Source organism: Lactuca saligna, chromosome 6 (genome assembly GCF_052625555.1).
Source record: "Lactuca saligna cultivar CGN05327 chromosome 6, ASM5262555v1, whole genome shotgun sequence".
Taxonomy (NCBI): domain Eukaryota; kingdom Viridiplantae; phylum Streptophyta; class Magnoliopsida; order Asterales; family Asteraceae; genus Lactuca; species Lactuca saligna.
The window spans coordinates 182,308,970-182,381,058 of NC_136422.1; the positions used below are offsets into that span (position 1 = coordinate 182,308,970).

Below are 72,089 nucleotides of genomic sequence, written 5' to 3' on the forward strand. Positions count from 1 at the left end.
CTAAGCTTCGTGCTTACAGTTTCAGTTTTGGTTTCAGGTACTTCCGCAAGCAAAGGGAAGAGCTCGGGGTGACGGCATCGCACACACCATAGCTTTAGCTTTTAGCCTGGGATTGATTTAGTTTGTTTTGATTTGCGGTAGTATGATACAGTTTCCGCACAGTGTTTTCTATTATGTTGGAATACATCACGTATGGTTTTATTTTATGACACTCTGATTATGGTTTTGATTATATCGAAAAACGAAAATTTTGGGTTGTATTCTTGGGTCGTTTCAAGTTGGTATCAGAGCCCTGGTTTGAGGGATTCGGATACACTTCCGGGTGTATCTGAACTCAAACTAAGGGAAATAAAAGATTTTAGTAAAATAAAAATGTTTTACAAAAAGATTTTTGAAAGCACTTAGAAAGAAAGAATTGTTTTTAACAAGATAGAGGTGTGTGCATGCGGTCAGCTGAGCTCAAGTAAGTACTCCCAAATTACCCATACAAGTTATTTGTTCAGTTTCAGTTTCAGTAGAACAGCATGCTAGTATAGGGCTAAGGATCCAGGAGAATGCCTTATGTGCCTGCTTATGTGTTACAGCTTTATGAGTATTGCATGCTAGAATTGAGTAGACAGCAGTAGGATAGCCTGTTTAGGTTATGCCTGATAGTATGAGCTTAGCATCCTATGCTAGTACAGTTTCTTGTTATAAGAATAGTTTTGCCTGAGTTTCTTTCCCTTGTCCGAATGCTGCTTGCTTCGTGCTTTGTGGGGTTCTGAGTAGTGGGAGTTAGCCATTAGGTGAACACGTCACACCACATGTGATCAGGTTTGAATAATCCCAGAGTGCTGGAACTGGCCCTATTGCGCAGCTCTTGTTTGAGTCCAACCGTTGTAGGGACGGACCTTTTACTTGAAGGATTATCTGATCCTCATCACATGTGATGGTGTTTAGGTGGTGGCTAATTGGCATTATGAGGAGACCTACATCAGCTGAGGACCAATCGTGTTAAGCTTGAGGTTTCCCTAGGGCAAGCCTAGGATGAGAGTAGCAGAGAATAGCAGTAGTAGAAGTGACTTGGTGGAGTCAAGGCAGTTCTTGAGGAAAGTACGGATAGATGTGGAAGGTAGTATGGGCCCGTAATACTGAAAGCAGAGGATCCGTACTCGAATCAAGGAAGGCCAAGACAAGACCAGGAAGCTAGTAGTAGTATCATGATCCCTTGAGATATTTCAGTGTTCTGATGTTGTTATGAAATGTTTCAGAATGGTAGTTTTGCGTCCGAGACCAGCAGTCGGCAGCTCAGATGCCGGAGGGGGATCAGGATCGGGATCAGGCCCGGAGGTCGGGCAGATGGATGAGCAGACTAGAGAGTTCCTTTCTTCTGAGGTTACCCGCATCATACTGGAGCAGACTCCCGTGATCTTCGGTTCGATCAAGGAGGGTATTTTAGAGCTGATGGATGAGAGATTGAGTACTTTCCGTGCTGAGATGGCGGCCGTGATGGGGTCGCGCACACTTACGTTCAGGGAGTTCAGGGCATGCGGGGCTCCAGACTATCATGGGGAGCGGGACCCCATAGCGAGTACTAGATGGTTGGCGGATGTGGCCAATGCTTTCTGCACTAGCAGGTGTCCCGAGGGGGACAACGTCAGATTGGCATCCTGTCTTCTGAAGGACAGGGCACGGGATTGGTGGGAGGAGGTCGGACATGCCATCAGGGATGATGCGACATTGGATGCCATGACCTGGGCTGATTTCTCTACCAGGTTCAGGGCGGAGTTTGCACCAGTCATTGAGGTGCAGCAGTTAGCTAGGGAGTTTCAGGACCTTACCCAGACTACAGAGACAGTGGCGGAGATCACCACCAAGTTCAGGGAGAGGGCCCTTCTTGTTTCTCAGTATGCAGCCGATGAGGAGATGAAGAAGGCCCGTTATCATGAGATGTTGCGGAGTGACATCCGCATGTTTGTGAGCCGGTCCAGTTGTAAAACGCTGGACGACATGATTGCCAGAACTAGAGAGAGGGAGATTGATCTCGAGATGGAGAAGAAGAGGAAACCGGAGGCGGTTTCGGGTTCAGGCAGTGTGGGCAAAAAGCCCAAGGTTTCAGATCACAGGTCTAGGAGTCAGCAGAGCCACGGTCGGTGTGGCAAGTGTGGGAGATTGCACGAGGGGGCGTGCAAGGCAGGGAGTTCCGGCTGCTACAAGTGCGGTCGGACTGGGCATTTGAGTAGGGATTGTACGGCCCCTGCTACTACGGTTACAGCATCAGATCTGATTTGCTTTCAGTGCAATCAGAGGGGACATAAAAGGTCCCAGTGTCCCAGTTTAGCTGCAGCAGGGAAGGTGGTTGCACCTGCCCCTGCCACCTTGAGGATTACGGATGGCCGGCAGGGCCGAGCTGATGCGCCAGTGGCGCGAGCGACTCCTGATGTGGTGACGGGTATGAATCTTTCCTTCATCTTTAATTGTTATTATATCGGTTGAGTATTACTTATGTGGGTATGTTCTATTTAGGGTCGTTCTCTGTGAACGGCATTTCTGCTTTGGTATTGTTCGATTCGGGGGCTACCCAATCATTTGTATCACTTGCGCTTAGCAAGAGATTTAGCAGAGCTTTCGGGGAGCTGGATTGTCCACTAGAGGTTGAGATAGCAGATGATAGGACCGTGAGGTTCGGCAGAGTACATAGAGGGTGTTCCCTTCAGATATTTGATGAGCAGTTTTCAGTGGACCTGGTTCCTATTCCCCTGCGTGGGAATAAAGTTATTGTGGGCATGGATTGGCTGAGCCCCAATGGGGCGGTGATTGATTGTGAGCTTCAGCTAGTGAGGGTTCGCACTCCCAGTGGGGGAGAGATAGTGATTCAGGGCGAGAGGCCCCAGCGAGGATCGATCTTTTGTTCCGCCGCAAGGGCGAGGCGCTATGTTCAGCAGGGTTGCGCCGGTTTTGTAGCTTACATCTTGGATGCCCGGGAGAAGGGTAAGACGACGATTGATGATGTTCCTATTGTTCGTGACTACCCGAATGTGTTTCCCGAGGATTTGCCGGGGATACCTCCAGAGAGGCAGGTTGAGTTCAGGATCGACCTAGTTCCTGGTGCGGCTCCGATAGCCAAAGCACCGTATCGACTTGCTCCCCCTGAGATGCAGGAGTTGTCTACACAGCTTCAGGAGCTGTTAGACAAGGGTTTCATTCGGCCGAGCAGTTCGCCTTGGGGAGCGCCGATCTTATTTGTGAGGAAGAAGGATGGGTCGCATCGTATGTGCATTGATTATCGGGAGTTGAACAAAGTAACGGTGAAGAACCGTTACCCACTTCCAAGGATAGATGACTTGTTTGATCAGCTTCAGGGAGCGTCTTGGTTCTCCAAGATCGATCTACGCTCCGGTTATCATCAGATGAGGGTTAGAGATGAGGATGTACAGAAGACTGCTTTCAGGACCCGGTATGGTCATTATGAGTTCGTGTTGATGCCATTTGGGCTCACCAATGCCCCAGCCGCGTTCATGGATCTCATGAACCGCGTGTGCAGACCGATGCTGGATCGGTCGGTGATAGTATTCATAGATGACATCTTGGTGTATTCCAAGACACAGGGGCAGCACGAGGAGCACCTGCGGGAGGTGTTGGGGACTTTGAGGAGGGAGAGACTTTTCGCAAAGTTGTCCAAGTGTGAGTTCTGGTTGCGCGAGGTGCAGTTTCTTGGTCATCTCGTCAACCAGAAGGGTATTTTGGTAGATCCGGCCAAGATTGAGGCCGTGATGCAGTGGGAGGTCCCGAGGTCTCCATCGGAGATTCGGAGCTTCCTGGGGTTGGCAGGGTATTATCGAAGATTTATTCAGGACTTCTCCAAGATAGCAGTGCTGCTCACCCGACTAACCAAGAAGTCGGTGGTTTTTCGTTGGGGGCCTGAGCAGCAGGCGGCGTTCGAGACTCTCAGGTAGAGATTGTGCGAGGCTCCGATCCTTACCTTGCCAGAGGGAGTAGAGGATTTCGTAGTCTATTGTGATGCTTCGATCACAGGTATGGGAGCAGTATTGATGCAGCGAGGCCATGTGGTAGCTTATGCCTCGAGACAGTTGAAGCCTCACGAGGCTAATTATCCTACCCACGATTTGGAGCTGGGGGCAGTTGTGTTTGCCCTCAAGATTTGGAGACATTACCTTTATGGGGTCCGCTGTACTATATACACGGATCACAAGAGTTTGCGATATCTTATGGATCAGCCGAGTTTGAACATGAGGCAGAGGAGATGGTTAGACGTGCTGAAGGACTATGACTGTGAGATCCTTTATCATCCAGGGAAGGCCAATGTGGTGGCCGACGCCCTGAGCCGCAAGGTGTTGACGGCCCCTATCAGAGATCTGTGTATGAGGATGATAGTGATCACTCCGTTGTTGGAGCGGATCAAGGAGGCTCAGATGGAGGGCCTCAAGGAGGAGAGGCAGAAGTGTGAGAGGATAGTGGGCCGAGTAGCTTCATTTGTTTACGATAGTCGGGGTTTGTTGACGCTTCATGGTAGGGTGTGGGTACCGTACTGGGGTGGGGTATGGCAAGTATTGATGGACGAGGCTCATAAGTCTTGATTTTCTATCCACCCAGGAGCGACGAAGATGTATCGAGATCTTCGACCTGATTATTGGTGGCCCTGCATGAAGCGAGACGTCGCTTGGTATGTTGAGAGATGTTTGACCTGTCGGAAGGTCAAAGCGGAGCATCAGAGACCTCACGGCAAGATGCAGCCGTTAGACATTCCCGTGTGGAAATGGGAGGATATCACCATGGATTTTGTCACCAAGCTCCCCAGGACCGCACGTGGAGTGGACTCGATATGGGTAGTAGTGGATCGGTTGACGAAGAGTGCTCATTTTATTCCGATTCAGGAGAGTATATCGGCGGAAAAGTTAGCCGATATCTATGTGCGGGAGATTGTGGCACGTCATGGAGTGCCGGTATCGGTGGTGTCGGACCAAGATGTTCGTTTCACGTCCAGATTCTGGAAGCGGTTCCACAACGAGATGGGTACTCGTCTCCATTTCAGCACCGCTTTCCACCCTCAGACTGACGGGCAGAGCGAGAGGACGATTCAGACTCTTGAGGACATGCTTAGGGCATGTGTTCTAGATTTTGGGGGCAGTTGGGATACGTATCTTCCGTTAGCGGAATTCTCGTATAACAACAGTTATCATGCGAGCATTGATCGACCTCCTTTTGAGATGTTATATGGCAGGAAGTGCAGGACCCCGATTTGTTGGGGCGAGGTAGGTCAGCGAGTCATCGGGAGCACCGAAGTGGTGCTCAAGACGACTGAGTTGATCCAGCAGGTCCGTAGTAGGCTGCAGACTGCGCAGAGTCGGCAGAAGAGCTACGCCGACAGGAGGCGTTCGGACTTGGAGTTCCAGGTGGGAGATATGGTTCTTCTGAAAGTCTCACCTTGGAAAGGTGTCATTAGGTTCCGGAAGAGGGGCAAATTGGGCCCCAGATTTATTGGTCCTTTCAGGGTTTTGGCCCGGGTGGGTCGGGTTGCTTATCGGTTAGATCTCCCTGAGGAGCTTAGTCAGATACACAACACCTTCCACGTGTCGCAGTTAAGGAAGTGTTTGGTGGATGAGATGGCAGTCGTTCCCTTAGAGGATATCCAGGTTGATAGCGGCCTGAATTATATTGAGAGACCGGTCGCGATTCTAGAACGGAAGATCAAGACCTTGAGGAACAAGGTAATTCAGCTAGTAAAGGTGCAGTGGCAGCACCGGAAGGGGTCTGAATGGACGTGGGAGGCCGAGGAGGAGATGAGAGCGCACTATCCGGAAATTTTTGCAGATCCAGCCGTAGTAGACTTCGAGGACGAAGTCTGAGACAAGTGGGGGAGAATTGTAACGACCGGTTCCCGGTACGTTAATTCATTAGTAATTGTTGTAAGTTTTCAAGAGGGACTCGGCGAGTTCTAGCCTGACTCGCCGAGTAGGGTCGCGTCTTTGAGCACGCGTGAGCTGGGGACTCGGCGAGTCCATATCCCTGACTCGGCGAGTCCATCTGTCTGGGTGAAACCCTAAATCCCCGGGTTGCCCACTATTTAAACCACCTTATAGCCCCCATTCTCGCCTCCCTCACCCTGAGAACACAGTGAGAGAACCCTAATCCTCCCTTGAGAGCTTATAAGTGTTTTGGTGCCATTTTGTGAAGGTGTGAAGAAGGAGAAGAAGAAAGAAGCAAGGAGAAGAGTTGTAGTGCAAGGATCCAAGGGAAAATCTGAGTTAATTGAGGTATTTTCGGAGTTTCCTTCTTGATATATGCTTTAAACTTCCATTAGAGCTCTCCTAAGAGCTAGTTGATGCTTGTTCCAAGCCTTATGCTTGCATGAAGGTCTTAATAAGTCGAAATATCTTTGGATCTGAATGATGGGGTGTTGTAGAGCCCAGATCTACTGTCTTTTTGGAGTTACTTTGCATATTAACCATAGATCTACCCATTTTGTGCATCTTTTAACCTTATTTCCCTTATTCATGAGGTTGTACACGTAAAGTTGGAAACTTTACATGGTAAATCAGCTTATTGGACCTAGATCTATCAATTGTATGTGTTGGATTCAAACAAAATCGAGTAAAAATCAGTTGCATGGCGGCAACTCGGCGAGTCGGGAAGAACGACTCGGCGAGTTGGGTCGCGAGTTCCCGATTCCTTCATTTTTACCAGTGTCGAGTGAACCCAGTGAGCTAGAGAGTGGACTCAGCGAGTTGAGGGTAAACTCAGTGATGGAGGGACTCGGCGAGTTGTTCATCAACTCGGCGAGTCCAAGGCAATCTCCTTAAGATCAAGAACAACTCGTCGAGTTTGTTCATCCGGCTCGGCGAGTCGGATGAAGATTGTCTGAGTTCTTGGATCAAGAGGGTACTCGTCGAGTCGATGCCAGACTCGACGAGTAGCAGCGAGTAAGAGTGAAAAGTGAGAGTAGGACTCGGCGAGTTGGGTGGCTGAACTCGGCGAGTCAGTCCAAATGAGAGTAACTTTGACCAAGGGTAAAAGAGTCATTTTACCCCAAGTGCAGTGTTTAGTATTTGATTGAGTGTGTTTATGGACTTGTAGCCGAGGAGATTCAGGAGCAGCAGCCGTTAGCTTCCCGAGCCACACACTCAGCAGCCAGCTTACGAGGTGAGTTTCCTTCCAGTAGGGACGGGTCTAAGGCCACAATGCTGGCCCGTTCAGTTAGCAGTAGTTTCCAGATTTAGGTTTGATGCAGTAGCTAGTATGTTTGATGCCTTCGTGGCTCGAACAGGATTTGTGTGCTATGTTTTATGCGTTAAGTATTATGTGTTCCGGGCTACGGCCCGATGTAGTATGCCGTATATGTGTTTATGCTAGTTGATGTGTTATGCCCTGTTCAGTCAGTCAGTTCCGGACTTCGGTCCGATGCAGTTAGTTCCGGACATTCGTCCGATGCAGTTAGTTCCGGAATTCGGTCCGATGCAGGGGACAAGGTCCCAGTCAGTTCCGGACTCGGTCTGATGCAGTTAGTTCCGGACTTCGGTCCGATGCAGGGGACAAGGTCCCGGTCAGTTCCGGACTTCGGTCCGATGCAGTTTCCGGGCTTCGGCCCGATGCAGTGGGCAAGGCCAATATGTGTTTATATGTTATTGTATGGTATGTGGTAGTTTGGGGGAGCTCACTAAGCTTCATGCTTACAGTTTCAGTTTTGGTTTCAGGTACTTCCGCAAGCAAAGGGAAGAGCTCGGGGTGACGGCATCGCACACACCATAGCTTTAGCTTTTAGCCTAGGATTGATTTAGTTTGTTTTGATGTAACAGCCCGGAATTTCAGGTATTGCTTTAAAACTATTTTTGGGGCATTTTAGGAAGGGACTCGGCGAGTTGGTGCCTGACTCGCCGAGTAGGACCACAGGCTTGGTCGCGGGTTCGCGACTGGACTCGACGAGTCCAGATATGGACTCGGCGAGTCGACGCTGTTCAGCAGAAACCCTAGCCGTTTGGTTTGGATCGTATATAACGCCTCTTAGGCCGTCATTGTTCGTCTTTTGGCCGATTGAGAAGAACCCTAATCGTTTGTGGACGTCTAGAGCAGGAGGGAAAGCTATTGGAACTTTGAGGAATTTGTTAGGCAAGAAGAAGAAGAGTTTTGGCCAAAGGAATATCAAGGAGGATCGAGTCCTGAGGTTTGGAGACACAGAGAGTGCGTTTTCAGGTAATACTCGGACCATTTCTGTTATTTTGATGTGTACACGAATCTAGGGTTTATGAAACCCATTTGGTGATTAGATAGATTATAATGTTGTTACCCAAACGTTTATACCCCAGTAATAGGATGTTTAGAGGTCCAGAAAGTCCCATGATTGCGTATTTCGAGACCATGCGTATTTCAGGAAGCAGTTGATCGACTGCATGGCATGGACTCGCCGAGTCCAATGATCAGACTCGGCGAGTAGCTTGAAGATCCACTGGGACTCGCCGAGTTGTTCTTCAGACTCGGCGAGTAGCTTGAAGATTCACTGGGACTCACCGAGTTGTTCTTCAGACTCGGCGAGTGGAGTCGGGGTGGCCCCGCGATTCTTCCACGAGGATCTCGTCGAGTCAAGAGGGATACTCGACGAGTAGAAAGGGGAACAACAGGGAAAGTTGGGGAGGACGTCTAGACTCGCCGAGTAGCCTTTTCACTCGACGAGTCCGGTCAAGTTGACCGTTGACCAGAGTTGACCTGCATGTAAATTCTTAGGGTCAGTTGTCTTGAATGATAAGAGTATTAATAAGGGTATATGGTATTATAGGGAGTCTGCAGATCGGCGGATCGAGTGCGAGTAGTTTCAAGAGTTGATAGCTTACATTACCACGAGGTGAGTCTTCTCACTATACTTCACCCAGAAGGGTTTGACTGTGAGACCGGAAGGTCGTATATGATATGTGTTATTTATGCTATAAATAGAAAGGTAGTTGCTATGCATGATATGTATGTTTATACGGGCCGGAAGGCGATATGTTATGTGACAGAAAGGTCAGGTATGATGCATGATATATGTGCTATGTGTGTTATATTAAATGTATTATATGTTGTAAATGTTATGGGCCGGAAGGCAATATACTATGGGCCGGAAGGCAATATGATACGGGCCGGAAGGCAATATGTTATGGGCCGGAAGGCGATTGTGTTACGGGCCGGAAGGCGAAGTGTTGTGGACCGGAAAGTCAGGGCCTGGAAAGGCGTATATGTGTAAGTCGTATACTGGGGAACTCACTAAGCATTTATGCTTACAAGTTGTTATGTATGTGTTTCAGGTACTAGCGAGGACCGTGGGAAGGCGCCGGCATGATGCATACACACTGCTGTTATTTGAGATCTTGGGGATTTTTATATATGTATTTGATATGGAACATGGAATAAATACTTTTGGTTGAATGAGATCACTTTATTTTAAATGAAAATTTTATTTGAAAATTTGCGTTGTTACAATTGGTATCAGAGCCTTGGTTTGAGAGATTCGGGTGTACCTTCGGGTGTAACTGAACTCAAACCGAGGATTTGAGGAAAAAAATCTTTTAAAAATAATAAAGACATAAATTTTTATAAAGGGTAAAGTGGTAAACAAGAACGTAGCAGTGTGTACGATCAGCCAGCGCCCGAACGGTAAAGATCCCCAGAATACCTTACAATGTTACGATATGCACTGAGTTATGAATTGTTATGCATGCTAGAAGACTAGGTATTCATGATAGGACTAGAATGGCCTGTTTTGTGATGCCTTAGTCTAGGGAGGTTGCTTGTATGAGATATTCGGTAGCGTGCAGGTAGATAGTGCATACGAGAAGTAGAGTACTCACTATTCGGGGTTTGGGGAGGAAGATTTGGGACGAATACTGACACGGTGTGGTCGGTAGTATTGGGCCCGTACTACCGAAGACACCGGGTCGGTGGAAGACCCAAGTAAGAATCCCTGGATATCGGAGACTGAGTAGGGTTGCATTATCGAGTACAATTGTACTTGATGGAGTCTCTGATAATTTTATGTTGTATTTCAGAGACATCATGGTTACCACACGTCATGGGGCGAGTTCGAGCAGTGTGAGTGACGAGGATATTCGTCAGATGATCCAGGAGGAGGTAGCTGCAGCAATCCGGGCTGAGATCCCGGAGATGTTTGGGTCTATTAAGACCACACTGATGGAGACGTTCGAGGAGCGGTACGCCGCACTGACTGATGCTGCAGCCGCTGCCGCTACCGCAGCTGTGGCGGCTACCAGGCCGCAAGGGGGCGATTCGTTGTTGTTCCGGGAATTCAGCAACACGAAACCCCCTGAGTTTGATGGGACGCAGGATCCGATTGCTGCGATGAGGTGGATCGCCGACATTGAGGGGTGCTTCTACACTTGCTCATGCCCGGAGCACTTGAGGGTACGGTTCGCCTTGAACCAGCTCTGTCTGGGAGCGAAGGATTGGTGGAAGTTCGTGACGGCGAACTTCACTCTAGCGGAGATTACAGCAGTGACATGGGAGAGGTTTACCGAGATGTTCAGGGACGAGTACGTTCCCCCAGTGGAGAGGGAACGATTGATTCAGGAGTTCTTGACCCTTAAGCAGGGTACTGATTCCGTTGCAGTGGTCACACGGAAGTTTCATGAGAGGGCGATGTTCTGCCCCGAGCTGGTATCTACAGAGCAGTCACGGATGAGCCGGTATTTGGGCGTTCTGAGGAGGGATATCCGGGAGTTTGTGTCAAACTCCACCTATCGTACTTTCACTGAGCTTCAGGCGAGCGCCAGGAAGCGCGAGATCGAGTTGGAGACCCAGGCCAGGGAGGAGGCCGAGTCTCGGCAGGTGGATCAGCGGCCGGCTCAGTCTCAGCCGGCAGCCAAGCGGATCAAGTCCGCTGATTCGAGGATGGGAGGTCCGAAGGGCCGCACTTGCGGAAAGTGCGGCAAGGGTCATGAGGGGGCGTGTCGAGTTGGTGGTTGCTACAAGTGTGGCAAGGAGGGACACATTGCCAGGGATTTCCCTAAGGGGTTTATGGTTTGCTTTCACTGCAACCAAACAGGACATCGGAAGGCCGAGTGCCCGCAGCTTCGTCAGGGATCTACACCTACTACCAGTTCTACTGAGACCCGACCGGCGAAGGTCGAGGCCCCGAGGGCTCGCGGGAGAGCCTTTCAGCTGACTGCGGAGGAGGTCCGCGCTGTGCCCGATGTTGTGGCAGGTACTTTTCTTGTGAACTATATGCCTGCTCTAGTGTTATTTGATTCGGGTGCGAGTAGATCCTTTGTATCTTTAGCTTTTAGTCAGCATATCAGCATTAGTCGTGAGCCGTTAAGTCGGCCTCTGAGCGTTTCTATAGCGGCTGAGAGGGTGATTTGTGCCACGGAGGTTCTTCGGGGATGCGTACTAGAGATTTTCGGGGTTGCGTTTCCGATTGAACTAATTCCTATTGCGATGGGGGATGTCTGTGTCATCGTGGGCATGGACTGGTTGAGCCGATTCAGCGCTGTCATCGACTGCGAGCGTCAACTGGTGACTATACGAGACCCTAGTGGGGGAGTTCTTACGGTATACGGCGAGGGTACCCGTTCGGGATCAGCTTTTTGTTCGGCCGCTAGGGCGAGGCAATGTCTACAGCAGAGATGTAAAGGTTTTGTGGCGTATGTGATGGATACGCGGGAGGCTTCCGAGAGATCAAGGACAGTGGAGGAGGTTCCAGTGGTGCGCGAGTTTCCAGATGTTTTTCCCGAGGAGTTGCCGGGAGTACCTCCTGCGAGGCAAGTAGAGTTTGGTATCGACCTGATTCCGGGGGCTGCGCCTATTGCGAAGGTGCCTTATCGTCTTGCACCTCCAGAGATGCAAGAGTTGTCCTCGCAACTCCAGGAGTTGCTGGGGAAGGGATTTATTCGGCCGAGTAGCTCGCCGTGGGGAGCACCGATTCTGTTCGTCAAGAAGAAGGATGGTTCACACCGGATGTGTATTGATTACCAGGAGTTGAACAAGGTGACGGTCAAGAACAGCTATCCGTTACCGAGGATCGATGATCTATTCGATCAGTTGCAAGGGGCATCTTGGTTTTCCAAGATCGATTTGAGATCAGGGTACCATCAGGTAAGAGTGTGGGATGAGGACGTCCAGAAGACAGTATTCAGGACGCGGTATGGGCATTACGAGTTCGTGGTGATGCCTTTCGGGCTCACCAATGCCCCGGCAGTGTTCATGGACCTCATGAACAGGGTATGCAGGCCGATGCTGGATCGGTCTGTGATTGTATTTATCGACGACATCCTAGTGTATTCGCGAACTAGAGAGCAGCATGAGGGACATTTGAGGGAGGTCCTTGAGGTACTGAGGTCGGAGAAGCTATATGCAAAATTCTCCAAATGTGACTTCTGGTTGCGGGAGGTACAATTTCTTGGACATGTTGTTATTCAAGCAGGGATATTGGTCGATCCGGCCAAGGTGGAAGCAGTGATGAGTTGGGAGGCACCGAAGTCACCTTCCGAGATTAGGAGTTTCCTTGGGTTGGTGGGGTACTATCGGAGGTTTATTAGGGACTTCTCCAAGATCGCGGTACCGCTCACCAGATTGACCCGGAAGGGTGTTACATTCTCATGGGGACCCGAGCAGCAGACTTCCTTCGAGACACTTCGTCAGAGACTGTGCGAAGCCCCGGTATTAGCTCTTCCGGAAGGGATGGAGGACTTCGTCGTATATTGCGACGCATCGATTTCGGGACTGGGTGCAGTGTTGATGCAGAGGGGCCATGTGATAGCTTATGCATCGAGGCAGCTAAAGCCTCACGAGACGAGATATCCCACGCATGACTTAGATTTGGGGGCAGTAGTGTTCGCTCTCAAGATTTGGCGTCACTACCTGTACGGGGTTCGTTGTACTATATACACGGACCATAAGAGTTTGAAGTATTTGATGGATCAACCCAACCTAAATATGCGTCAGAGGAGATGGTTGGACGTGGTTAAGGATTATGACTGTGAGATCCTATACCACCCAGGCAAGGCTAATGTGGTAGCCGATGCATTGAGTCGTAGGGGGGAGAGCATTCCATTGCGAGATGTATGTCTGAGACTGACAGTGATGACCCCGGTATTGGATGCTATTCGTGGGGCGCAGGCCGAGGTTGTGAGATCCGAGATGCAGAAGAAAGAGAGGGTCGTTGGGTTAATTTCAGAGTTCGTTAAGGATGGACGAGGACTTATGACGTTTCAGGGTCGGATTTGGGTACCATTCGTGGGCAGTACGCGTACTATTTTGATGGAGGAGGCTCATAGATCGAAATTCTCGATCCATCCCGGTGCTACGAAGATGTATTTGGACTTGAGGAAGGAATATTGGTGGCCTTGCATGAAGAGAGACGTCGCTTGGTTCGTTGAGAGGTGTTTGACTTGCCGTAGGGTTAAGGCCGAGCACCAGAGACCGCATGGTAAGTTGCAACCCTTGGAGATTCCTGAGTGGAAGTGGGAACATATTACTATGGATTTCATCACCAAATTGCCGAGAACTGCCAGGGGAGTCGATGCAATTTGGGTGATTGTGGATAGATTGACGAAGAATGCACACTTCCTTGCCATTAGCGAGAGTTCGTCAGCGGAGAGGTTGGCGGAGTTATACGTGAGAGAGGTAGTATCTCGGCATGGAGTGCCGATCTCGATTGTTTCAGACCGTGATGTACGCTTCACTTCCAGGTTCTGGAAGAAATTCCATGAAGAGCTGGGTAATAAACTACATTTTAGTACCGCATATCACCCCCAGACAGACGGTCAGAGCGAGCGGACGATTCAGACACTGGAAGACATGCTTAAAGTGTGTGTGTTAGACTTCGGGGGTAGTTGGGATGCGCATTTACCCTTGGATGAGTTTTCCTACAACAACAGCCATCATTCGAGCATTGGTATGCCACCTTTTGAGTTGTTGTATGGTAGGAGGTGTCGGACGCCCATTTGCTGGGGAGAGGTGGGACAGAGAGTGATGGGCAGTACAGAGATCGTACTTCAGACGACCGAGCAGATTCAGTAGGTTAGGCAGAGGTTATTGACCGCCCAGAGCCGACAGAAGAGTTATGCGGACAGACGCCGGTCCGAGCTCGAATTCCAGGTTGGCGACTTCGTTCTCCTAAAGGTTTCTCCTTGGAAAGGAGTGATCCGGTTCAGAAAGAGGGGCAAGTTGGGGCCCCGGTTCATAGGTCCATTTCGTGTAATTGCAAGGGTAGGTCAGGTAGCTTATCGGTTGGAGTTGCCAGCAGAGTTGGGACAGATTCACAATACCTTTCACGTATCACAGTTGAGGAAGTGTATAGCCGATGAATCGGCAGTGGTTCCGTTAGAGGATATTCAGGTGGATGCGAGTCTGAATTACGCTGAGAGACCAGTAGCTATTAGGGATCGGAAGATCAAGGTTCTGCGGAACAAGGAGGTACCTCTGGTGTTGGTTCAGTGGCAACACCGGAAGGGATCGGAGATGACTTGGGAGCCGGAGCGTGAGATGCGGGAGCAACATCCAGAGTTATTCGCAGAGTGAGACTTCGAGGGCGAAGTCTAGTTCTAGTGGGGGAGAGTTGTAACAGCCCGGAATTTCAGGTATTGCTTTAAAACTATTTTTGGGGCATTTTAGGAAGGGATTCGGCGAGTTGGTGCCTGACTCGCCGAGTAGGACCACAGGCTTGGTCGCGGGTTCGCGACTGCACTCGACGAGTCAAGATATGGACTCGGCGAGTCGATGCTGTTCAGCAGAAACCCTAGCCGTTTGGTTTGGATCGTATATAACGCCTCTTAGGCCGTCATTGTTCGTCTTTTGGCCGATTGAGAAGAACCCTAATCGTTTGTGGACGTCTAGAGCAGGAGGGAAAGCTATTGGAACTTTGAGGAATTTGTTAGGCAAGAAGAAGAAGAGTTTTGGCCAAAGGAATATCAAGGAGGATCGAGTCCTGAGGTTTGGAGACACAGAGAGTGCGTTTTCAGGTAATACTCGGACCATTTCTGTTATTTTGATGTGTACATGAATCTAGGGTTTATGAAACCCATTTGGTGATTAGATAGATTATAATGTTGTTACCCAAACGTTTATACCCCAGTAATAGGATGTTTAGAGGTCCAGAAAGTCCCATGATTGCGTATTTCGAGACCATGCGTATTTCAGGAAGCAGTTGATCGACTGCATGGCATGGACTCGCCGAGTCCAATGATCAGACTCGGCGAGTAGCTTGAAGATCCACTGGGACTCGCCGAGTTGTTCTTCAGACTCGGCGAGTAGCTTGAAGATTCACTGGGACTCACCGAGTTGTTCTTCAGACTCGGTGAGTGGAGTCGGGGTGGCCCCGCGATTCTTCCACGAGGATCTCGTCGAGTCAAGAGGGATACTCGACGAGTAGAAAGGGGAACAACAGGGAAAGTTGGGGAGGACGTCTAGACTCGCCGAGTAGCCTTTGCACTCGACGAGTCCGGTCAAGTTGACCGTTGACCAGAGTTGACCTGCATGTAAATTCTTAGGGTCAGTTGTCTTGAATGATAAGAGTATTAATAAGGGTATATGGTATTATAGGGAGTCTGCAGATCGGCGGATCGAGTGCGAGTAGTTTCAAGAGTTGATAGCTTACATTACCACGAGGTGAGTCTTCTCACTATACTTCACCCGGAAGGGTTTGACTGTGAGACCGGAAGGTCGTATATGATATGTGTTATTTATGCTATAAATAGAAAGGTAGTTGCTATGCATGATATGTATGTTTATACGGGCCGGAAGGCGACATGTTATGTGACAGAAAGGTCAGGTATGATGCATGATATATGTGCTATGTGTGTTATATTAAATGTATTATATGTTGTAAATGTTATGGGCCGGAAGGCAATATACTATGGGCCGGAAGGCAATATGATACGGGCCGGAAGGCAATATGTTATGGGCCGGAAGGCGATTGTGTTACGGGCCGGAAGGCGAAGTGTTGTGGACCGGAAAGTCAGGGCCTGGAAAGGCGTATATGTGTAAGTCGTATACTGGGGAACTCACTAAGCATTTATGCTTACAAGTTGTTATGTATGTGTTTCAGGTACTAGCGAGGACCGTGGGAAGGTGCCGGCATGATGCATACACACTGCTGCTATTTGAGATCTTGGGGATTTTTATATATGTATTTGATATGGAACATGGAATAAATACTTTTGGTTAAATGAGATCACTTTATTTTAAATGAAAATTTTATTTGAAAATTTGCGTTGTTACATTTGATTTGCGGTAGTATGATACAGTTTCCGCACAGTGTTTTCTATTATGTTGGAATACATCACGTATGGTTTTATTTTATGACACTCTGATTATGGTTTTGATTATATCGAAAAACGAAATTTTTGGGTTGTATTCTTGGGTCGTTTCAATAATAGAGAAAACATAGATCCAAGGTATTTAGGGTTGCATACACACCTTAGGAGGGTTAAAATGATTAAAACGCATCACTATAAGCTTTGCTCCAACCAAGCTTGATCACCAAGTTCCTTCTTCTTCAAGAGCCAAACATAATGATGCAGTGAACAAATGACCAAAGATCAAAATTGTTGAATCTAGAAGAATACCCAGGATAATCTTGCCCAAACCAAGTTGATTCTATAAATACCGTGGGATTGGCTTCAAAATTCGGTAAACACACACGAAATTTTGAGAGAAAAATGAAAGTTCTTTAAACTGATCAATGACCATCCAGATTACATTAGAAAGACCTAAATAAGAAGCAGAATTTTAAAAGAAACCCTAAAGAGATATGGGCCAAACACAAAGCCGAAAACAAAGTCCAAAAATTATGAAAAAAACACAAAAATGTCCATAAGTCCAATTTAGAAAGCGATTTATGGATTCAAAAATGGGTAAGTCCCCTTTGGGCACTTATCTAGATGTGCTCCTTGCTTCAAGCTTCGATATGACTGGTCGTAGGCCCAAAACAGAGATATGTATCCAAAGTTATGGTTGTTTTCGTGAAGCCCCTTTAGTTATACGATCGTGGGCCTCTAGGAACGCAAGTGCCCAATCCTACACACTAGGGCCCGCATCATATAACAAGTCATCACCCCACTAGATCTATATGAGAAAGCCACCAAGATTCCAACTTTATACTTTTTCTAGAGTTAGACCCATACGATTAGGGCTTGGATCCACAAGCTCCAAGCCAAGCAAAGCTTCCTCATGGAACTCCTTCTTCCACAATAAGCACCAAAAACCCACTAAATCACCAAAAAGCTCAAGAATCACTCAAATGGAGGCTAAGGGTAGATTTATAGGGTTTAGAGAGATGGAGGTTGTAGATATTAGGGTTAGATTATGAGATAAGGAGCTTAAATAGGGCCCAAGACCTTAAAATAGGGTTCTGATTTGACTGGCATACGCCCAACGTACATATGGTACCCCCATGGTACTCCGAAGAACATTCATGACCATCCTGGTCAGTACGCCCAACATACTCCAAGGTACACCCCACGTACTGCCTTTTTCACTAGTACACGCCGCGTACGCTTTGTGTACACCCCACGTACTCGGCTAAGCCAGAAAACCATGAAACTTCCGAAGGACATAACTTCTTTGTTATAAATCCATTTCTGAAGGACATAACTTCTTCGTTACAAAAAAGTAAAGAAAAGCCCTACATTTCTATCAACTTTATTTCTCCTGAAGCCTACTCGAACTCAGATCCAAAATTCATGAAAAGCATGAACCAACACCTTTAACAATACCTTTGGGCTCTAAAGCACAACCCGTAATATTTTATCACACAACCTACCTGACCCACATCCCAAAAGAGCCTAAATCTTTCTCCTTCAAAGCGTCAAAACCTTCTCATACTCGGATTGCAGCCCACGAGCCTCTAATCGCAAAACAATTCGGAACTAGATGTTACAAATAAGTTTATATAGACTTGGGGGTGAAATACACCCGGCATAGCCTTGAGTTGGCATATATGTATGGTATGCGGTATTTTGGGGAAATTACAAAGCATCGTGCTTACAGTTTTTAGTTTATGTTTTAGGTACTTCTGGATCGTTGGGGAAGAGCTCGGAATGATCGCATCTTACACACACCATGATTTCCGCCTTACTTGACTCTGATGTATTTGGTATGTCTGATTGACATACTCTGTTTTCCTATAAGGTTATATAAGCATGTTTGATCGGTGATTTTCATAGTATGAAAATGAAATGTTTGGTCTTAAATTATGGAAGTCCCATGAGTTCATAGTCTTCTTTTATCGCGCACGACGTGGCACTATTGCTTCCACGTCGTGTGTAGCACCCAATTCCTGGTACGTATTTAATTTCATTGAAATCTTACAATTTACTCTGGGACTCGGCGAGTTGGAGGCCCAACTTGTCGAGTAGACTCGACAGTTGGATGAGGGGTTTAAGTGACCCACTCGACGAGTGGGAAGGCCGACTCGACGAGTAGGAGCTATCTGGATAAAACCCTAATATTTAGAGTTTGCACCCTATTTAAACATTTTCTCTCGTCCCAACCCAACCTCCATCACCCTCCCAACTCAGAGAAACCCTAGATTGAAACCCTAAACAATTTTTGAGTGATTTCAGCTCTTTGGTGCCTTTTTATGTGTGTTTGATGTTGAAGGAGAATGAGAGAGCTTAGCAGATCAAGAGGAAGCTAGTAGATCCCAATGTTTTGCTTCATTCTCAATCCATTCAAGGTAAGAAGCTTGAACCTTGACCACCTATTTCTTGGATCTTGTTTTGGGGCTATTTCTCCACCTTTTCTAAGCTTTTGAGAAGTTATGTTCAGTTTTGCTAGTATATGTGGGTTGTGCTTCAGATCTGGAACCATTGATGGTTCGCATTGCATAAAGGTGCCAAATTTATGGACATGGGAGACCCATGCATCATATAAATCCCATTTTATAGCCATTTGAGCCAAAAACCCCATGCATGGACATCAACTTCGTAGCATTACATATAAAAGGGTCATTAGGAGGTTAGATCTATGATTGGGATGCATTAAGTCCTATTGAAATCAACTGTATAGTTTTGGAGAAAGAGGGACTTGGCGGCTCACTTAGGTGATTCGGTGAGTCGGGACGCTTTAACCCCCAAAGTGTCTCCTGGAAATGGTTTTGGTTGAGTGGAAGGAACACAAAGGCTGATAGCAGTTTGAACAGACTCGGCGAGTCCAAGGCAATCTCCTAACTTATGAAGACGGACCTGGCGAGTTCAGGGGGACTCGGCGAGTCGTAGATTGAGCATCTTCTTATGAATGAAGATGAACTCGGCGAGTTCAAGAACGAACTCGGCGAATCGTTTGAAGATTGTACGATATGTTGTTGAAGGTGAACTCGTCAAGCTCTTGCTAGACTCAACAGGTAGGACTGGGTTTATGACATTTTGTGGTTATGGGGACTCAACAAGTTGGCGGGCCAATTCGGCGAGTCGAGTCAACTAGATGTTGACTTTGACCAAAGTTGACTTTGACCATGGATTTGACTTGGACATTGATTGGGTTTGGGTTGACCCTTGTAAGGGTTGCAAGTATGAGTACGAGTTGATAACTTGGATGAGTTGTCGTGTAGGGATTGAGGAGTCGCGGAGAGTCGATTTCCACATTGATATCAGTACATACACTACGCGACATCGAGGTGAGTTACTTTCTAGTAGCGCGGGGGGGGGGGGGGGTCTACGGCCACTGTGCTGGCCCACAAGTAGGAGTTGTATGTTAGATGATTGTCTTTGTTATATTCATCTAGGTTTGCTATTACTTGTTATGTTTTATGTGCTAGCATGATACGATTTTACGTGATGACGGTAGTAGTAGGGGAGATAGTCCCCAAGTTACTGACCGATATGGCAGAAGGGGTAGTTTAGCACCCACCTATGTTATATTATGATTACATGACTATATGTGATAGACCGCTCGAGAGGGCCAAAGGGGTAAGCCTACACCTAGATATGCTAGGAAAGGTCACCGGTCGAGAGGACCGAAGGGGTAGGCTAGCACCCAAATATGCTAGGCAAGGTCACCATTTGAGAGCACCGAAGGGGTAGGTCGGGCATCAAGATATGTCTGGTAGTACGTATGTTATGTGTTCGTATGGTATGTGGTATGATCGGGGAACTCACTAAGCTTCATGCTTACAGTTTTCATTTTTCTTTCAGGTACCTCTTCAGCCAAGGGGAAGGAGCCGACACGATAGCGGCACATCACACTCACGCATACGTTGCACATTGAGTTTTCTGGGATTGCACTCTGATTATTACTATTATCCGATGATATGTTTTTGAGACACGACGTAATGGTTTTATGAATTAATATAATATTAGCAATGTTAGATAAATTATTTCATACGATTACTTAATTAAAAATTAAATTTTTATCCTTGAAAATTGGGATGTTAGAAGTTGGTATCAAAGCCTTAATTTCACTGATTCAAATACACTCTCGGGTGTGTTTGAACTCAAACTGAGGAATTGATAGGAAAATTTTAAAAAATAAAATCATTTTATCAAAAAGGAGTTTGAAAAGAGAAAAAGGAACCTTGAAAAAGAACAAGATGTGTGATGTGCGCGACTGGACGAGCTCAAGTAAGTTTTCCCCAAGATACCCATACATGTTATGTTATGATATGATATGATTATGAGAACGCATGCTAGATTAGGGCTAGAGGATCTAGGAAGGATGCCTTATATGCCTACTATATATATGTATGAGAAATGCATGATAGATTAGGGCTAAGGATCTAGGAAGATGCCTGATATGCTTTCTATATGTGTTTTTTGGCTGCAAGATGTTACTGATTAGTCAGTTATGTGATAGCTTAGATAGAGTATGATTGGATTGGGTTACTCAATGCCTGAATGTTGTTGCTTTGTGCTTCAGATGTCCTAGTTATATTTAGCTAACTAGTAAAAGAATATGTTAAGTTATATATAGCGAGGATGAAACAATTCCAGAAAGTTAGGTCTAGCCCCACTGCGCTGCTCTTTTTTTAGTCCAACCGTTGTGGGGTAGGACCTTTCATTCAAAGAATTATATGGTCTTAGTAATATGTAGTGGTTTTCGTGAGCTAGTTAGGTAAAGGTAGTAGGGGATCCTTATGCAGCTCATGGCAGAGTGTAGGTCGGAAACATACCCTAGGGTAAGCCTAGGATGAGATTGGAAAGGAGTGAAGCAGTAGTAGAATGGACTTGGTGAAGTCGAAGCAATCTTTGAGGAAACACTCAGCCTGATAGCGGTTTGTTTTGGACCTGGAACTCATGGGACTCGACGAGTATATGAACAGACTCGGCGAGTCCAAGTCAATCTCCCAACTTATGAAGACGGACTCGGCGAGTTCAGGAGGAACTCGACGAGTCATAGACTGAACATCTTTTTATGAATGAAGATGAACTCGGCGAGTTCAAGAACAAACTCAGCGTATCGTTTAAAGATTGTCCGATGTGTTATTGAAGGCAAACTCATCGACCTTTTTCTAGACTCGACGGGTAGGAGCGGGTTTATGACATTTTGTGGTTATGGGGACTCGACGAGTTGGCGGGCCAACTCGGTGAGTCGAGTCAACCAGATGTTGACTTTGACCATGGATTTGACTTGGACATTGATTGGGTTTGGGTTGACCCTTGTAAGGGTTGCGAGTATGAGTATGAGTTGATAACTTGGAAGAGTTGTCATGTAGGTATTGAGGAGTCGGGGAGAGTCAATTTCCACATCGAGATCAATGCAGACACTATGCGACATTGAGGTGAGTTACCTTCCAGTAGTGTGGGCTCTACGGCCATAATGTCGGCCGACCGGTAGGAGTTGTATGTTAGATGATTGTCTTTGTGATATTCATATAGGTTTGCTACTACCTGTTATGTTTTATGTGATAGCATGATATGATGTTACGTGATGATGGTAGTAGTAGGGGGGATAGTCCTCAAGTTACTGGCCGATAGGGACGAAGGGGTAGTTTAGCACCCAACTATGTTAGATTATGATTACGTGACTATATGTGATAGACCGCTCGAGAGGGCCGAAGGGGTAAGCCAGCACCCAGATATGCTAGGCAAGATCACCGGTCGAGAGGACCGAAGGGGTAGGCCAGCACCTAGAAATGCAAGGCAAGGTCACCGGTCGAGAGGACCGAAGGGGTAGGTCGGGCACCCAGATATGCCTGGCAGTATGTATGTTATCTGTTCATATGGTTTGTGGTATGATTGGGGAACTCACTAAGCCTCATGCTTATAGTTTTCAGTTTTCCTTTAGGTACCTCTTCAGCCAAGGGGAAGGAGCCAACGCGGTAGCGGCACATCACACTCACGCATGCTTTCCACTTTGAGTCTTCTGGGATTGTACTCTGATTATTACTATTATCCGCTGATATGTTTTTGAGATACGACGTAATGTTTTTATGAATTAATATAATATTATCAATGTTAGATAAATGATTTCATACGATTACTTAATTAAAAATCAAATTTTTATCCTTGAAAATTGGGATGTTAGAAGTTGGTATCAAAGCCTTAATTTCACTGATTCAGATACACTCTCGGGTGTGTTTGAACTCAAACTAAGGAATTGATAGGAAAATTTTAAAAAATAAAATCATTTTATGAAAAGGAGTTTGAAAAGAGAAAAAGGAACCTTGAAAAAGAACAAGATGTGTGATGTGCGCGACTGGACGAGCTCAAGTAAGTTTTCCCTAACATACCCATACATGTTATGTTATGATCACTACTAGAAAAACAGCCTTTTACGACGCCCATTGCGCGTCGTAAAAGGCTCAGACGACGCGCAAATGCGTGTCAAGGAAGGCCCTGTCATAAAGAGAGACGACGCGCATTTACGACGCGCGTTTACGACACGCAATGCGTATCAAGGAAGGCCCTGTCATAAAGGAAGACGACATGCATTCGCGTGTCGTAACCTTACGATGCGCGTGTTAATGACACGCAATGCGTTTCAAGAAAGCCCATGTCAAGAAAGGCCATGTCATAAATGAAGATGACACACATTTTTGCGTATCGTAAATTTAAATGTTTAAAAAAAATAAATTCATATATTTATTAATTTTTCAATTAAATTTGCATTTAATTTCTCATAATAGAAATAAAATACCATATACAAAAAATACAATCCATTGCATAATATAAAATAAAATTTCATACTCAAAAAATAAAATAAATTGCACAAATTATAATGTCATACAAAGAATCATTCAAATGTTAAACAAAAATAATACATTGCTTACATGGGCTATACATTCCTATAAAACTAACAAATAATCATACAACTCTGTTTGTTACTGGAAAGGAATGTCAAACATGATTACAAGTCTCCCTTAATCTTGATTACTCACCTGCTTAAGTAGAATGTTGTTGTTGAGAAGGTTACCTAGCAACAGAGAAAAACACAACACCTCTCCCACAATCACAACATCATTTACAAAGAAAGGGTTGTCAATTACTTTCATTAAGACTTTCATTCAATCACAAAAAAATTAAATAAAAGGGTGAAAAAGTAACTTACTTTTGATAAGTTGATCTCCCTTAGAGCAAACATAGCTAAAGCATTGAACAAGACCCTATTTCAAAATTTTATAAATACACAAATCATGATACCTGATATTGGAATACACACTTTGAGACATGAATTAATACAATTAGATTAACCTGGATACATAGGAAGTAAAGATGGAAGGTGCCAGAACTCCAGGGGCATTGGGTTGGTTCCTTCCCACTCGCACACACCAAGCCAGAACTCCACTTAATCCAGCACCAAAATAAGCCTGCATTCAGAAAGCTGCAGGGGTGAGTCACAATTCAAGAATCTGTTAAAATTTGAGGAATAACATGTTCAACCAAAACAATATTAGAAAACAGGGTTAAATGTGAAACATAGCAATGTAATAATTATCAAGGTGCTAGAATACTTGAAATCTAGATTATTTGCTAGTTTGTACATCCAGACGATTTTATCACGAACATAAGTCATGTTATCAACTTTCTGAAGAAGTATACCAATACATTTGTAGGAGAAGAATACTCTCAATAAGATAATTTAATTAAAAAAATGTAATGATAATGATAATGAGTTCATACCTGTGAAGTAGTGCAGAATGCTCATCATCATATGTATAAAGTTCATACTACTTTGCAAAAGCATTTCCAAGAGAAATGAGCCAATCAATGTCTTGAACAACATCCAAAGTTTTTGCAAGAAACTGCAAACAAAAAAAGAAATAAATAACAATTAATGACATGAAAAGTAAAATCGCTATCTATATGAATTATAACACATACATTGATTGTCATATCATCCTACGTTTCTTGATAATTAAGGTCTTTAGTGTCACTGACATCTTTCATTTTTGGAATCTAGAGCTTAACAAAACAATATATAAGTTAGAGTTAGGTCAAAGCATCATAACTAATCCAATTCCAAACACATTAAAAAATAAAAATAAATAAAGATTATTGCAATAGATGCAGGAATCTTGATTCTTGGCCTGCAAACTACATAAAATCAGAAATAAAGACAAAGTGGAGCTTTAATCTTACCTTGAAAACAAACCAAAAATCAAGAATATACCATTCAAACCCAAGCCCAACAAGAATAAGTGACATGAACTCCCAAAATTTTATTGGTTCCATATTCGTTATAAAGTAAGCCTAGAAATTTAAAAAATAATAAAAACTCCATATATTATATTGTCTCAAGTAAAATTGAAAATGTTTATTTAAATTACCTCTCCTGCAGCTCTCTTTGAGGCAGATCCATCTGAAGCTAGAGCTCTTTCAGCACATACATGAGCATGTGCAACATTCTCAACATATGTGAAATCATACATGTTTGTTCCATCCCCTATAATAAACTGGTAATCCAAAAATCAACCAAAGAATGTAAAAATTAAAATCAGTTTCAATTAAATAGAGACTCAATAAAAACTTATATAATCGTTGTGGACGTGGACGTCTTGGCTTCCTTCACTTACTAGGTGTTCTAGAAATTGAGTTAGTAAACGAAGTCGGTTCCTGTAGGATTTAAAACAAATTGATATGTTAATAATAGTATGAGGATAAATACAAGTAAGAGAAGAAAAAACATACCTTTTTTCACACTCATCCACAAGAGGCTCGACTGGAAGAAGAGATCGAACGGATAGGATTAAACCTTTGATGAAATCCTCGGGGCATTCATCGTCTAGGAGTTGTCCGACAACTAGGGGAGCATTCCCTGGGTTGACCTATAAAGATAACAGATAAGTCTTTAGATATACCTGAAATTTTGTTGGATGGAATTGAATGAGTGGTGATATTTTAATATTTTATACCTTCTGAACATAACCTTCGATATACCGAAGCATGTTGTTGGTATAAAGGTAGTGAGTGAGATCTGGAACAAAGCCAAAGCGATCACACACGTTGATTAATGGCCTTGCATCAGGAAGCTTGGCTTCCATTAGGAAATTCTTGGTCTTTTCAGCATCATAGAAATTTGATTCCCGTGTTACTCGTTCAACCTCCTTGATTTGCCCTACCTTTGCAGCTGCCTCGATGTACTTGAAGTGTATGTCAGGATCCTCACTGTGATAATGATTGGTGTTGGTAAAATTGGAAGTATGCAAGCACGAAAGACAAAATCCAAGTTATCTGAAGAGAAAGAGATTACCTTGAGCTCAAATACGACCCCAAGAAGAAGTAAAGGCCTTCATATGATTTAAATTGTTCGAAAATTTTAATGCATGATTCAACACCCAGCTGCTCACAATACTCCTTGGCAACCTACATTCCAAACAATAGTATCAGTACCAAATAGGTTCAACTCTGATGTTCAAATAATAACCATTAACATAGTAAAATCAGATCAATTGTTACCTGGACGATGATCTGAAGGTTTCCTCTTAAATTGACCAATAAAATGACACGTTTGATATCTGGCAACTCGCTGTAATGCTGCAAATAAATAAATAAATAAATCAAACAAGTGATAGAGGTTTTAAGGTAAAAAAAAATAAAAAAAAAAAACAAGTAAATTCTGGACATTAACCAACCTGAAGGGCCCGGACATAAAGACCTGCTTTCTCACAAAGTTGAGCAATTCGAGGGCGATCATAGTGACTGAACATCCCATTAGCTAATATGGCATCAGCAACATTAGGGAATGTTACAAGGTTGATTTCAAGGACCTGTGGAAAATAAGAAGAATGAATTTAAAGTTGGTTTAATGAAAAGGTGATTATAAATTGTGTGTGAGGATATATCATATATGTAACCTTGGTTTGGAGGTGAGCATGTTCGGGTAAATTGGGTTTAAGAACATCCAAGAGGAAAGCTGTTGCCTCTCGTATCAAGTTCCTCTGAGGATATGGAAGAAAAAGTTTAAAATTAGTTTAACTAAGAAGTAATTTATTTAAATATTTAAAACTGTTTATGAAATGTTATAAGGATTGTTAACATGCCTGAAGGAAAAGATCTGTAATGGTGTTGTAATCAACAGGACAACCTCCTTCCATTTGGGACATCATTAAAGCAAAATTTACAGCACCCTGCAAAAAACAATTATGTTAATGATCTAACTTCCATACACCTATATTTATGTCATCCAAATTGAGAATAGAGGATTTATAATAGTAAAACTTTTTCACTATTTTTTGTGCCACATCAGCGCCAACTCAACAGCCTAAAAACCTCAACATATTTCTATTATAGTAAATCTCTGAGCTTATTTATGGGTCCTACCAATTTCAGTTTATTAATTAAAAAAAAAACTCTTATGGATGTTTAATACCCGAGGATCTGATCGAAGAATTGTTTGCAGAAGGAAGAGATAATCAGGTGAATACCCAACCTGCGTGAATTAAAGACAATTTTATAAGGATCTAAAGCAAGATGAAGACTAAATGTAGAGAAATTAGTAAATTACTGCAGTTAAAGATATGCAACATACCTGCTTGGAGTAAATCAGAATTTTATCAAACTCCCTTCTTTCAGCAAAAGCTGCAACAACTTTGGGGGTGGCTCTAGCTTTTATGTAAATTTTTAATGCAAGATCATTGTCCACTGTCTACAATTCAAAAAAGATAACACAAATGTCAAAATTAGTAAAAACACAAAACCTTGTAAACTTCGAGCTGATGAAAGGCTTCTACCAATGGCTTTAATTAGAAGGAAGTTCAAGTAAACAATTGGATTTTCAAAGAAATTTGAGAGAATGCTGATTTATGTGTGTGTTGGAATCACCAAAAAAGATTCATGGAAAGCATTAAATCTAAGAAAGAATACGACCTGTGAGGTTCAAGAAAACCCCATCCGTTTACCTTCAATCACCAAAGACCACCACTTCTTCATTCTTCTTCCTTTGATCTGTCCAAACCCCAAAGGTCCTCCGATTTCTACCGATGACGGAGTCTAAGAAGCCAAGGAAGGCTCACCGGGAACCAATAATTTCCTCCTCCTCCTCATGAATAGATCGATCATCCTGATCTACCAGTCGTTACTTGCCCTACTCCATCGGACTAGTTGAGTCCCCTCCCTACATGTAATCTGCTGGCGACAAGGAAGAACAGCCAAGGAGACCGCCGGAGCACCTCCCCCCCCCCCAAGCTGTGGCAGACAAGAGAAGCATCGCTGCTTCTCCCTTCTCCTTTTGTCAAATCGATCCCGCACCAGAGGTGCTTCCCCTTTCTCGATTGATTTCCATCATTGAGCCACCATGGCTGCTTGCGTTCCCATCTTCCTTTCTCGATAGATGAACCACGACCACCGGACCAAAACTCCCACTACCTTCATCATTCTAATTCCCCTTTTTCGATTTATCTGTGGGGAATAAGAAACAAACGAGAATCAATATTTGGATTCTAATATTGAGACTTGAGAGTATAATACTTAATTAGGGCTTTTTCTGAAAATTTCAACATCGAGTGGGGAATAAGAAAACTATTGGCGAGTATTCTCAATAACAGCAGAGAGATGAAGAAGGTGAAATTACAGCAACGATGAAGTAGATGAATGGAAATCAGAAGACCTTTTTCTTGATTGAGATGATGAAGTCGAGAGATGGAGATGAAATCCTAACCTTCGATCTTTGATTGAGAAGTTGCACAACAGTGTGAGGAGAATGTAAGATTCGTGAAAATGCTTAGGGCAGGGAGGGTAGCGGGCTTTTCTAATTTTTTGGCTTTTCTTTTCCCGCTTGTAACTAAGGAACGTGCGTTCATTAAAATTATAAAGCGACACATATAGAGGGCGCGCATTTAAGGTACAGCGCCCTCCGTGTTTTTAATTTTTTTTTCTTTTAACACTATTTTAAAGGCACGCAATAATGCGTGACCTAAATCCTTAAATTTTTTGAAGAGATGACACTTTTTTAATGTCACTCTCGTATACGTAACATATATTAATGAGTGTCGTAATTTGCGCGTCGTAAAAGGCTATTTTTCTAGTAGTGGATATGATATGATTATGCGAATGCATGCTAGATTAGGGCTAGAGGATCTAGGAAGGATGCCTTATATGCCTACTATATATATGTATGAGAAATGCATGCTAGATTAGGGATAAGGATCTAGGAAGATGCATGATATGCCTTCTATATATGTTTTTGGGTTGCAAGATGTTACTGATTAGTTAGTTATTTGATATCTTGGATAAAGTATGATTGGATTCGGTTACTCAATGCCCGAATGTTGTTGCTTTGTGCTTCGGGAGTCCTAGTTATCTTTAGCTAACTAGTAAACGGATACGTTAAATTACATATTGCGAGGATGAAATAATTCCAGAAGGTTAGGTCTAGCCCTACTGCACAACTCTTGTCTGAGTCCAATCGTTGTGGGGAGGACCTTCATTCGAAGAATTATCTCGTCTTAGTAATATGTAGTGGTATTCGCGAGCTAGTAAGGTAAAGGTAGTAGGGGCTCCTTATGCAGATTATGGCAGAGAGTAGGTTGGAGAGTGACCCTAGGGTTAGCCTAGGACGAGATTGGAAAGGAGTGCAACAGTACTAGAAGGGACTTGGTGAAGTTGAAGCAATCCTTGAGGAAAGTACGGATAGATATGGAAGGTAGTATCAGCCCATACTACTGAAAGCAGAGGATCCATGGTCGAATCGAGGAGGGCCGAGCTGGAATCAGTAAACTTGTAGAAGTGTATAAAACCTCCCGAGGTTTATGTAAGATTCTGAAAGTTATGTTTTATGTTTCAAAATGGTGATGATCACGCGACACAGAGGAGGAGGTTTAGGGTCAGGATCTGGTTCAAGATCATGTTCGGGAGCAGGTACCGAGCCAGTTGCTGAGGGACTACATGAGTTCATTGCTTCTGAGATCACGAGAGGTATCCATGAGTCGACCCCGGTGATTTTTGGCTCAATCAAGGAAGGGATCGTTGAGTTGATGGATGATCGCCTCAGGGAATTCAGGAGCGATATGGCACTCAGCCAGTCAAGATCATGCACACTGTCCTTCAAAGACTTCAGGAGGAGTGTTGCGTTGGACTTCCATGGGGATAAGGACCCCATCACATCCAGGAGATGGATTGCAGACATTGAGTCTACATAGTTGACGAGCTTCTGTCCTGAGGATTCGAAGGTGCGATATGCCACAAGTTGTTTGATAGATAGGGCCAGGGATTGGTGGGAGTCGGTTGGTGACTCGTTAGGGGCCTCGACGATTAAGGCTATGACTTGGTCGGACTTTTTGACCAAGTTCAGGTATGAGTTTGCGCCATCTGTAGAGCTTAAGTAGGTAGCCAGGGAGTTTCTGGATATGAGGCAGACTACAGATTCAGTGGTGGAGATTACTGCGAAGTTCCGAGAGAGGACATTGTTGGTGCCCCAGTATGTGGGAGATGAGGATATGCGGAGGACCCGCTATCACGACATGTTGAGAGCATATATCCGGGAGCATGTCAGCTTCTCAGAATCCCCAACCCTGGATTCCATGATTGCTAGGGCGAGGGAGAGAGAGATAGACTTGGAGCACATTAGGAAGAGGAAGGCAGAGGAGGCACATGTTACTGGGGCTTCGGGGAAGAAGCAAAAGGGATCCGACTCTAGGTCGAAGGGCCAACAAGGGGGGGGGGGTGCTGCGGAAAGTGCAGCAAGACTCGTGAGGGGGTTTGTAGGATGGGATCATCGGGCTGTTACAAGTGCGGTAAGATGGGGCACTTCAGTAGGGATTGTACCGCCCCTGCACCCTCTTTCCAGACATCAGAGGTTATATGTTTCCACTGCAACCAGCGAGGCCATAAAAAGCCAATTGCCCTCAGTTAACAGCAGCAGCTCCAGTGAAGGCACTAGCTCTAGCGACCTTGCGGATTACTGATGGCCGGCAGGGCAAGATAGAGGCTCCAGTAGTGAGGAGCCAAGCCTTCCAGCTGATTACCGAGGAGGCACACGTCGCGCCCGATATGGTGACTGGTACGATTTCTTCTCCCTAACTTTTCTAGTATGTTGTTTACAATATTGATATGTTATGTTGTATGTTGTTTAGGATCGTTCCATGTGAACGGTATCTCAGTTCAGGTATTGTTCGATTTGGGTGCTACTCGATCATTTGTCTCTCTTACGCTTAGCAAAAGGTTCTCTGAGTCTTCAGGCATGTTGGATTGCCCTCTGGAGGTCGAGATTGTGAATGATCAATCAGTGCGAGCATCAGTTGTTTTCAGAGACTATGTTTAGAGGATATTCGAAGAGTGCTACCTGGTAGACTTGGTTCCTATTCCGCTGCGTGGGAACAAGGTGATTATAGGTATGGATTGGTTGATCCCTAACGGGACAGTGATCGACTGCGTGCAGCATTTGGTTCGGATCAGGACCCCAAGTGGGGGAGAGCTGGTGATTCAGGGCGAGAGGCCACAATGCGAACCAGCACGATGTTCAGCAGTGAAGGCTAGGCGCTATCTTCAGCAAGGTTGCGCTGGGTATGTCACCTATGTTATGGATACCTGGGAGGCGGATAAGACGATGGTGAGCGATGTTCCCGTGGTGCGACATTATGCTGATGTATTCCCAGAGGATCTGCCTAGGATACCTACAAAGTGACAGGTGGAGTTCAGGATCGACCTACTCCCTGGTGCTGCTCCGATAGCCAAGGCACCATATCGGTTGACTCATCCCAAGATGCAGGAGTTGTCTACACAGCTGTAGGAACTGTTAGACAAGGTATTTATCAGGTTGAGTAGTTCGCCTTGGGGATCCCCGATCCTATTTGTCAAGAAGAAATATGGGTCGCATCGCATGTGCATAGATTATCGAGAACTAAACTAGGTAACAGTGAAGAACCGTTACCCACTTCCGAAGATAGATGATTTGTTCGACCATCTTTCAGGAGCATCTTGGTTTTCCAAGATAGACTTGCGGTCAGGATACCACCAGATGAGGTCAGAGAGGAGGATGTATAGAAGACTGCTTTTCAGACTCGGTATGGCCACTACAAGTCTGTGGTGATGCCGTTCGGGAGCACCAATGCTCCTGCTGCATTCATGGACCTCATGAAGCGCGTGTGCAGACCAATGCTAGATCGGTCTGTGATAGTTTTCATTGATGACATCTTGGTTTACTCCAAGATGTAGGAGAAGCATGAGGAGCACTTGCGAGAGGTGTTAGATACCCCGAGGAGGGAGAGCTTGTATGCCATGTTCTCCAAGTGCGAGTTCTGGTTGCACAAGGTGCAGTTTCTTGGACACCTTGTCAACCAGAATGGGATATTGGTTAACCTGGCCAAAATGGAGGCCGTGATGAGATGGGAGGTTCCGAAGTCTCCATCTGAGATTCAGAGTTTCCTCAGACTGGCAGGCTATTATCAAATATTCATTCAAGACTTCTCCAAAATATTCGCACCCTTGACGCGGCTGACGAAGAAAGTCGTTGTCTTTCACTGGGGGCCAGAGCAGCAAGCAGTATTTGAGACGTTGAGACAGAGACTGTGCGAGGCGCCGATTCTCGCCCTGCCCAAGGGCGTGGTGGATTTTGTGGTATATTGTGATGTGTCCATCTTAGTTTTGGGCATGGTATTGATGCAGAGAGGGCACGTTATCGCTTACACTTCAAGGCAACTGAAGCCTCATGAAACTAACTACCCAACACATGATTTGGAGTTGGGGGCGGTCATCTTTGCCCTCAAGATTTGGCGACACTACCTCTATGGGGTCCGTTGTACCATTTACACAGACCAAAAGAGTTTGAGGTATCTCATGGATCAGCCGAATCTAAACATGAGGCAGCATCGGTGGTTAGATGTGGTGAAGGATTACGATTGCGAGATCCTTTACCACCCAGGGAAGGCCAATGTCGTGGCCGATGTGCTTAGCCGCAAGGTAGCGCTGATCAGAGACGTCTACATGAGGATGACAGTGGTGACTCCTTTTGGAGCAGATGCGAGAGGCCCAGCAGGAGGCTATGAAGGAGGAACATCGGAAGAGCGAGCGTATTGTGGTACATATTTCCTCCTTCGATGATGATAGCCGTGGGTTATTGACGCTACACCGCGGGTTGTGGGTTCCCTATCATGGGGGTGTGCGCCAGGTTCTGATGGAGGAGGTGCACAAATCCCGATTCTCGATTCATCCTGGGGTGATGAAGATGTACAGGGATCTTCAACCAGATTAATGGTGTCCCTGCATGAAGCGGGACGTCTCCTGGTATGTAGAGCGATGCTTGACCTGTAGAAAGGTCAAGGCTAAGCACTAGAGGCCCCACGGCAAGATGTAGCCGCTAGACATTCCCATTTGGAAATGGGAAGATATTACTATGGACTTCATCACCAAACTTCCTTATACTGGACGGGGAGTGGATTCGATTTGGGTTATCGTGGATCGGTTGACCAAGAGTGACCATTTCATACTGATCCAGGAGAGCATTTCGGCCTAGAAGCTGGTCGATATCTACATTCGAGAGGTAGTAGCTCGGCACGGAGTGCCAGTTTCGGTGATTTCGGACTGAGACGTGCGGTTTACTTCCAAGTTCTGGAAGAAGTTTCACTACGAGTTGGGTACTCATCTGCATTTCAGCACAGCGTTCCACCCGCAGACGGATAGTTAGAGTGAGCGGACCATCCAGACTTTAGAGGATACGATGCGGGCCTGCGTTCTAGACTTTGGTGGTAGTTGGGACACCTACCTTCCATTAGCTAAGTTCTCCTATAACAACAGCTACCACACGAGTATCGACCGCCCTCCCTTCGAGATGTTGTACGGAATGAAGTGTAGGACCCTGATATGTTGGGGTGAAGTCAGACAGAGGCTCATGGGGAGCACCGAAGTGGTGCTCAAGACAACAGAGAGAATTCAACAGGTTAGGAGCAGGCTTCAGACTGCTCAGAGTCGGCAGAAAAGTTACGCCGACAAGCGCCGATCAGACCTGTAGTTCCAGGTCGGGGATATGGTCCTCCTGAAGGTATCTCCTTGGAAAGGCGTCATCTGATTCAGGAAGCGGGGCAAGTTGGGCCCCATATACATTGGAACGTTCCAAGTTGTAGCCCAAGTGGGAAAGGTGGCATATAGGCTGGACCTGTCATCCAAACTTAGTCAGATTCACAATATATTACACATCTCCCAGTTACGTAAGTGTCTGGTGGATGACACGGCAGTTGTACCCTTGGAGGATATTCAGGTGGATGACAGCCTGAATTACATCGAGCGGCTAGTAGCGATCCTTGATAGGAAGTCGAAGGATCTGAGGAACAAGAGAGTGGAGTTGGTAAAGGTGCAATGACAGCATCGCAAGGGAACGGAATGGACTTGGGAGCTAGAGGATGAGATGAGGGAGCACTACCATGTGACATCCCTATTTTTCTCGGCCAAAAAAGACCGATTTAATTTATGCTTTTTAAAATAAAATCAGAGAAATCTTTTTAAAAGATGTTGCGGAATTGGTCCCCAAACAAAATATGATAAAAGTTTATCAAAACCTTCTTTAAGAAATGTATAATTTCGTTTCATATCAAAACCTCGGGATGTCATGTTCCGATACAGATCAAAAACATAAACAAGACATTATAAGCCTTTCAACAGTTACTTACACCTACTGGCCTATAATCCAAAAATCTCTCATCGTCCTCCAACTATGCTTGGGGTCCACTACCTGTAATCATAAAACTGAGTGCGTCAGACTTGGGAGCCTGGTGAGCATATAGGGTTTTCAACCCACAATAATAACATACTTATTAAGTTCACCAATCAACAATAACCCTGATTACCCATTCCCGTTATCCTCACTTTACGTCCCTAAACACCTCTCACGAGGGATCTAGCCTATGGAATATCATCGAGATGGACACTACTACTAAGGGGTTTCCTCAGCCATACATGTCCTTAAGGCAACCATGAGGAGGATGAAGTACGCCAACGAACATTTAATTCATCAACACCTACAAGTTGCGAACCTGCTAGTGTTCCACTCGACTATCTAGAAAGTCCGTGGTCGTCATCTATACTTCGCTAGATGACTACAACAACAACAACAACAACAACAACATTGAGGCCTCTCACCATTTTAACACACATCAACTATTTCATCTACCCATGTTCTACCCAACATATTTTGTAGATCAAAAGCATATACAGTTTAAAACTTGTATAAAACATCAATTCAACAGTTACCTCAAATAAACAATTAGCATATTTACACATAACATGTATTTCGGGGTAAATACTTCATATCTATGTGTAAATTGAAAGTAACTACACACTCACATATTTTGGTGAAAATCGGGCAACAATTCGTTTCCTAAAACAATCGTTTCTAATAAAACCGGGAGTTTTATTGAGAAATCGGGCTCTGCGAAAGGTCGGGCTTCGAAACCAAAAAGATAAATTTTTCGGGCTTCTCGGGCACTTCGTGGAGTATTCCGGGCTTTACAATCGATACTGGGGCTTTGTGGGATGTTAAGATGAAGAAAATATGGGTTTAGGGGTTAAAATTGACAAATTTTGAAAGTTACCCAGGAGGTCTCGCACCCTCCTATTTATAGGGGCGAGGCTTCTGATCGGAGGGTCAGAAAGAAGACACGCGTCGCAGATCCAGGGTTCGCAGGGGGTGGCTCGCACGAGGACTGCACGTGCGAAGGGCTCACTGGAGGCTCCTGATTGGACCGCGGTCTGTTGGGCACATGCAAGGTTCGGAGCTAGGGTGCGAGGCTCGGAGCTAGGCGGTGCGAGGCTCGAACGGAGAGCTGGCAGCTTCGGATTGGGCCTCCTTCTCGGTCGAATCAGAAGATGACACGGGGGCGACACGAGGCTCTCGCATACCAGTGACTCAGCAGTTTGGACACGCGGCTCGCATGACTCACCAAAATTTCGGACACGTGGCACCTGCGAGGCGAGGACACGTGGCAAGAGCATGACTATGCGAAATTTCTCGATTTTTGTGCAAAAACTTCTAAAATCCATAACTTTCGCATAGGAACTCCGTTTTTAACGTTCTTTATATGCAAGCGTAGCTAAAATTACGCTCTACAACTTCTGTTTAGACTTCATCGGCTAATTTTGACTTTAAATTTTATATTATTATTTTTAACATACCGGGACAGGAAATCCTTTAAAAATTCATAACTTCTTCATACGACGTCCGTTTTCTTCAGACTTTTTACCGTTGTGCTCCTAATGACGAGACCTTCAATTCTCTTTTAAGTTGTGTCAGCTAAAAATCATTCGATCTAAAATTCGAGTTTTTAGCTGTCTACTGCTACGCTGAAACTTCGAAAAATCCTAACTTCCTCATACGAAGTCAGATTTGGGCGTTCTTTTTATCTAACTTCTCGGTTTAACGAATACTACGAATTTCGTTTACATTACTAAGGCTAAAAAGTAGTTTATCGAAAACTCACTTTTTACGACATTCAGCACCGTGCCGGTTTTGTCGCGCAACTTCGACAGGTCATAACTTCTTCATTATAACTCGGATTTTGGTATTCTTTATATCCCCAAAATCCTTGTTTCAAGCACTACAAGTTTATGTGAAGATATCGGGCTTATCTCACAGTTTAATTTTGATGCTTATTTTTATTCTTAATTAAATAAACCCTAATAATTAAGCATAAAACACATAATTCACATAATATTCACATGATTCCTTTTCATTTCTTCAAAATGAGTTACAAAGGTTAACCCAGACTATCAACTCAATATAAATGCCTAGGCTAGAAACACGAGTGTTACAATTCTCTCCCCCTTAGGATGATTCCGTCCCCGGAATCACATATCACCAAACAACTGCGGGTAGCGACTCATCATGTGTCACAACTTCATAGTCTTACGGTCAACGATTGCCTCAGGTTCTTTGATCAACCTCTTGTTTTCATCCAACCTTAACTCAGAAATCGGAATTATGTCGGGCACATCTCCCGTGAACTTTATCAAGTAACATACATGAAAGGTATTATGAATACCCTCTAGTTCTTCCGGTAACTCTAGCTTGTAAGCTTGATTCTCGATCTTCTGAAGAACTTTGAACGGTCCAATAAACCTTGGACTCAACTTTCCTCGTTTCCCAAATCTTATAAGTCCCTTCCACGGTGAGACTTTAAGTAAAACTGAATCTCCAACTTCAAAGGTTATCGGTTGTCTTTTCTTGTCAGCATAACTCTTTTGTCGATCTTGAGCAGCTAACATCCTTTCCCTTATCACTTTCAACTTTTCGGCAGTCTAATGGACTATTTCAAGTCCCATAAACTGCTTTTCCCCAGCTTCCAGCCAACATGATGGCGTTCGACACTTTTCCCCATACAAAGCGTGATAAGGTGCCATCTTAATGCTTGAGTGGAAACTATTATTATAGGAGAATTCTACTAGAGGTAAGTGTTCATCCCAGTTACCTTGGAATTCTAGGGTACATGCTCTCAGCATATCCTCCAATGTTTGAATCGTTCGTTCGCTCTGACCATCGGTTTGCGGATGGTATGTTGTACTCAAACATAACTTAGTACCCAATTCCTCTTGTATACTTTTCCAAACCCTTGAGGTAAAACGGCTATCACGATCAAATACAATCATTAGCGGAACACCGTGAAGCCTCACAATTTCCTTCACGTAAGAATTCGCAAGTTTATCCATAGACCATTTCTCTTTGGCTGCTATGAAATGTGCACTCTTAGTGAAGCGATCAACGACCACCCAAATCATGTCGTGACCGCTCCTTGTTCTGGGCAGTTTAGTCACAAAATCCATGGTGACGTCTTCCCATTTACCCATGGGTACGGGTAAAGGTTCTAAACTCCCATACGGTTTCTGATGTTGTGCCTTAACCCTAGCACAAGTTACACACTCAGCCACATACTTAGCAACATCGAGCTTCATCGTCGGCCACCAATAATAGGGTTTTAAATCCCTATACATTTTTGTAATGCCGGGATGAATCGAGTACATGTTCTTGTGAGCTTCTTCAATCAGAAGATCTCTTACACCGCCCGTCTTAGGTACGCAAATTCTATCTTTAAATACCTTCAACCCTTGGTTGTTTGTACCGAACACTAACGTTTTGCCCAAACGTTCTTCCTTTCGGTCACTTTTCTCTAAAGCTTCCTCTTGAGCTTTCTTTATACTTTCCACAATTGTCGAGACAACTTTAATTCTCAACGCTCTTGGCCTTTTCTTTTCAACGTTTACCTTCCGACTGAGAGCATTAGCAACCACATATGCTTTACCAGGGTGGTAAAGTATTTCACAGTCGTAGTCCTTGAGTAACTCTAGCCAGCGTCGTTGCCTCATGTTCAATTCCTTCTGATTAAAGAGATATTGGAGACTCTTATGATCAGTGAAAAGTTTACACTTTGTGCCATAAAGATAATGCCTCCATATCTTCACGGAAAATACTACCGCTGCCAACTCCAGATCATGAGTGGGGTAGTTCTTTTCATGTTCCTTTAATTGCCTCGATGCATACGCGATCACTTTATCCCTTTGGGTCAGAACACAACCTAACCCAACTCCAGATGCATCGCTATAAACTGCAAAGTCATCAACTCCTTCAGGCAATGAAAGAATCGGTGCTTCACACAATCTCTTCTTCAACTTCTCAAAGGCTTCCTTATGCTTCTCATTCCAAGCATAAGTAGCTCCTTAGTGGGTCAAAGTTGTTAATGGAGTAGCAATCGAAGAAAATCCTTGGATAAACCTTCGGTAATATCCAGCTAATCCTAAAAGCTTCGAATCTCCGTAGGACTTTTTGGTTGTTCCCACTTCATTACAGCTTCAATCTTTGCTGGGTCAACCATTATTCCTTCTTGGTTAACCACATGACCTAAAAATTGGACTTCTTGAATCCAAAATTCAGACTTGGAGAACTTTGCATACAACTTCTCCTTTTTCAGGACTTCTAGCACTTCACGCAGATGCTTTTCATGCTCTTGCTTGCTTTTCGAATAAATCAAGATATCGTCTATGAACACTATCACGGATTTATCAAGGAATGGTTTACAAACCCTATTCATCAAATCCATGAAAGCTGCTGGGGCATTGGTTAGTCCGAACGACATAACCAAAAATTCATAGTGTCCATATCTCGTTCTAAACGCAGTCTTTTCGATATCCTGCTCTCTCACCTTTAGTTGATGGTATCCTGACCTAAGATCGATCTTCGAGAAATAGCTCGAACCCTGCAACTGGTCGAACAAGTCATCGATCCTTGGCAACGGGTACTTATTCTTTATCGTCACTTTGTTCAACTCTCTGTAATTCTGTCTTTCTTCTTTACAAATAACACAGGGGCTCCCCATGGTGATGAACTAGGTCGAATGAAACCTTTGTCCAATAGCTCCTGGAGTTGTGTCATAAGTTCTTTCATTTCGGTTGGTGCTAATCGATAAGGCGCTTTTGCTATCGGCGTCATTCCTGGTAACAAGTCGATATGAAATTCTACTTGTCGATCAGGGGGCAATCCGGGAAGATCTTCGGGAAAGACTTCCGGATACTCACACACCACCGAAATATTTTGTACCTCCTTCTTTTCCATCTTAGCATCGATCACAAACGCTAGATATGATGTACATCCCTTGGCTAAACACTTTCTGGCTTTCATTAGGTAAATGATTCCAGAATTTACTCTGCGTTTGTCTCCATACACCATAAACGACTCTTTCCCTGGCGGGTTTACTTTTACTATCTTCTTTCTACACAATATTTCTGCATTGTTGGCGCTAAGCCAATCCATTCCTAAAACTATGTCGAATCCATTTAACTCGATAGGCAATAATTCCTCTTGGAACTTATTCCCATCCAAGTCAATAAGGATGTTTTTCATACGATGGCTAATAGGTACAAACTTGTCACTAGCAATTTCGACTATTATAGCATTAACTAGCATATCTACAGGCAAAGCTAGCATTCTACCAAATTCATGCGATATAAAGGAGTAGTTGGCTCCATAATCAAACAAAATTTGGGCAAGCAATTAATTAACGAGAAAGGTACCTGTAGCAACATCGGCTTCTTCTTTCGCAGCTTCGAGTGTCACCTGAAAGGCTCTCGCCTTCGGCTTTGGTGGTAGATTGGGTTTTGCTGCGTCCTTCTTCTTCGGGCAGTCCCTCAAAATATGCCCTTCTTCATTACACCTAAAACATACGTTCTTATTGAAGGTGCATTCATTGGCATAATGCTCTGGCTTTCCACATCTGTAACAAGTGACTTCCACTCTACACTTCCCAGCATGTTTGTTCTTACACTTGTCACACCACTTGGCTTCGCTTCCTCCTCCAAACTTTCTCGAACCAGTCTTCGAGAACTTGTTCTTTTTATTGGAACCTGAAGTTCCTTCAAACTTTCTCTTTTCGCCAACTTCAACCTTGTTGGCGGCTCTCCGTTTTATCATATCTTCAACAGACTTGGCAGCCCAGATAGCTACCTCCAAAGTAAGTGCCTGATGTACTGGCACCGCATACTCCCATGGGAGTCCCTTTGCGTACCTGTCTATCTTTGCCAACTCATCTGGGACAATACGCAAAGCAAACTCCATTTTGTCTGTGAAGTTATTCGTGTATTCGTCAATGGTCATACTCCCCTTCTGCAACGTTAGAAATTGGTTTTCTAACTCAAGTACATTTTGGGCTGAGCAGTACTTGCGCTTGAAGTGCACTAAGAACTCTGCCCATGTTAATTGCAGTGGCGTATTAGGGCTTAGGGTTTTCCCCAAAGTGCTCCACCAACGAGCAGCACTACCCCTGAACTGACGTACTGCAAAGGTAGTTTGTAACTTTCCTTGGCAATCACAAGTCATGAAAGCCAACTCCATTTCCGAGATCTAGTCCATTACTCCGACAAGATCTTCTTTTCCATTGAAGGTCAATGGCTTGCAAGTCATAAAGTCCTTATACTTGCACCCATTTCTCTCCACTCTACCCTCCTGGTTATTTCTCCCAACCATAAGCGGTTCACTATGACTAATCGATCTGCTATTGTTCCCTTCTTCAGATCGATCGTCATTTAGTTCACGTTGTTCAACAAGAACTGAAGGTTCATCCCTGTCATTCAGCAACATTTGCCTCAATTCCTCCCTCTGTTCAGCCAACATGGTCTGAATCATAGTTCGTACTCTAGCCATGGTGATGGGTTCGGGTGTAGCTCCTATTATAGGCACCTGTTCCACCACTTGAGGTTGAGGTTTTTGGTTTCTGTTTGCATTTCCAGCTCCACTTCGAGTTTTTGCCATTACAATCTATATACCGAATAAGGTGAATGTAGGTCTTTATTCTTGTTAGACATGTCAATTCCCTTATCACTTCGAAACATTTACATGTTAGTTCTATTCTCGTAATCATACGCTTAGAATCCTACACATATAAAGTTTCAAGATCCGGTCGGCAACAGACCATAGATCCGAACAAATAATGGCACACATGGAAAACACATAACATTTAGCACATAAGGGAAAATAAACTAGTGCTCGTGTCAAAAATATGGTAGACACTCATCTCACAATCATCACTTAGCATTCTAAGTTCAAGTCTAGAAACTTTACAATTTCTTAGTTCGCTTAAACTAATGCTCTGATACCAACTGTGACATTCCCATTTTTCTCGGCCAGAAAAGACCGATTTAATTTATGCTTTTTAAAATAAAATCAGAAAAATATTTTTAAAAGATGTTGCGGAATTGGTCCCCAAACAAAATATGATAAAAGTTTATCAAAACCTTCTTTAAGAAATGTATAGTTTCATTTCATATCAAAACCTCGGGATGTCATGTTCCGATACAGATCAAAAGCATAAACAAGACATTATAAGCCTTTCAACAGTTATTTACAACTACTGGCCTATAATCCAAAAATCTCTCATCTTCCTCCAACTATGCTCGGGGTCCACTACCTGTAATCATAAAACTGAGTGGGTCAGGCTTGGGAGCCTGGTGAGCATATAGGGTTTTCAACCCACAATAATAACATACTTATTAAGTTCACCAATCAACAATAACCCTGATTACCCATTCCCGTTGTCCTCACTTTACGTCCCTAAACACCTATCACAAGGGATCTAGCCTACGGAATATCATCGGGATGGACACTACTGCTAAGGGGTTTCTTCAACCATACATGTCCTTAAGGTAATCATGAGGGGGATGAAGTACGCCAATGATGTAGCACCTGGTTCCTGGTATGTAAATCTTATTTGAGTATTTTTCCATTTTTAGCCTTGGACTCGGCGAGTCATAGATCCGACTTGCCGAGTAGAGACGGGACCCGGGACACGTTTAAGTTGGCGACTTGGCGAGTCACCGATGTTGGATGAAACCCTAAGTTTCAGGGGTTTGCACCCTATTTAAACATCGTATCCGCCCCATGCCAGCCCCCATTCACCCACAGAGCTCCCAACCCTCGTTCTAAGCTTGTTCCTTGAGAGTTTGAGGCTATTGTGTGTGTTCTTGAAGGTTTTGAGGCAACAAGGGGAAGTAGATCAAGAGGAAGGAAAGGAATCCAGAAATCTTTGCACTCTTTCAGCAGTTTCTTTGAGGTATAATCCGTTTTTCCCCTATTTCTATGCTTATTACTTCATGAAAGTCATTCTTGAGCCAATCCCCAAGTTTGTATGTGCAAATTATCTCGTAATAGGTTGATTGGCCCTTAGATCTAGGCATGGTTGAGCTCCAGGAGCTCAGATTTGTTGCCTTTATGGACCCTCATTGCATGAAGACCCTAGATCTACCCTCTTGAGTACATTTTGAACCCTAAAACCCTCATGGGTGAATATCTACACATAAAGTTGGAAACTTTACGTGTGATTCGTGTTCTAGGAGTCCAGATCTGTGAATGGCATGGACTGGAATCGAGCAAATCTGTGTATTTTATAGGTGCATGGCAACGACTCGGCGAGTCGTTCATGTGACTCGGCGAGTCTGCTCGCGAGTCTCCGAATTTGTCCCATTTTCGTAGTGTCGTGTGTGCAGTGAGTCACGGGGTGTGACTCAGTGAGTTGGAAGCTGAACTCATCTATGGAGGAACTCGGCGAGTTGATTCCCTGACTCGGCGAGTTCAAGGCAATCTCCTTAGATCAAGAATAGACTCGGTGAGCTGTTCATACAACTCGGCGAGTCTCCGAATAAGTGTTCATCGGATGAAGATGAACTCGATGAGTTGTTCATACAACTCGGCAAGTAGGATGAAGGACTTGAATGTCAGTTTAGAAGAAGAACTTGTCGAGTCATAGCCTAACTCGACGAGTAGAAACAGGGACTCAGGACAATCGTCTGGATAGGGACTCGGCGAGTTGGAGAGCCAACTCGGCGAGTCGGGTCAACTGAAAGTTGACTCTGACTTTGACTTAGGGCTTGACCAGGGGTAAAATGGTCATTTTACCCAAAGGACAGTTAGCAGTGTTTGATTGAGTATGTTGTGGGAATTGCAGCCGGGGGATTTCCGGAGCAATAGCAGCAGCAGTCAGTTAGTTCCCGATCAGTTCAACAGCTACTTTGAGGTGAGCTACCTTCCAGTAGCGGTGGGTCTACGGCCACAATGCCGGCCCTCCAGTAGGAGTCGTATGTTAGATGATTGCCTTTGTGATATCATCTTGGTTGCTACTACCTGTTATGTTATATGTCAGCATGATACGTTATATGTGATAGTAGTAGAGTTCGGTTGTTAGGACCGAAGGGTAGTCAGACACCCCAAAAATGTCTGACAGTATGTGATGATATGTTTGTATGTTGGCTTGTTATGTTATGCGATAGAGGTAGTATGAGGGGACCAGTCCCCGAGGATCGGTTGTTAGGACCGATGGGTAGTCAGCACCCCAGAATGGCTTGACACGGGTAGGACGGCACCCCATAATGGCTGTATGGGTAGGTCGACACCCCAGAATGGCTGTACCGGGTAGTCAGGCACCCCAGAATAGCCTGGCAGTATGTATGTTATTGTTCGTATGGTATGTGGTACGATGGGCGAACTCACTAAGCTTTGTGCTTACGTTTTACAGTTTTGGTTTCAGGTACCTCTTCTTCGAAGGGGAAGGAGCTGGCGCGGTAGTGGCACATCATGCACACACTCTGGTTTCCACATTTACGAGATTCACTGAGATTTGTACTCTGATATTTTGATGGGTTGTATGGTTTGGCTTTTAGACATGGTTTACGTTGTGTTATGGTTTGATCAAACAATGTTTTTAATTGTTAATGTTTTATAAAGTAATGTTTTTTAAAACGAAATTTTCGGACGTGAAAATTGGGTCGTTACAAATGAAAATTTAATTCATCAACACATACAAGTTGCAAACCTGCTAGTGTTCCACTGGACTATCTAGAAAGTCCGTGGTCGTCATCTATACTTCGCTAGATGACAACAACAACAACAACAACAACATCGAGGCCTCTCACCATTTTAACACACATCAACTATTTCATTGACCCATGTTCTACCCAACATATTTTTTAGATCAAAAGCATATACAGTTTAAAACTTGTATAAAACATCAATTCAACAGTTACCTCAAATAAACAATTAGCATATTTACACATAACACGTATTTCGGGGTAAATACTTCATATCTATGAGTAAATTGAAAGTAACTACACACTCACATATTTTGGTGAAAATCGGGTAGTAATTCGTTTCCTAAAACGATCGTTTCTAATAAAACCGGGAGTTTTATTGACAAATCAGGCTCTGCGAAAGGTCGGGCTTCGAAACCGAAAAGATAAATTTTCCGGGCTTCTCGGGCACTTTGTGGAGTATTCCGAGCTTTACAATCGATACTAGGGCTTTGTGGGATGTTAAGATGAAGAAAATATGGGTTTAGGGGTTAAAATTGACAAATTTTAAGAGTTACCGAGGAGGTCTCGCACCCTCCTATTTATAGGGGCGAGGCTTCTGATCGGAGGGTCAGAAAGAAGACACGCGTCGCAGATCCAGGGTTCGCAGGGGGTGGCTCGCACGAGGACTGCACGTGCGAAGGGCTCGCTAGAGGCTCCTGATTGGACCGTGGTCTGCTGGGCACATGCGAGGTTCGGAGCTAGGGTGCGAGGCTCAGAGGTAGGCGGTGCGAGGCTCGGACAGAGAGCTGGCAGCTTCGGATTGGGCCTCCTTCTCGGTCGAATCAGAAGATGACACGGGGGCGACACGAGGCTCTCGCATACCAGTGACTCAGCAGTTCGGACACGTGGTTCGCATGACTCACCAGAATTTCGGACACGTGGCACCTGCGAGGTGAGGACACGTGGCAAGAGCATGACTATGCGAAATTTCTCGATTTTTGTGCAAAAACTTCTAAAATCCATAATTTTCGCATACAAACTCCGTTTTTGACGTTCTTTATATGCACACGTAGCTAAAATTACGCTCTACAACTTCCGTTTAGACTTCGTCGGCTAATTTTGAATTTAAATTTTATATTATTATTTTTAATAGACCGGGATAGGAAATTCGTTAAAAATTCATAACTTCTTCATATGACGTCCGTTTTCGTCAGACTTTTTACCGTTGTGCTCCTAATGACGAGACCTTCAATTCTCGTTTAGATTGTGTCGGCTAAAAATCGCTCGATCTAAAATTCGAGTTTTTAGCTGTCTACTGCTACGCTGAAACTTCGAAAAATCCTAACTTCCTCATACGAAGTCAGATTTGGGCGTTCTTTTTATCGAACTTCTCGGTTTAACGAATACTACGACTTTCGTTTAGATTACTAAGGCTAAAAAGTAGTTTATCGAAAACTCACTTTTTACAACATTTAGCATCGTGCCGGTTTTGTCGCGAAACTTCGACAGGTCATAACTTCTTCGTTATAACTCGGATTTTGGTATTCTTTATATCCCCGAAATCCTTTTTTCGAGCACTACGAGTTTATGTGAAGATATCGGGCTTATCGCAAAATTTAATTTTGACGCTTACTTTTATTCTTAATTAAATAAACCCTAATAATTAAGCATAAAACACATAATTCACATAATATTCACATAATTCCTTTTCATTTCTTCAAAATGAGTTACAAAGGTTAACCCAGACTATCAAATCAATATAAATGCCTAGGCTAGAAACACGAGTGTTACATACCCCGAGCTTTTTCCAGAATCAGCAACAGACTTAGAGGATGAAGTCTAAAACAAGTGGGGGAGATTTGTAGCACCAGATTCTTGGTACATATTTAATTTCATTGAAATGTTACATTTTAATCTGGGACTTGGCGAGTTGGAGGCCCAACTCGTCGAGTAGACTCGACTGTTGGATCGGGGGTTTAAGTGACCCACTCGACGAGTCGAAAGACTGACTCGATGAGTAAGATTTGTTTGGACAAAACCCTAAGATTTAGGGTTTGCACCCTATTTAGACACTTTATCTCGTCCCAACCCAGCCTCCATCACCCTCCCAACTTACAGAAACCCTAGATTGAAACCCTAAACCATTTTTGACTGATTTGAGCTCTTTTGGTGCCTTTTTGTGTGTGTTTCAAGTTGAAGGAGAAGGAGAGAGCTTAGCTGATCAAGAGGAAGCTAGTAGATCCCAAGGTTTAGCTTCATTCTCAATATATTTAAGGTAAAAAGCTTGAACCTTGACCATCTATTTCCTAGATCTTGTTTTGGGGCTATTTATCCACCTTTTCTAAGCTTTTGAGAAGTTATGTTCAATTTTGCCTGTATATGTGGGTTGTGCTTCAGATCTGGAACCATTGAGGGTTCCCATGGCATAAAGGCGCCAACTTTATGGCCATAGGAGACCCATGCATCATATAAATTCCATTTTATAGCCTTTTGAGCCCAAAACCCCATGCATGGACATCAAGTTCGTAGCTTTACGTATAAAAGGGACCCTAGGAGGTTAGATCTATGATTGGGATGCATTAAGTCCCATTGAAATCTACTGTATAGTTTTGGACAAAGAAGGACTCGGCGAGTCACTTAGGTGACTCGGAGAGTCGGGACGCTTTTTCCCCCAAAGTGTCTCCTGGAAATGGTTTTGGTTGAGTGGAAGGAACACTCAGCTTGATAGCAGTTTGTTTTGGACCTGGAATTCATGGAACTCAACGAGTGTATAAACAGACTTGGTGAGTCCAAGGCAATCTCCCAACTTGTGAAGACGGACTCGGCGAGTTCAGGAGGAACTCGGCGAGTCATAAATTGAACATCTTCTTATAAGCGAGAAACTAACACATAGTATTAGGGTTCATCTTTACTAAACGAAAGCCTAATGATGTGCTACTCATAGCAGAAAATAAGCACAAAAATACATAAGAATTCAAGATCGTTAATATAATGCAAACCGAATGTGATGTGTAATCGTCAAATCTTCAATCTCCAAGTGTTCTCTCCTCCAAAGGGTTGTTTTTACCAGATCTTTGGCCTCTAAAATTGACTATCACTCCAGAAAATCAGATCCAAACCCCTTAAAGTCAATATGTAAAGGGATATTTATAGTTTCCAAATATCGTGTTTCACATCGTGAGCAATAAGGCTCATGTCCTGAGCTCAGTATAATTCGTGTTCAGCAAGGAAACTGCATTAGGCGTAGTTATCTTCTAGAATCTTCATTCTCACGTCGTGAACTTCTATTTGACTAATTTTTCTCTTCTTTTAAGCTCCGTTAAGAATCCATTTCAGCTCCATTCCTTACAGGTTCCAGTTTTTGTCGGTTTTGGTCCATTTTCCTCAAGAATGTCATATTTGACTACAATATGTAATTAGACTAAATAAGTACGAAATATCTTTGCAATTAACCAAATTATAGCTTAAAATGTATTAAAATAATGCCTAAGTGTATGTATAAATATAGCAATATCTGTCATCTTGATTATGTTTTCCACAGACTTTGCAGCCCAGATGGCTGCTTCTGGAGTGCATGACTGATGTACTAGCACAGAGTATTCCCATGGCATTCGGTTAGCATACCTATCGATCTTTGATAGTTTATCAGGGACGATAGAAAAGGCGAACTTCATCTTCTTCATAAAGGCATCAACATACTCATCAACGGACATGTTTCCTTTCTTTAGCATCAATAATTGGTTTTCCAGTTCTATTATGTTCAGAGATAAACAATACTTCCGCTTGAAATGCACCATGAACTCAACCCACGTCAGTTGTAATGGATCATTAGGGCTTACCAATTTTCCTAATGTCTTCGAACAACAAACAACTGAACCCTAAAATGTCGCATAGAATAAATGGTATGTATCTTTCCCAGGCAACCACATGTTATGAAGGCCATGTCTATTTCAGAATTCCAATACAAAACTCCGATTAGATCCTCCTTTCCACTAAAACATGGCAGCTTACAGGTCATATAAATCTTTATACTTGTAGTGGCCTCTGGGTTCATCATTCATTCGTACCTCTAGCCCTTGATAACTCTCAGAGTCATTTTTTCCTTCCAGAACCATTATTGCGTGAGAAGGAATCGGTTTGTTATTGGATCTCTTAGTGAATATTGGTTTGTTGACCACATGTGCTCTACCTCTAGTGTTACCAAGCTCTTGGGTTAAGATATCCCTAAACTCAGGTCAATGTTGATTAATCAAATCTTGCATCATCGCTCGGGCTCCTTCCACGGTGAGCTGAGCAGATCCCGCTCCAAAATTCTGAGGTGTTAGACCTCCTTCGTTATTGACGACTCTACCACTCCTAGTGATCGTCATGTCACTCTATGCACCAAAGCAGGTGTTATTGTAGTGAGAGGCAAGTTTATTATGATAGGGAACATTTTAGTTATGTTTTGACGCATGCATGCTCCTTATCAGTCCCAAAAATTTCATGCTAGTTATATTATTTATGCTTCTAGAATCTTGAGCACATAAATTTTCAAGATCCGATCGGCAACATACCATAGATCCATTCATGTAACAACATCCTAGACAGGTATCCTAAAGCATGCTATAACATAAATCCTTTAGCACAAACTAAAAATTTAGTCATTTATCCTAACGTATTCCAGTTCTTGTGTCAATTCAGGTAAACTACCTAAATATAATAGACACACACCTCTCGATCATTTCTTAGCATTCTAAATTGAAGTCTAGAAATTCCCTAAAATTCCTAGTGCACTTAAACTAATGTGGAAGTTGTCCTAATTTTTTTTTGATATGCCCCAAATTTATGGCCGTTTTAAGAGGTTTTCTTTATTCTTATTTAAAACAGAGTATTCTTTTATTAATGTGGAAATTGTCCTATATTTTTTTTTTTTTTGAAATGAAGTAATATTAACATCAAAGCATTTCTGGAGAATTGCTTTTCATTAATATATAAAGACTCGAGATGTCACAACTAATACAATACCATAATCATAAACAAGCCTTACATCAATATTCTAGCAGCCTCTGAACTCCTTAAATCTCTTAGCAGATAATTACAATGTCTATCAGTATCTTCATATTGATACGTGTGATACAAAGAAACTGAGTGGGTCAGGTTAGGAAACCTTGTGAGCACATAGTGTTTTTAAACCACAATATTATAATATTTTAATTATATAATCTTTAGAATTTAAATAACCCAGTTACCCCATTCCCATTATTCTAGCTTCCCAATCCTAGAATGATGATCTTAAGAGATCGTTTCTAAAGGACCTTTGACAGCAGTCATGTATATTTCCCTAAGTGATTATGCACAATAGTATGATAATACTTTGTACATAGCACGTCAGTACAATAATACTTTGGGTAGCACAATAGTACAATAGTACTTTGGGTAGACACGATAATATAATACTACTTTGGGTAACCATGACAAGTCGCATATTATTATTTCAAATAACTCCCACTAACATATCACAACCACTATCTCACATAGCCCTATCACACCTCTCATTTATTACTTTACACGACCCTTTACTACCGAATCATATTATTAAGTATAATATACGATTAGATCAAGTAGAAATCATATCATATTGTACAATTATATTAAACACATGAAAACAACACGCATAGATTTTAAGCATTTAGAGTACTTGTATCTATGTGTAAGCTAAAAGTAGCTAGGCACTCATAGTTAAAGTGGATGACTGGTGACCTGGACAAAGCTTCGCCTAACACCTTGATTTTTCCCCTTGACGTGACCTAGGTATGATTATTACTAAGTCTTTGTCTTATAATCCATATGACTAATGATAGTCTAGATTCCTCAACAATCCTAATGTCTACATCAAGATCTATGATGTAAGGAATAACCAGGTAGGATCATATATGAGGTAGGTTATGTTTGGTATACAGAGTATACTTTTTGGAAATCTCACTTTAAACACCTCACTAAATCCAGCCTAGACATTATCCTCATCAGTAGATCAATCAGAATAATGACTTGGAATCACTGATAAATCTTATTTATAGGTTCATAATAACAACTATAAATATAAGTTACACTTGAAATAAATAAGTGTAGCTTTAGTTAAAAAGATTTTAGCATAAACTAAGAAATTACACAGAAAGAACTTTGAAACCGAAAGCTCTAGGCCTTCTATTGCTTCAGAGCCTCACTACTAGTCCCTAAAATCACTCAAATTAGACCTTGGGAGTTTAGGAGTGTTTGGAAGAGAATTTAAGTTGAATTGTGAAAAAATGATCCAAAATCAGGAGAATTTATAGGGAAAAAGGGGTGTGACCCACGCTTCTACAGAAGGTGTGCCGCGCCCACGCATTCTGCTGGCTCCACCCTTCGCTTGCCACATGTCGCATGAAGAATTGCCCACATCATTTCTTCTAGAATACTTCCATGTGGCCTTTTCTTGTAGCGGCACATGTTACGTCCACATTGCGTCACATTACCATGTCTCGCGAGAGAGTAATTTCTAAATATTCAAAAATTCATAACTTCTTCATACAAGCTTCGTATTCGACGTTCTTTATATCCCCAAAATCCTCTCGATGAGCTCTACTACTTTCATTCAGTTCTCAACCGCTATTTCTCACTCTAACTAAAATTCATATTTAGACTAGTTTAGAATGTTAAAGTATGTGAAAATTTCATAACTCCTTCATAGGAACTCCGTTCTCGATTTCTATGTCCGCACTGCTGCGTTAAAACTCTGAAAAATCATAACTTCCTCTCAAAAAGTCAGATTTGGACATTTTCTATATGCACACTCTCGGTTTTACTACTACTACGACTTTTGTTTAGATTACTTAGGCTGATAAACAATCTATCAAAAAATTATTTTTATGATACGCAGAGCCATGTCGGTTCAATTATGAAACTTCGAAGAGGCACAACTTCTTAATAACTTATTATATTTTAATTGTCTAGCTCGAATCTACGAGCGTTGCAGCTTGTTCGCCATCATTCATTGCCTATGTGTTAAGCTTTTGTGCCAAGATTAGCTCACCAATTGCTTGGGTAGAGGAAAGAGAAGAAGGAGAGTAACACAAGTGGTCCTCATTTGACCATTTGATTATATAAGCTTCAAATGCTTCTAACTCCAGCTTAGGAACTTGTACTATTTTAAAGTTTATTTTATTTAAGTAGTTAAATAAACATTTATTTGATTTAAGAAAAAAAAAGTTGTTTACCTTCTAAAAACATCACCACTCCATATCATCATACTATGCTAAGGTGTCCATAAAAATATGATGGCAAAGCTTTAGCATATGCTACCACTTCATATAGCCTAAGGGTGTGATTAAAATAAGGTGCTATTATATGTGCCCCCTCACTCACATAAATAGTCAAATCATTGGAGGGGGTACCACACTTACCCACTCATATAGGGGATACATGATGTAATTAGACGGTATTTATATGAGTAGCCTTAAAATCCCCACATCAATGAGGATTTTAAGGCTACTCATATAAATACCCTGTACTCCAATGGTCAACTACACTAACATTTGTTATAATTGAGACCAAACAAATTTATTAGCAAAGAAAAACAAATTAAAAACATAAAAACATATTGAATCAGTTTTAATCAAAATAATAATAATAATCATTTTATTTCTCAATCCGCTCACACATCATAAACATTTTCCATCATTTCCCCACTGATTCAACACATTTGTTAATGTGGCCCAATTTTTAGGATTATGCTTCAGTGAAATCCACTAGTAATAACTTTCCAGGTGATTGTGGTTCCAGACATGCATGTTCTCATACTCCATTATATATATGATTATTTGATAAGGAGTGTTTTATGAAATCCAAAATGTGAAATTGAGGGGGGAGTATTAGAGATTGTAGGTGTGGTGGTGATTTGGAAATTTTTGGGTGGAGGTATATATTTTAACCATATGATAGATATCATATGACATGGAATTGCACATGGAACCCCTTCTTGCATCAAGAATGACCCCATGATTATCATCTTCAATCTAAATATTTATCGCATATTTGGCCGTTTTTTTAAATAACTTCCTTTTTTATTTGACTCATATAGGATACTCTGGTGACGATTTCAAGCATGTTGTAATCAATGGTTTTATGAATCATGAGGGTTTTAGTCAGCAACATGGTCAAGTTCTTCTCATCGAATGGTGGAGATTTTTTTATGGAGTTTGGCTAAAGAGTGCTCATATTTTAAAAAGAAGAAGACGCCATTGTTAATTGAAAAACATAAACAAATTTAAGATAAATTGTTTTGATACTAGGTGTTCATCTCTTTCTATGAAATGGACAACTAAAACAATGTAAATAACACATGTAAAATAACCAAAAACTGATTACTTTTATTTAAAACCAGTTTCCTACACACGAGAGATAACCAAGAACAAACAATGGTTATGAACATACTCCAAAGAATAATTTTCACAAAGAAATTTATCGAATACAATGCAAAAGACTAACTATCAAATAACGTTAACACTATATAAATATGATGACCAAGTTGTCATGAAAAATCACTAACAATCAGAGTAGTTTAATCCATAAAAGGAAAGATTATCTTCTCTTGAACTGGATCTGATCTTATCATGAAGTATATGAATCAACTTCTTGCTTCACATGTTTCGTTAAGCCATATTAATGGGTGTTCTAGCTTCGCGTTGAAGTTTGATTACTTTTATTTAAAACCAGTTTCCTACACACGAGAGATAACCAAGAACAAACAATGGTTATGAACATACTCCCAAGAATAATTTTCACAAAGAAATTTATCGAATACGATGCAAAAGACTAACTATCAAATAACGTTAACATTATATAAATATGATGACCAAGCTGTCATGAAAAATCACTAACAATCAGAGTGTTTTAATCCATAAAAGGAAAGATTATCTTCTCTTGAACTGGATCTGATCTTATCATGAAGTATATGAATCAACTTCTTGCTTCACATGTTTCGTTAACCCATATTGATGGGTGTTCTAGCTTCGCGTTGAAGTTGTCAACATAGACATGCATTGAAGCCTTTAACTTCACATTATTAGCTTTCAACCAACATAAGGTTTGTTTATGACAAACATATTGATTTAAATATAAAAAGGAAATAAAAACTATTAAAAAACTTAAATTAGATGCAAAAGAGTAATTTCAGAACAATTTTGAAACAAAATGAAACCATGGGACTCGCCACGCAAAAATTGTAACCACATGGACCAAACATTTAGAGGTTTTGAGAGTTGTCGTCACCATAGTTCTCACTAACCATAGGAATCAATCTTGTAATTTTGTCTTTACTTTATTTTAAGACTTTCATTTATATCATTACTTTATTTTAAGGGTGGGTTCGTCACGGAGCGTTTGGGAGCTTTTGAGAGCTTCTCGCTTCTAGCGTTTGACAAAACGTTACGTTTTGAATAGAATGTCTTGTTTGACACTACAAGCTTCTAGCGTTTAGTTTAAACAAAACGCTTCAAATCCAAATGCTATTTCATGTAATGTTAAAATAAACGCTACAAGTTATAAGCTACCTGCTACCCACTAGAAGCTACCAACCACCAGTTAATTTTTGACGAACACGTCCTGCTTTCATTTATATTATTAGTAAGGGAAGGGACATTTATATCTTGTAATTTTGGTCCCTAAATTTAATAAAACTACATTTTATATCTTTATTTTGTTTAGATATTAAATATTAAATATTAAATAATTTTTTATTTGTTAAATTATTTACTTAAAATATACTATATAAAATGAACGTATATTTTATAAAAAGTATAATGTAAATGTAATTGTCAAAACTTCAACATAAATATGACAATTATTTTTGTTTTTTTTTTTTCGTTTTGTTGCTTTGATATATGTTTTTGTCGTATACTTTTTATTATTTTTTAACGACATATGCGAGTTTTTTTTTTTTTTTTCGAAAGATATGTTGGGATAATTTATTTTAGTTTTGTATGTTTGTAGCATTGTATGTAAAAAAAACACATTATAGTATATCTTAATATATATATATATATATATATATATATATATATATATATATATATATATATATATATATATATATATATATAAAGTTCAATAGACAACTATTGGTTCTTCAAGTAATCAAATCTTTTTTCTTTTCAATTTCTAGAACTTATTCTTTATCGAAAAAAAATCTAAAAATATCTAAATTCATATATTAACATTGTGAATGTGAAAAATATTTTTCAGATTCACCGTGTGAATCCGGATTGACATGGTGAATTTTCAAAGATTCACATTGTGAATTTGACGTAAAAAAATCAAATTTGATATCATTGGAAAAAGGATAAAAAGTTATGAATTTCTGTTTTTTTAGTTTTGTTTTGATAAAAAATAAGTTCTAAAAGTTGAAAGAAAGATTGGTCTATTGGTTCTTTAGTTAATATAGGATTGAGATCGGTTGAGAACTCATACTTTCCGAGAACATAAGAAGTAAAGGTGGAGCGTTGGATCAAAATCAAATCATTAATGACATGATCGTCATCATACCAATCCCACATAATTTTTTGTATTATTAAAAATATTAATAAAAAGCTCTCAAATTAACATTATAAAAAAATTGGATTTTTTTATAAAAAAATTAATTTTCATTTTTTTTAATCTGCAGACTTTTTAACTTTTTTGGATAGCATAAATTTTTAAAAAATTTGATTTTTTTTTTAAAATTGCAAGTTTTTCAAAAAAAAAAAACAAAAAAAAAAAACAAAAAAAAAAAAAAAAAAACTGCAAATTTATTGAAATAAAAAACCTGCAACTTTTTTGAAAGAAAAAAAAAAAACAACAATTTTTTTTAGAAAAATGTAATTAAAAAACTACACAATTTTTAGAAAAAGAGTAATTTAAAAAAAAATGTAATTTTTAAAAAAAAAAAAAACTGCATTTTTTTCTAAAATACTGGATTTTTTTTTCAAAAAGGTGCAACTTTTTCAAAAAAAACTGTAAATTATTTATAAAAAACTGCAATTTTTTTTAATAAAGCTGCATTTTTAAAAATATATATAAATTTTTAAAAATCGGTAAATTATATATATATATATATATATATATATATATATATATATATATATATATATATATATATATATATATATATATATATATAAACTAGAATATTTACAAAAAGTCTAATTTTTTAACAAAAAAATCAACATTTTAGTTGCATATATGCATATTTTTTTTCAAATGAATATATGCATATTTCTTATACTATAATATTTGTAAGTAAATCATCAAAAAAAACTCATTTTTATTAATCAATCTATAAACATAATAGTACAAGTATTTTATTCGATACAAAATAAAATATAAAAATATAAAAAATGCTACGAAGATTCACAATGTTATCATTTTTTCATATCAAGATTTTCATATTTTCTTCAATTTATCATTTTTCACCTCTTCAATATTTTCCTCAAATTCTTCAAAATCTACAAAAAAAATTAAAAATTTTGATTAATACAAGAACACTCACAAAAATGCACATATATATATATATATATATATATATATATATATATATATATATATATCATATAAGATTTACATGTGATTCATATGTGAATTACATGTGATTTACACGTAAATCACATGTAATTTATATGTATGTTACATGTTATTTACATGTAAATCATAAGTAATTCTTATTTGATTCACTTGTGATCTACATGTAAATCACATGTAATTTATATGTGAATCACTTGTGCTTCATATGTAACTCATATGGGATTCAATTATGATTTACATGTGATTTTATATGTTAATTACATGTGATTCATATGTGAATCACTTGTGATTGATATGTAATTCACTTGTGATTTATATGTGAATCACTTGTAATTCAAATGTGGATCACTTGTGATTCACGTGTGAATCACTTGTGATTTACATGTGAATTACATGTGATTTTTTTCTATAACGATATGAGATTTGCTAAATTCTAAAACACAAATTCAAAAATAGAATACTAAAGAAGCAGATGGTGATTATTAGTGCACTATATAATTAGTTTATGTCCAAGAAACACTATAAATATTAGAATGTTTGTAATTCTGCATTTTTTTTAAATAAAAAGATTATAATAATAATATTCATGTACCTTGGTTGTTGTGCTCCTATTTGCATTATTATTTATCAAACTCATCATCTACTCTAGGGTTTAATTGCAACAATCAATTATACAAGTTCTGTATATTCATTTGGATTATCATTTTTAGGTGAATCGGTTATTAAGTTATCACTTGAGGTTTTTTCAAGTTTTGTATGATCACTTGAATCAATTACAGGGTGCACTGGACTTGAGATGATCATTGAATCAGCACCAAAATTGTTTGATGGTGTTTTACTAGTGATGGATATTGTTATTTCTGAAATAGCATCCTGCAAGAATTAGATGGCATTAGGATCACATACTAAGAGAACAGACAAATGATGTACAAAAAGTAACCTTTTTCTTACTTTTGAAAGATTAGATTTTGATTACTTCTTCCCAAAAAACACAGTCTTGATCCACTTTCTAGGATACTTACATATTCTTGACTAATAGAAATGTTACAGCTCTAAATTCTCTGCATTATCCTAAAAACAAACTCTCAATGAAGCTATAGGAAATGAAACATAAAACACAACCAAAACTGTGAAAAGAACTATCCCAAATTCGAAGAACTAGAATGATATCAAGATCAATATGTACAAAAGGAAATTACCACTCTATCATACTCAATAGGGTGTCAAACCATCTATTATGTATAATATGTTAGAGAAAACAAACTATTTTGCCACCAAGTAATACAAAATTTAATTCCAAATTGCAGTTACTTGAGGAGGATACAAAATCATGAATGTGGCTAGAATTGTTAAGAGCATAGCAACTGGTTGCAGGTAAAATCACAGAACCAACGATGCATGTTTGATAGAGGAAAGTTGGAAATGAAACAAGAAAATGAAGTTTTCATTCAAAAAAAGAACAAAACTGATATACATTAAACAATTTGCTTCTTAATTCTTACAGAGATGAGTAATAACTACAAATTCATAAATTACCTGTAAAAATGGCTAAGAAAAAACATATCATTAACAACATTAGAGCATATGTTAGGCCTTGGGTACCAAGAAAATACAAGCATACCAGATGCTCAAAAGGCTACAGTAATCCATTTAAATTGTATTATGAAAATTTATTTGTAAAAGACAACTAGTTTCTGACATGATATTATATGCTCAAAAGGCTGCGGTCTTCCACAAATAAAAATATCTCCTACATTTATCAAAATATAACCAAAAAAAAATCTTCAGAATACTAAATTGGAATTGGTTCCTCATTCATGAAGTCAAAGTGAAGTTAACATGCGATATTTCTCATTGAGGCATTTCATCGAACATGTTGAGTGCAAACAAATATCTATATTTTTCAATAACACAGGTGTCTATTTTTATACCTACAATCAACACAAAGATTTAACTCTTCTTAAAAAAAATATTGACTAAACAGGTTCAACTTAGTGATTAGGCAAAAACAATTCATGAAGGTCAAACAAAGGCCAGGAGTTAACTATATAAACAGATGATACCTAAATTTTGATCGACAATGGATCATCTTCTTCGTTCAGGTCTTCAATCCACAATGGAGGCCGAGATGAAGTCGACGATTACGATGTACTTTGGGGAATGATTAATGGAGGATAAACGATTCAAAATCAAAGCATCTTCAATGGATTTTTTTTCTATGAAGAACGTAAGATAATTAGGTAAGGCTGTAATGTATATTCTCTATCCCCATATATATGGGAAGAGTATATATATATATATATATATATATATATATATATATATATATATATATATATATATAGGGTTAGGTTCATATGAGACAATAGTATTTTGTGAGACAAAGAGACCAAATCTTGACCACTCATCTTGAATAATCAAAGGCTTAAATTAAATCAGATTAAACCACAAGAAACCACAAGTAGGCGGTGACATTTTTGTAATTAAATGAAACTCTAGGATTAGAATAAGGCACGGAGGGGCAGAAATGGAATTTTACATTCTATTTCATTCAGGTCGTAAAAAACACGCGATGTTCTTCTAAATCTTCTTCATTCTGATTCATAAAACCCTAACCTCGGTACGAACACTAAAACCCATTTGATTCAATCTCGTTTGATTCAATCTCGATCATCAACATGTTTCCTTCATATTCGAATTTGAATGCTCTGATTTTATCATCCTTTCATTCTGATTTTGATTCTAAAATTGCTCGAGCACAAATTGTTCCTGAATCAAAAGAAATCCAAATTTATTATTCAAGCAAATTGATGTAGAATCGGATTCAGCTGAAGTCATTTCAGGTAATGTATAATGGTATAATTTATCTGCATCATGATTCAAACCTTTCTTGATTTTTCTCACGCACAAAACCCTCCGCCTCGATGAACACTAAAAATCCTTTTTTTTTTCTTGATCTACAGTCTTGATTGAAGAACTGGTAAATCAAGATTAAGTTTTTCTTTCAACCATAAAATTCTATCATGCTTATTGTGATTGCCCTTATTTTGATTACATGAGATATTTGCGATTGAAGAACCCTAAAACTCCTCTTATTCACTTTGATTCATATTTTCTACTTTTTGATTATGATTATGTTCCCTAATCAAGCTTTCAATCACCTAGCATTACAGAATCAAAGAAATTGGATCTAGATCTCAAGAATGACTGGTTCAACATAATCAGATTCGGGTTCTAATTCTCATATAATATCTCTTTTTTTACTTCACTTCATATCTACTCCAAATAACTAGAATTTTCTTTTTTCTGTGTCAATGAAGGCAAAGGAAATATGAATAAACCATGTTATATCTTTTTGTATATAACTTTCTTTAAATTTTGAAATTTGAATGTCTAATATTCTACTGATTCTTTGAATTTGTAATGAGAATGCATAATATTCTACATATTTTAGTATCACATTCTACATATCTGCACCAGTTAAATACCTTGTAATCCTACATTAACCTTGCAGTTCCATGAAGTACAATATGCTATATATTTTAAAATATGAATGTGTGATATTTTTATTATTTTATAAATTTTAATGTGGAATGTATAGTATTCTACATATGTTAATATAATATATTATATATTTTGCATATTTTTTGTGGAATGTGCAATATTTTGCATATGTTAGTATAATAGTCCTTTGCTAAACAGGTTGCAAACTGATGATTAACTTCTAAAATATTCAATGAATTGAATATGTGATAGCATATTCTACATATTTGCACCAGTTAAAGTCTTGGATTTCTATATAAACCTTAAACTTCCACACAATACAGAATTCTATATATTTTAAAGTATGAATTGTTATTACGTGATAGTCTGATAAGTCATAATGTACTTCTTAAATTGATATAGATGTTACTTTGTTTGATTATTTCGAGAATCGAGTAAAAATATTAGTAAAATAGTGTTTGTTAACTTAATATTATAGTTATTCTGATTTGTTAAGTTAGGTGTTACTTCATAAATTTGGTTTCAAATGTTAGTTTATTGATCAATCGAATGTTACTATTTACTTTGATAAAATCAGAACTAATTCATACACCAATGACTTTATTGTGTAAAGTTCAACTCTATTTGTAGAGCAATTTAACATTCTATATTTTCTTTTATCATAACTTGATGTATTATTCAAATAATAGTTCTTTATACTTTATTAGGAGAATGTATAATAGTAATTATTAATAAAATGAAGTATTTGGTTAATAATGTTAATACTATAATATACTAGAGTTTATTTTATCATAACTTTATGTATAATTCAAAGAAAGGCTCTTTATATTTTATTTGGAGAGTCTATGATGTTGATTATTATTAGAATGTACTTTTTCGCTTTATAATAGCAATATTCTAGTTTTTTTCAAGTATTTAATAAACAAATTCATGTATTATTCTAGTTTATGGTATTTAGTGTGAAGATTCTAGTAGTTTGTTCTAATAGAAGCATGGTGTATGTTTTGATGCATATCAAGTGACAAGAATGACTCAATCAAGAGCAAAATATGTTTTTAATTTGATACTAAAATTAAGAAAACAATGATAGTTCAAGTGATAGATCTTTATCAGAACCTGAAATAAAGGACAATGTATAACATTAAATACATTAATGTATATGGATATTTGACAAAAATACTCTAAGTTAACATATTATTAAGTGTTATATATTGTTCTTTTCACGATGTTGGTTATTCTTAGAATGAACATACTTTTATATTTGATTTTATATTAAGTTATGGAAATAATGCATTTGTTTTAGTTTTTTTGTTTTAATAAAGTTATGATATATGTTTTAATGCAGATAAAACAAGAAGAAAAAGTATTGAAGAACCTATGGTATAAGATGAAGAGGGAAAAGATTGATGGAAAAGAAAGCATAAGAAGGTATCTAAAAATAGAATTGGTGGAAATTTGGAAATGTGTGGCAGTGAATGATATTCTTAGAATGTTACAAAACATTTGATTTTTGTTATTACTTAACTGTAGTTTGTATATTTTGGGTATTTTGTTTTGATAAATATTTGTTTACATTGATTTTACTTTTCATGATGCAACCAAATTGGATTGTAACCTACATATAAACTAATTGATGAAGCTAAGGAGTTTGCAAAATCTAACCGACTAAAGCATCTTAACCTGGTGTATGAAGAGATGCAGTGAAATGAAGATTGTTGATCAAATTGATAAAATATTTGCAAGAATTTAATGGTTAATGAATTTGGAATTTTTTGCTCTTTCAATATTGGCTATATTTTCTATATTTTGATTAACATGTATGGTTGAATGTTTGGTAAATAATAGTGTTATGGTTTGAATGTTTAAAGATTAGTGAATATTTCATAAAAAATATTGTGGTTGAACAATAGTTATATTTTAAATGATAATACATGTAATTTTGTAGTTTATGTTATGTAATAGTAGTAATATCTTTCACATATTAGACAAGTTTAAAATTAAAGTCTTTATGTAAAAAATTCCATCAGAATAATATTGTATGTTTTATGTTATAATAAGTATATGTATAATATTCTAATAGAATGATTTTATATGTTGTTTGTTATCGTAAATTGATGTTTATGTCTTTTTTAGAATCTAAGTCACTATTCAAGGTACATTTTATAAGTAGAGTGTATGATGGTTAAAATCATTAAAATGTTGTAGTTTATGATGTATAATGTGTATAATCTAATAAAATAAAGTTATAGGTTTTTATAATTTATATGTAGAATATTTTAATAGAATAATATTCTGTAACATTCTAAGTTATATGCATCATATTCTAATACAATAATGCCTAATTAAATTTTGGCTTTTTCATTGCTCAATGATATGATATTAATCTAGTTATTCAAATATTCAATACTTTTATAATGTCTTGTGAATATATATAATATTATGAAGTTATTTGTAATATTATGAAATTTAAGCGTAGTATTCTAAAATTATGTTGTACTTGTACAATTAACTTACATTATGTAAGATTCTAATATTATATGTAATATTATGTAATATTATGAATGTACAATTTATAGTGTTAAAGGTATATATATATATATATATATATATATATATATATATATATATATATATATATATATATAATAGTTTAAAGAAAAAAAATTGATTTATAGAAAAGAAAAGTTTTTAATGTTAATGTATAATAATCTGAAAGATTTTAATATGGTGTAATATTATATTATAAGATGAAATATTTTAATTCAGACCATCATTCCCTTCAGTGTGTAGGAAACCAAATAATATGTAGGAACCTAGACTAATAAACTTTTTAAATTGGTGAGAAACATCTAAGTTTATAAAATGAAATGAACACTTTTAGGATAAATATCAAACTTTTCTTTGGAATTTGGAACGTATTCTAAAAACCCCATAGATTAAAAACCAAATTTCAAGTTTGTATTATAAAAAATACATCACAATGTTAGAATATTTAATAATATGTTGTTAATTCATATGTAATATTATGAAATTGTAATAATATGTTGTTAATTGATATGTAATATTATGAAATTGTATGGAATATTACGATATTAAAGTGTAATATTCTAAATTGTATTATAACATATAATATGAACTTACATTACATAAGATTCTAATGTTATCTTGAATATTCTGAATATACATAACATTCTAAAATAATAATTTATTTAGGTCGTCTATATTCAAGTTACAACTTAATATTCTTATAAAATAATGTTATAGGTTGTTTGTATATATAGAACATTCTAAATAGAATGTAACACTAAATGATTATATGAACATCAAATATCGAACTAGAATATAACAATATATATGTAAGAAAATTAAAATAATACACAGTTTATCTGTAAATACCAGTGTAAAAGTAAAAACTTAGAATATAACGTTATAGTTTTATTCAATTACCTCAAATACATCACTTGAAACCAAACAAGAAACAAATATAAGCAAATTTACAACACCCCACTACATAGAATGAGACTCTCCAGGAAATTATTATCGAGCCACATTCTCTAAAGTTCCATTGAAAACTTGCCTAAAAAATTGTAATGATAGAAAACATGAATGTTTTAGCTAATTTCATAATTGTATGTACCACTTTACACTGTGACAAGGGTTTTATGGGTATTAAGATATATATCTGCTGCAATAACAATGTTTAAAGTTTCACAAATGTAGAGAACAATTTCATCAAGAAAGAAATAAAGAGAGTGCAGGGAGTAAATTAAACCAACATCTTCATAACAAATTCGATTCTAAAGATGAACCAAGTCCTCATCATCCATTAACTTCTTAGTTACTTTAACTCTTTATGGACCAAACACCATTGAAACCAACATGTCAATATGCTTCTTGAAATTCTCATCATTAATTAATGGTGACAATATATGGATGATATGCTTCTTCCAACATATGCACTGAACATTTGCATCGATGGCAGTTGTATGTCCTTCAATCACTAACAAAAAGAAGAAGTACACCAATCATCACTAAGTTAAGAAAAATCATCTTGGAATTTAAGGTCAATATCATTAAACAATAACAAAGTTTAAGGGTGGGAAGGAAGGAGTGATATATCAGACTCTTTATTCATTCAGGACTTTCATCAAACAGCTAGAGTACATGTATAATGTAAGAGAAAATCAAACCTTGAAAGTGCTCAAAGTCAAACCTTGGCATATTATAGAAATCACAAATCTATTAAATAGAATTTAAATCTTGCAAGTGCTCAAATAAATCTCAAACAGCTAAATAAATGTGATGTGATGAAGAATTGTTGAAATTGAATATCAGAGAATAAAAACTAACTCTGTTTGTTGAAAATTGATGATCAAGATGCTAAAATTCGATCATAATTTTATGATAACTTGTTGATATATGTGATTTGATGAAGCATATTTGTTGAAAATCGACATATATCTGATGATCATTTCCAGATGATGAAGAAAATGGTTGAAGAATGAAAGATGAAGTCGCAAAACACTAAAAACATGATTTTGATAATTACAGTTTTGATAATAGATGATAACTGATCGATCTCATAGTAGCGATTTTGATATATGTGATAAGATCTTGGATACTTGGTCAAAGATTTGAAGATTGAGTGCGATAAAGATCTGATTTCGTTAACTAAGGTAGTAATTTTGGTACAAGAACCGGTTATGCTATCTTTGACCTAACAATGATTAATCTGTCCCTAATTAACTAATCAGGCACATTGATTAGCCTTAATAACGTTTTTTTAAGAACCATAGGATCAGTTTTCATCAAAGGCTGAAATGTTGTCCCCTTATATATATATATATATATATATATATATATATATATATATATATATATATATATATATATATATATATATATATATATATATATATATATATAGAGTTAATTTATATGAAAGATTTTATCCAATATAGATAAATAATAAATTCATTAGTTTATTAAAAAAAACATTAATCATTAAAGAGTTTCGACAAAAGAGTTTATTGAATAAAGTTAGTGAAAAGTGATTTACATTGTTTTAAGAGTTTCAAACCTTTAGCAAGCGAGTTGATGGTGATAATCTTTTGGTTAAGGGGTTATCATTTCGAGTTAATCATGAAAATGATCTCAAACCAAAATTCTAAAGATTACAGCAGCTATATATTATTGCCGAATTAAAACAGCTATATATTATTGCCGTAAAAATAATATTCTTATAATTGTTTCACCTACGTCATTCAGGAATATAAACAACTCTGCACAAATAATATAAATGTTACACATAACTTATATTTATCTATAAATTCTAGTTTGTCTTTATTAGAACGTCCAAGACCGTTCTTGGTTTTCTCAAATGTGACAAACTAAACATTACCTTGAAACCTCAACTAACTCAACATGAGAACAAATTATTATTATTATTATTTATTTATTTATTTTTATTTTTTTGACAACCTATTATTAATCCAAATTTCGTGGGGTTATGTTGTTAATGGTTTAAATTGTAAGGACTTTTTAACTAGTTATTGATTTCTTGTGCTAACAAAGTGACCACAAAATTGGATTATCTTAATTTTTTAAAGATAGTTTCTTTATTTCCAGATTCCAAAATTTAACCTCTATATGGAGATGATATGAAGATATCTTCGAATGACGTACTTTTTTTAAAGATTTTGTTTGACATGTTTGCTACGAGACGTTTATAATTGTTCGTGAGCTTCTAACTTCTAGTTTTTGACAATTCGATCATTTTGAACAAAAAACCTCGTTTGAGACTAAAAGTTTTTAGTATTTAGTTTAAATAAAACGCTCAGTATATAAAAACTATCTCATGCAGTGATTAACAAAACACTACCGCCTACCAGCTATCTCCTAGTTTTGTCAAACATGCTCAATGTTGATCTTTACCGGTTTGTTGATTTCCCGGTTTTGTTCAAGGCCAATAATGTCTAAATATATCATTTCTTTAATGTTGCATTTGTTTAGAATTATTGATTCATGGATTGATTTTTAATTATTTTTTCATCGTTTTTTCGATTGAATTAAGTTTTTTTTTTTTTTTTTTAAAAAAAGCATTAGCAAATAGCTAGAGCAAAAAAAAAATTACATCACATAGTTTAAAATAGGGCTTTAAAGCTATAATTTTGGTCTATGTGAAATTTAAGTTTCCTATGCACAACCCAACAAAAAGAACAACCAATAATATCATATACGAGTCTATCATTGTACGGTTTAGCACTACTAGAATATAGGTCTATAAAGACATGAGAATGATGATACACAATAGATTTATGACACGTAAAAGTGGGTGTCGTAAAAAATGTATCTCTTCTAAAATTTGGAGGATAAACGACATGCATTTTTGTGTGCCATAGACCAGTTTCACATAAAAACACACATACTACCCCCATAAAATATGCATATCATTTAGAAAGTCATCGTCTTATAATTGCCATTTAAAAACCCCGCATTCAAAACAAACACAAACCCTAGTGATAACGTTTTCAAGAGAAAGGCAACTTAGCTTTTTGAAAGCCCAATAAAGAAAGAATGCTTTTACTTGCAACTTCAAACTGTTCAACTAAGGTTTTCCATACATTTGGATGTTGCAAAGTTAGTTTAAGGGGAATGTATATGAAATTAATAGTTTTGTAAATGTCAAAATAATACCCAAATATGAGATTCAATAATTCCACATTTTTTTTTGTTTTTGTGTAGTGTATCTTTGTATATGTTGAATTGGACAATGAAGATGTTGGAAAGCATTCATAGGGAAGGAGACAAACTGATGAAATATAATAAGTGATTCCATTCCATCGAAGCAATTGAACCTACTGTTGAATTCTAATTGTGTTTTTGTTTAGACATAGATATGGACATGGACAGGGGGAAGCTTTGTTCCAAACACATGAAAAATTGGAACATCTTGCAATTATGGAGAGGGTTCTGGGTCCATTGCCTAAACGCATGTTGAAAAAAGCAGAGTTAGCAATCCATCTCTCTAGTTTTTTTGTGTGTGTAGTTCTGTCACACCCCAAAACCTGAACGATGGAAACGTTCGGGGGCGGAGGATGTCATGTACAGTATCACAACAATGCATAATAGTAAACAAGCAAAAACATCATCTGTTGCATTGTAGTATAATTTTAATACAAGTATGTTCTGAAGTTTATGAGACACCAAAAATGAATAATCAAAATAAAGACGAGTCTTGAAAGCTCTGTCTTCTCAAAACCTGGTCATCTGTACCTGTCTACTGGTGCCCTGAGAATACAAGTTATTTTGAAAGCATAGATCAGTATTAAAGCTAGCTAGTTCATAAGTATTTTAGTGTCATTGTTTGTATAGGTTTGAAGAATGTACTTGTAAATGTTTGATGTAAAGGTTTGTAAGTATTTGATGTAAATGTTTGTAAGTATTTGATGTGAATGTTTATAAACTTCCTAGAAAATCCTATATTTTCTACTAAAGCAGTCTTCTACCAAGACCCAACTGTTCTTTATTTTTGTTCTTTTGTAAAAGTGAGTATTTTCCCAAAGTATGACTATCATTACCAAAATATAGTTTTCATTACCATTTATGTGATAAGATCACAATGTGAATGAAATGGGAAAAATAAAGATGTACTGTAGCTTTTATCTAGGTAACTACTAATGTAAGGTCCTAGAAACAGGATCTTAACTAGTGATCAAGCAATCTAACAATCAAACAAGAAGAGAATTAAGTAGAAGAAGAATGAAGCAAAGCTTGCACACGTTTGTATTAAGAAAACGTCTGCTACAACTCTGACTGGCCGTAAACACTATGAATCAACAGCCACTAACAGACACAGACCAGTCCTATTTATAAGAAAGAGGACTTGACCGTAAACTAGAAAAGGCCGTAAACAGGTTTATGGCCGTAAACCTCTTTACGGTCGTAAACATGCCTTTAGCCATAAACATACCAAAAACACTTCCATCACAATACTAAAAGACCTAAACATCTAAAGCCTAGCCCAAACCATAATATGGACCCTTCAATCTCCCCCTTGGTTTGGGGCTAGTTGTAACTCAGTCCTTATCAATGACAAGAACATATGACCCACCCATTGCCCCTTGCCACATTCCTTTAGCAATAATCTCGGCAACCATTCATGTGTACTCTTTCGCAGCAGGCTCAAGAATATATTCAACAACCTTGATCTGATGTAGGGCCAGATGATGAATATCCCACTTCCCAAATTGAAGTAGGTCATGTTTATCGAACAAGAAAAAGCAACCATCTTCGAACTTGATGACAGCAGACACAATAGTTTCATCATAGACCCAGTAATGCATCTTTTTGAGAGATCCATCACTGAAGGTCTGTAACACTGGAACTTGTCTAACTTGATTTGTTGGCGGCCACATGATAGTCTGAAAGGGATTATTGGTCTTGGGATCCAACATGTTAGGGAAACTTTTGATGAAAGACTCAACAGTCTTCATGCCAGGAAATCCATTCTTTACTTTATCCTCCAAGAATAGCTTGAAATGCGAAGCCTTTGGATCACTTGATGGATTGACGAAAGGAGCACTTGATAATTTTGAGAGATCAACTCTTGTCCATGAATGGAAATCATGGAAGTCTTTGTACAACTCCACATTTTTTCTTTTGCGCTTTACGATCTACATGTTCAGCCCGTCATGGAAACCCCACGAGACAATTCCCGATCTATGACCGTACATATGACCAAATTTATTTTGTTCAAGATCAGTGGCGGTGATAGTGGGTTTATTTCCAGGAGCATTCTGATCAGAAGATTTCTTGAAGAGAAGTTGCCTTTTCTTTTCAGAAGCTGCTAACTTGGCACGTTTAAGTGCAACAACTTATGGCGCCTGAGCTGGTTCCTTATCAAATCGATCAACAATTTTTGTTCTTCTTTGAGTGAGCTGGACAATAGGGGGTCTTGAGCAAAAGACTGGCCAATAATTAGATGTCGAACAGATGAATTGAACTTGTCGCCAAGTTCCTCTGTTAGCTTCTCCTTGAAATCAAAGTAACATGCAGTTAACTTTCGCATGTGAGTTTACAGATTAGAAATTTATTGAGTTTTTAAAGTTTTATCTACCTCAAGATCTGCAACCTTAATTTTGAGTTGCGCCTTTTCAGCTTCAAGATCAGCTACCCAGATATCAAGCTCAATATTTTTCTGATTGAGCACGTTGATTACCTTTTGAAGTCCAGGTATGGTGGGATCATCCTCTTTTGAGTGGCCTTCCTTAATAAATATTCCCTTAGCTCGGGAGGAAGGCACTGAGCTTTGTTCATGGGCCAAATGTAGAGCGACTCTCTCAGAGACAATGTCGTGATAAGGCCTAAGTGGAGAGGATCTTGAAGGAACAGATGAACCACCAGCTTCATTAGATGGAATAAAATGTGCTCAGTCCTTCATTGGATGGAATAGGTGAAGTAGAAACGAAAGTAGTAATTGGTGGAGTTGACAGGCATTTAGATAGTCCATGAACAAATACACCTGGTCTAGGATCAAGTCTTCTCCTCTTTAATGAAGGCGAGGTGGTCTGAGTTGTCAGAGGTTCACTTACTACTGGCTCAATGGTAGGAATGAAATTCTCAGAGGGAGCAATCTCCGAAGATGTCTCCATAGGAGTTGAGGTTTCAGCCAGTTAATTTGGAGAGGGAGGCGTAGCTTCAAGAACGTCTTCTGACTCCTTTATCTCTATTGCTAAATGAGCAACATCATGGATAGTGTCAAAGAAAGAGTCAAGATCCTCATTTGACAAAAGGTTTGCATGTGCTCCAAGATTCAAAGAAATATCATCTTTGTCAAAGCCCGAAAGATCTAAATCTTCAAATGAATCATTTTCATCATTCTCTGTCGCATCCTTTGAGGTCACCTTGTTAAAATCACTCTCTACATTCACAGAGTGTAGATCATGTTCTTCAGCTACCATAGTAGTAGGAGTAGCATCATCATCTTCGTGATTAGAAATTGGAATAACGCCATCTTAAAAAAAATGTCATCTTCAGAGGTCACTCGATAAAAGGAAACATGAGACTCAGATGCCTCACTTGAATCAGCGAACAAGCCAAACCTCACTAAGGGGAACTTTCCTTGAAAATTTATTTTTCCATTTCAGTTTTGCTTTATCAATCTGACGGTGTGTGGCCTTGATGACTTCATGTCAAGAATTTCTCCATCATTAGCCATTTTTGGAAATTGTTCATCAATGAAGACTTGAATAAACCTAGGGTACAACAAGAATCTGTCCCTAGTCTTCCCTTTAATGTTTGCAATTAATTCTTCAAGAATGAACTTGGAGACGTTGTAGTCGAATCCAACAGCCAGAGAGACGATGGCACCAGTTTTTCTTAGGGAGATCTCATATGCGCCACACTTTTCTTCCAGAAATGCAACTCATGAAGACATGAGCTAGAAATCTCCAAAACGGTGGCAACAGCTTCTTCATGTTTGGAAGGAAAACACCTTCATATCGCATTTTGAAAAGATATTCTTCAATTTTGGAAATCTCGAGCTCAGGAGAGAAGGTTGATTGATCGATAATTTTGAGAGTCCTTCTGATGAACCGCTCAGTGATGGTAATTTTGGAGTTTTTGACAGTTGATTCAACAAAAATAGCACCATCACTTCCTTTCTTCACCCATCCAGACTTCCAGAAATCCTTAATAAATCCTTGATAAATATTTGGATTGACAGTCAAAGCTATAGATAAGAAACACTCTCGCAATCCATGCATCATGAACTTGAATTCTCCGTGAGTAGCCGGAGGATCAGTCAAGATGATGGCTTGGTTGTGACTATCAGCAAACTTGAGCTCAGCAATTTCAATTTGCACACAAACAAACCAAATGAGAATATATATATATATATATATATATATATATATATATATATATATATATATATATATATAAACATTTAAAATTTATGTTTCACTCAAATTTGCAGGTTTAATTTGGCTTTTGAATGAGACACATGAAAAAATATCAAATTTATTGACCTAAAGGGAATTCACAAAATTCTTGGCCGTGAACAACCTTGGCCGTGAACTGACCTTGGCTGTAAACGCCGACATTTAGTTTTTCTTCGATTAAACCTTGAAAAGGTGTCAATTTGATGCGAAATTATCATTTTCCTGGTTGGTTTTAGCATACCTTTGAAGCTATCGGATCAATTTCAACAAAACTCTCAAAAAAAATTTAGAGAGAGAAAGAGAGAAACTGGAGAGTTTGCGGCCGAGAATAGAAAAATGAGGAGTAAAATGATTTCTGGCTGTACACTTTTCTTTATACATACTCGGACCAAAAATTTAATGGTCTGCCACAATGATAAAGTCTAATACCCAAAAACCTTTATAGAAAAATGAGGAGTAAAATGATTTCCGGCTGTACACTTTTCTTTATATATACTCGAACCAAAAATTTAATGGTCTGCAATCCACAATGATAAAGTCTAATACCCAAAATTAACAGGAATTTTAAACTATTTTCACTTTAATAAATGCTGATAAGATTTTGTGATATTGGGATCAATGTTATTAGACAGTCTTACTCCGTTTGTCGGTACTTCTACCTTCATGTCTATGTCTGATCGATCGTCGATATTATGGTCCACTTAAACACGAAAGTTGTGACAAATTCAAGGATACACTATAAGAGTGTAAGGTCCAAATAATGGATCTTACCAGAGATCAAAAGCAAATACAATCACACAAAGTAATAATAAACACAAAAGAAGAACAAACCAAGCTTGCACACGATTATATTTATAAAATCGTCTGGTACAATTTGATAGAAGTCGTGAACTCTAAAGGTATCAACAACCACAAAACGTCTGACTAACCCACTATTTATATACCACACGACCGAGAAGGGTTTACGGTTGTAAGGTGTTTACGGCCGTAAACTCCGTACTACCGTAAACTATTACAAAAACAAGCTAACAACACACTCCCTACTATTAAATCATAAAGCCTAGACCAAACCACTAAATTGAGCTCTTCAATCTCCCCCATGTTTTGGACTAGCTCGAAGTTAACCTTTGGTAACCACCATGACATCCGCCTGCCCCATAGCCCCATTCCACATTTGTTTGTTGAGAATCTCTGCAACCATCGTTGTGTACACCTTCGCACCGTCTTCAAAAATATCTTTTGTCACCAAAATCTGAAAATTGCTAAGATGATGAATATCCCATTTTCGAAACTGCAACAAATCTCATCAATCGTAGAGTCGAATGCACCCATTTTTGAGCTTGATGACCGCACCAGAAGTGATCTCATCAAAGACCCAACACTCCATTGATCCGAGAGATCCGTCTTGATAAGTCTGAAGCACTGGGAATTGTTTGACCTGCTTGGTTGCGGGCAACATTACAACTTGCAAAGGCTTATCAGTTTCATAATCAAAGACATCAGGATGCTCTTCTATGATAGACTCAGCAGTTTTCATAGCTGGAAACCCTTTCTTGACTTGATCTTCAAGAAAATGATTAAACTGATTCGCCTGAGAATTGTTTGTTAATTTGGAAAAAGGAGCTCAAGATAGTTCATTCAGGTCGACTCTAGTCCATGAAATAAAGTCATGACTATCTCCATAAAGTTCAGAATTGCCACTTTTCCGTAACACAATCCACATGTTGAGAGGAGCATGAAATCCCCAAGAAACAATTCCTGACTGATCACCAAAAGTATCCCTGAAACGAACAACTTCAAGGTCAGTCACTGTAATCAAGGGTTCATCCCAAGAGGCATTTTGATTAGGGTTCCTTTTAAACAATAATTGTCCTTTCTTCACTGCTTCCTCCTGAGCATTACGAATGGTTTCTGACACATGGGGGCTTCAGGAGGCTCGTTATCAACATGACTAACAACTCCAGATGATTAACTAGTAGGTAAAACAACTAGAAAGGCTTGGACATGAAGATTAATCTTGTACTCTTCAGCAGATGTCTGGTATTTATCTCCAAAGTCTTCCTCAAGCTTATTTTGCAATTCAAAATAACTTGAAGTCAGCATATTGAAGTGATCTTGAAGATCAGAAATCTGTTTAGACTTTAGATCTTTATCCTTTGTAAGATCAGCTACTTGCACATCAAGGCTCGACTTATCAGACTAAAGTTCAAAAACTTGAATACTAAGCTTTGCATTTTCAGCTTGAAGTTCTGACACTTGGATATCTAGCTCAATATTTTTCTGACTCAGTACCGATATTCCCTTCTAGAGTCCGGAAATAGTTAGGTTATCTCCTCTAGAACCACCACCTCCTATTGAAACACCCTTACCACGAGAGGAAGGCGTCAAAAGTTGCTCGTCAGCCATATGTAGGGCTAATCTCTCAGAAGCATCATCACGATTAAACCGAGGAGTAAAAAAACCT

The 72,089-nt window shown here is 39.6% G+C and overlaps 1 protein-coding gene across 1 annotated transcript; it reads right to left on the bottom strand.

The window, feature by feature from the left end:
- Positions 1-24,874: 24,874 nt before the first annotated feature.
- On the bottom strand, positions 24,875-40,575 carry LOC145003163 (clathrin heavy chain 1-like). The gene is made up of 11 exons (XM_078962297.1): positions 40,180-40,575; positions 26,887-27,003; positions 26,728-26,787; positions 26,399-26,485; positions 26,213-26,296; positions 25,991-26,125; positions 25,815-25,892; positions 25,609-25,721; positions 25,271-25,523; positions 25,047-25,183; positions 24,875-24,971 (listed from the first exon to the last, which is right to left on the bottom strand). Exons 1-11 carry the CDS (start codon positions 40,573-40,575, stop codon positions 24,875-24,877), a joined length of 1,557 nt encoding a protein of 518 aa, XP_078818423.1.
- Positions 40,576-72,089: the final 31,514 nt, after the last annotated feature.

Excerpts from the sequence above, each read along its gene's own strand:
- LOC145003163 (XM_078962297.1), bottom strand. The coding sequence starts at position 40,575 with ATGGCAAAAACTCGAAGTGGAGCTGGAAATGCAAACAGAAACCAAAAA. Across the intron at positions 27,004-40,179 it reads GAAAAGAAGATCTTGTCGGA|ACAGTGGACAATGATCTTGC; the intron begins GTAATGGACTAG and ends TTTGAATTGTAG. Across the intron at positions 26,297-26,398 it reads TTACAGATCTTTTCCTTCAG|AGGAACTTGATACGAGAGGC; the intron begins GCATGTTAACAA and ends CCATATCCTCAG.